General features: G+C 39.7%; 1 protein-coding gene across 1 annotated transcript; it reads left to right on the plus strand.

The window, feature by feature from the left end:
- Positions 1-4,908: 4,908 nt before the first annotated feature.
- Positions 4,909-46,781, plus strand: LOC121337378 (mucin-5B). Its single transcript, XM_041407453.1, has 47 exons — positions 4,909-5,007; positions 6,714-6,969; positions 8,377-8,491; positions 9,823-9,910; positions 10,849-10,982; positions 11,388-11,613; positions 12,406-12,531; positions 13,237-13,354; positions 14,607-14,745; positions 15,337-15,438; positions 15,655-15,724; positions 15,964-16,101; positions 16,664-16,828; positions 17,698-17,792; positions 19,270-19,396; positions 22,452-22,704; positions 23,727-23,779; positions 24,163-24,263; positions 24,570-24,721; positions 26,452-26,590; positions 27,307-27,417; positions 27,857-28,036; positions 28,428-28,664; positions 29,535-29,691; positions 29,900-30,028; positions 30,459-30,543; positions 30,743-30,780; positions 31,841-31,996; positions 33,274-33,366; positions 33,988-34,229; positions 34,732-34,909; positions 35,203-35,453; positions 35,874-36,057; positions 36,299-36,491; positions 37,186-37,364; positions 37,848-37,917; positions 38,071-38,192; positions 38,573-38,604; positions 39,051-39,228; positions 39,833-39,937; positions 40,532-40,572; positions 41,142-41,264; positions 42,191-42,286; positions 43,651-43,779; positions 44,655-44,694; positions 45,752-45,875; positions 46,418-46,781. Exons 1-47 carry the CDS (start codon positions 4,926-4,928, stop codon positions 46,590-46,592), a joined length of 6,327 nt encoding a protein of 2,108 aa, XP_041263387.1. The 5' UTR covers positions 4,909-4,925; the 3' UTR covers positions 46,593-46,781.
- The last annotated feature ends 25,308 nt before the right edge of the window (positions 46,782-72,089 follow it).

The raw sequence follows: 72,089 nt of genomic DNA on the forward strand, positions 1-72,089 counted from the left end.
AAGGAGCACCTGTGCTCCATGCAGCTTTCCTTTAAGCAGTCACAAAAGGCATCAGGAACAGTGATCAAGGAATTTGGCTTTACACAGTGCCTGTGTCCTGATACAGTAGTTAAATTTCAATAGCCTGTCCATTTGGACTAGTGTAGCTGGTGTAGCTGAGCATTTCTTGCCCCTTTTTTTTTTTTTTTTTGGGCTCTATATTCTATATTCTGTATTCTTCTCCTTAAAAGTACAGGGAGTCTGAGCAAAACATACGGGCAGGTTGTTCTTGGGTGGCTAATTCTACCTTCCACACAAAAATCCCTAGGCTAAGTTTGCCTAGATTCCCACCTTAACTTGTTTTCTGCCCCATCTCTTAGCCTTTCTTTTGGCTTGCAGTAACTTTCAGTCATGGTGGACATGGTTACTGGGTATGTATTTCATGTAATTTCAAGGTTATAGAGGCTTCAGTATTAAGCATGCAGTGGCCTCTTCTGAAGAGGCACTTATCTTGGCACCCAGGAAGTGGGTAGATTCACCCAGGTAGAATCTGCTCTATCCTAAACTCCATAAAAGTTCTAAATATTAAAGCAGAAAATTCATATGCTTCCCTTTGCTCTGCTGCCCCATATTTTTCCACCAGGAAGGTTGTTTAAAGTAAAACCTTTCAAGTAGAAAATCTCTAGGACCCAACCTCTTGATGAGATGACTTTCTATGCAGGGAGTCTCTCTTACGTGAGGAAGTGCCAATAGGTCAAAGAGACCTGTATGCTCGAACACCAATCAGCCGTGTCATTACTCCTTGTACATGGATTTTGAAAGATCTACATCTTCTTAAAGAAAAACAGAAAAGAGCAGCTGGACTCATTCCTTGCAAACAGGAATAACTAATGTCCTTGATTTGTTCACAAAAAGTCACGGAGCCCTATGGCAAGATGAGAGGTTAAGGAGATTTGTGTCCATTCTAAGGCAAAATGTAAGAAAACATTTAACCACCTCCTACCAGAACTGAAATACTGAAGGCATTTGTCATGTATTTTAATGGACAATTAATGGCAGATATCCATTCCCTCCTTTCCCACTGCCTGCTACAGATCACCTTATATTAATGACATCTGTTTCAAACTGTGTGGTAGACACAAATCTGGTAGATTAAGTAAATCTTTAATGTATCTTTCCTAAATTCTACGATACCATGCAAAGGATTAAAAAGGATAATTCATGTTGTGCTTGAATTCTACTGGCAAGTACTGATTGTTATAACTACCAGTTATGTAAAATATTTTGCCAAAATCACGTTGGATGTTTTTTATCATATGGATTATTGACACAAACTGCCTGACAAATGAAATTTTTTCCAAGCTAACATTACTTTGTTAATGGAGCACATACAATTTCTCTAGGGCTATTTTCTAGGCAGTGCTTGTAAAAAAACACCTTATAGTAGATACTCCTTTCAAGAAGGAGTACCAGTTTTGCCTAAAATGAACTGGGTAGTTAGAGGATTGCCAAGCTCAACCTCCCAGTGTTGAACTGACTCAGGACGGCCATAACTCTTTACAGCACATATGGGATCATCATACCCTTTTGACAGAAGGATATGATACAAACACAACTTCCAAACTTTAGTACAGTAGCTGGCTATGAAGGGCACTGATCCACCAGATACCTCCTACTTGAGTGTGTCTTTTACCAAGTTTGTAGCAAAAATATATTTTTGTGAGTCACCGGTCTATTACATTAGCTTCATGATGGCTTATCTTCAGTGAGTCAGTGGTGATAAAGAAACTGAGTTAATATTTACCTATTGTATTTACTAAAATCACATACCCTTTAATGGCAAATGATCCATGAAATGGGCTGTAAAGGGGCCAAGAGGAATTGTTCTTTTTGCTAATACAGCTGCAGAAGAGGGAAGGCCTCTTATCCTGCAGGGTCCAATAAAGGGAAGAGTTATTAATTCCAGTTTGTCACTGCGGGGGAATAGTTATAACTTGTGTGCCAATAGCAATGATTCAGTGGTAAGTGATCAACACAGCCTGTAAGCTCCCTGTCAGTCTGCATTTCCTTCTGAAAAGCTTCCATGTATTTCTCCTGAAAACCTCAGTGTTTCCACGCTTGAATATAAAAACTTCATTTGAATTCAAATATCCTTCCCCTGTCAGTAGCCCTGCAATCATTGCAGAGGATTGAAGCAACCAGTGATTTCTAAGGAGTGTAGCCCGCAGTATCAGTGGAGAAGCCAGAAGCAGCAGCTCTGGTTATTGTCAGAAACTCTGCTCCCCAAGAAATGGCAAAGGAATGGCACAAATGACAGAGCAGACAAGCAGAGGTAAGAAAATGGCTAGGTACAGAGCAAGAGGACTGGGTTTCCCATTTCTCTGAGTAGAGTTTTGCTCTTGCTTTTCTCAGGGGAGGATCCCAAATGACTGATACTACTATCTCTGCTGAGTAGAGCATAAGTGAATGTTGGTTCAATGAATCATTTGTTTTATTCTGTCTTTTCCTTGAAAAGTTTTAACATGTGCTGTTCATGTTCTTCCCAGGCCCCTAAATGCCAAGTGGGGCTTACAGGGGGAAATCATGCTCATTCCTCCTGCCCATCCTTGCATTACTTTGAATCATCCCACATCTAGAACACAAAGGGCTGGAAGTTGCAGAGGTCAACCTCACTATGTCTTTGTCATCAGAGAACTACCCCAGCCTGAAGGGTATCTTTGGCAAGTAGTTATTACATGGCTCCTGCTGCTTTTGTGCAGCTCAGTGGGAATAAAGGGCTTTTTTTCCAGAGTCAGGAATCATACTCCTAGAGTCTGATTCTTCCTTCTACTCTCATACCAAAATGAATGAAATAGGTACTTTGATTTCCTGGATGGGAATGGGAAAGGAAGAGGACAGTGACTAAAGAAACATGGACTTTATCTCAGCAGAGTTCTGCATTTGGATTTTGGCACTAGCATTGGTTTTGGAAAATTAGTGTATTTCAGCTATCCACCTTTAGCCTCAACTAAGCTGTCTTAGTCTGTATCTGTGGTCTACTGACCTATATGCTTTTCCTCCTGGGTATCCCAGCCCTTCCCCACACTTGCCATTAGCCCTGTTTTGTGGCCTGAACAGGAACTCAGTATAACATTACCAGGAGAATCTGTTGTATTTGAGTGTTGATATTTCACTGTATTCAATTTCAGATCATCCTCATATTTCCAATGTCATGTTCTCATGGTTAAGTTTATCTACTAGATATTCTTCTAACTTACTTTGTACCTATTTGGAGACAGATCAAGAGGGAGATGTGTTGTGATTAAAAGGAAAAGTAGCAGCAGTTCATGACTTCCATCACCAGTGCCATAAATTCTGTTGGTTCTGTATTCCAGCCAAAATGGCAGGGCTTCAAGAACTACCTTCCAGTAGTGCCCTGCCTCAAGTGCGACTGACAATGGAATTAATGGGACACGGGCAGTGGCAAAGGGGTAACACGAACTCATGTTTCATGTCCTGCACAATGCTCACGCACGCTGGTGCAGACTTTTCTTTAGAGCAAGGGCAGGAGCAAATCTTCATCTGGCAGACACTGTCACCTGCAATTCTGCAAAGCACCTTGTGCCTGCATAGGGCAGCAGCAGCGGGCCAGCTTTGGGACATTCCACTTTGGCAATAGCACAAAGTCTGGCAAAGCAGTGAGCAAGACCCTGTTCCCAAGGCCCAGCTTGCTGCCTGCCAACCAGATAAAAGTCATTCATATTCATATTCCCCAATGGGTGCATAGGCAGGCTGGACCTGAGGCCTTGCAAAACCATGCTGACCTTACACTGTATCTGTGCCCACTTAACTACTGGCAATCACTCTGACTTTGCTGCTTGCCCAAAGTGGATGGAGCAGCTGGAAGCATGGGACTGTCTGTTATCCATGTTTGATTTTCTGGGAATAAGTGAGAGGCTTCCTCTCTTGTCAGGAGCAGTTCCCTCATGGCACAGATGAGGAAAATAAATGCAAGGTCAGTTTATGTCAACAAAGCAAGTAAATCTCCAGAAGGGACTCTAAAATTACTGATATCAAAATATCCATGTAGGGTGTCCTACAAGGGGCTGTAGAGCTCATGACTGAGCTCACTGGACTTTTTAGGGGTATGTGGTAGGATATTAAAGTACTTTGAGAGCACCAAGGGACTCTTTTACAGCAGTGCAATTTAGGTGGTGAAGGAATGAACTGTGCTCTACATTATGACAGGACTTGGGCACTTATGATGTTTGGAGAATCCACCACTTCTGTGTGCATAAAGAATAAGTGAAAACTGCCATTTGTGCAGTTGAGGTGAGAAGTTTTACACTTTTGGTTTTGTTTCTGGTTTATTGAAGCAATAAATCTGGCCTTTTTTTGTAAAATATTTTGAGTACACTTCTTAAGGGACAATGCCCTCTTGCCAAAGATTTTGCTCTAAATAAACCATACATTATGCTTGACCTGATTATACTTTTTGCTCTGTTTAGAAGTTGCCATTAAAGCTGGTAAAGGCAACAAACACATTTGCTTGGGCTGGGGGATTCTGCTGATGTGCAAGACAGAGAAAAACTCTGAAAGAGGACAGTGATTGCTTGTAATTAATCAGATGTTATAAAAAATAAAAACTATTGCTGCCAAAGAAATAATAGCTGTAGCAGGAGGGTGAGGGGACCTATCTTCAAAGGAGGAAATTTGAAACAGACAGCTCTCTAGCCCCATAAAGCAATAAAGAACTGGATACCTGTTCAGGTTCTGGGTTTGAATGGGAGGTTTCTGGGTGTGAATAATGAATGACTGAAAGAAAATTTAATGAAGCTCCACCTTTCAGGGACCCTGCCATCAGTGTTCTGTTCTCATGCCAAACTCCTGGACTATAAAAAATCTGCCTATAAGCCAAGAAAAAACACTTCCCTGAAAGGATTTTCAAGTTACGACTTCATGGCAAGATGGAAATAAAAAACGGGAGATCATTTTGGATCTTCTGCCTAATTTGGAGTTTTTGCAAGGGCAAAGAACCAGTTCAGATAGGTAAGAAAAGAATCTAATTCTTGCATTACTTGCTCTCATATGGCTCTCCATAGGTGAGAAATAGAGTTGACAAATGAAAATTTGTAATATATTCATATAAGAGATGTAGACATGCCAGATACTGTTAAACATGGTACATTTTTATTCTGATTATCAACCATTTATGTCTTTTTTTCCTTCATTACTAGGTAGTGTTTTATGTTTTATGCTTTAAGTGACTAATCTCAAAGAGGAGACCCTCTGAATGCAGTTTGCACAAAAAAACCCAAAAAAACCCAAAAAAACCTCAAAAAACAAACAAACAAACAAAAAAAACCAAAAAAAACCAAACCCAAACAAAACAAAATGGTGTCACCCTTTTTAACACATTTCACACATATTCTTCCTAAAAGAAGTACTTACCGTATCACCAGCTAGGCTTGATTGACCAGTATGAAATGCTGCATTAGCAGGAATCACATTTTTTGTGGTCTGGTGCACTGCTACCTCCTAGTTTGATTTTTAATGTCTTACACTTTCTCCAGCTGCTTAATACAATTGATGTACCAGTTATTGATGCCTTAGTAATTCCAGCAGTTTCACTTCCAGGATAGCCAAACTTTCTCACTTGCCCTTACTCTTATGTAGAAAAGTGCTAAATTTCCCTACTCCACTTCAGTGCTGCAACCACTTATGACACTAGCAGTCCCTTTAAAAAGCTGTTTCTGCAAGGACTTAGGAGGCACTTGAGTTTGGGCTGCACATTTATAACATAAGGATCTGAGTTTCTCAGTTCTTCCCTGCTGATTCTTAGGCAGGAATATTTAATAAAATTTTAGAGTTCACTGAGTAAATGAGTAACTGTTTTTGATTTGATCTGTGGGGGATGTTGCTGTGTTGATAGTCCTAAAGATGCTACCTGAACAACACAAAGAAATTTGCCTGTTTCATTTGCCATTTTTTCAGAAGAAATGTTGAAAGTATTTTGTAGTGGGCATATATAATTTAATTCAATGTGATTCATGTTTTCCTTGTGAAGCTCAGTGGTGTGAAAACTGCTTTCTGAAGTAATGTCTTATATGCACTTAGACTATGTATCTATACCTTTGACAGAGGTAGAGCTTAGAGGTCCAAAAGGTGAGTTTTGGTTTAGAAGGAAAACCAAATATCTCCTAGCCAACAGCTGAAGCTGGTAGCAGCCTCAACCACTGAGATCAGCAGCTGCCACTTTGCTGTAAATTCATGCCATCTGTGATATCTCCTGGAAACCACTCAACACAAAGTCTTGTCTGAGTTAAATGAGATTTAGACATCCAGATGGAATTCTCATCACTTCACTTTAGATATCTACAGTGCAAATATGTCTACAGCATGAATATAGACAGTCTTTCTAGACAATGGAGAGATGAATGTGGTTTACAGCATCTTCTTGCTAGGCACATATGTAAGATGAGAAAGCTGAATCTCTTCTGCTTTTCACTGTTAACTTCAAAGGAGACTGGACTAATCTGCTCACATTGCAGGTGTCTCTGTACTTCAAAAGTCATGGACTTCAAAAGTTCAGTGAGATGAAACTGCTTCCCAAATGCTAGTATCTTGCAGGAGTTATAATTTTTGCCTTTGAAAATCTGCCCCTTTAATGTTTTTCAGAAAAAAAAAAAAAAAAAAAAAGACAAGCACTTCATATGGGTGAATTTCTAAGCTCCCCTATTATGATTTTTCTTTAGTCCAGGTCTCTACTGTCAGTAGGAGCGAATGTGTCACCTGGGGCAACTTCCACTTCCATACATTTGACCATGTAAAATTTACTTTTCCTGGAACCTGCACATATGTCTTCGCTTCGCACTGCAATGACAGCTACCAGGACTTTAACATTCAGATCAGGCGCAGTGCCAAGAACAGCTTCCTGATCTACTTCACTGTCACCATTGATGGAGTGGTCCTGGAGGTGAAGGAGACAGGAATCACGGTGAATGGGAAGAAGTGAGTAAAGACTGAAATGTTGTTTTGAGCTGCATTTTTGTTGCTACGTGTTAGGTGGTCTGACTGGAAAGCAGTGGCTGTGTATGAGATGTTCACAGCTTTTTGAACAGGGTATTGTGAAGAGTTCCCCCCATAGTGCTTGAGAAGGCAAGAGGCATTTAAACTAAACTACACGTCCCAGAGACCAACACCATCAAGTTAAGTAGAGAGCAATGTGTATATTATAAAAACAGAAGGTATTTTAAGGTTTTCTTAATGTTGCTTTGATTTGAGAGGGAGGGATAGAGGAAACCAACCATAAACCCCAACACCTTATTTAGATAAGGTTAGATCTGTAGAAGTTTGGTGGTTATTCTTTTTTCTCAAAATATTATTTCTGTGGTACTAACCCTACTGTTTTATGTTGCTGTTCAGGAACAGATGGTTCTTTTAGGAATAGTTTTCCATTTCCAGATAGATTAGTCTAGAAAATTGCTGTGCCTTGCAGATCATAACTTACCCAAGGATCTTCTTATAAGAAAAGACAGAATTTTTAGAAGTCAAAATTCACACCTTTAATTCCAATTCAAAGTGAGCCACAAAGGAAACTGCAAAGAGAAAGGTAAAAATATTCCCTAAGTAAAAATCATATGCAACAACAGCTGAAAGTTGAGCACAATATTAAGGGCAGTCCTTGTGAGAAGTGCAGAGTCCTGCTCCTAGAAAAGAATTATGAAGGGCCTAGGCAACCTTTGACTCTGGGAAAACCCATCACATTTTGTTGAAGAGAAAATTGCAATCATATGGGCTGTCTTGACAGCCTTCTAGAAACAGCCAAATATAGAATAGCACCACTCTGTTGTAATTATAGCACCAAAGCCCATGTGTATCTCCTAAATCAAAGGGGCAAGAAATCTCCTATCTTCTAGCCATTTTCTGAATTTCTAAGTTTTTAGACTGTTGCAAACGGAATGGTAATTGTCTTGGTAAGATGGAAAAGTAATGTAGGTCTGAGTTGCATGAGTGCATGTGTAACAGAACGGAGTTGTTTGCGAATCCCAAATATCAAGGAGGTTCTGAAAGAATGATGTTAACCTGCAGCATTCTCCTGTTGAGGGCCATTTTCCCAATATTGTCATCTTGCTCTTTATAAACTTTTGGGTTAGGTCCTTGGGTTGGCTGCTTTCTCTCAGCTGAGTGACTGATGTAGTACTGACACAACACCAAAATGCATTGTGTAATGGATTAAGGTTAGTAAAAGGACACAGTGGACAATGTAATGCATTATGTGGACGAAGTCTGACCTTGCAAAGAGTATTCCCATGTCTTATTTAGTTCCTTTAATTCTAGTTTTCCTTCCTATATATCTGTAAGCATTTCATCAGTCTTTTTTTCACTGCAATCTGTTTTGTCCCCTCAAATTTCCAGGATTGCCATGCCTTTCAGCTTGAAGAGCATTCTGATTGAGGACACCTGTACTTACTTCCAAGTCACTTCCAAGCTGGGCCTGACACTCAAGTGGAACTGGGCTGACACTCTCCTAGTATGAACAGTCAGTTAGTTGTTTTCCTCCTGGTGAACCTCATCAGTAATGAAAAACAGGGCTGGATGAAAGCACTGTGTTGATATATGAAATTATGTGTGGGAGGTATCACTCTGTCCATAAAATGATACAAAAATACCAAACTGGGCAATAGTTTCACAGGGCAGGGGCATGGGGGCACAACCCTATGGTATTTGCAGCTAATTTTATGTGACAAAAGAGTTAATGCTGGATATAGCACATCTGCAGTTAGTTCCTTGCTCCATGGGGCACTGCAGCACCAGCCCTCCAGCCCTGCCTTGCTACTCTGTCTCATGCCCATATTGTGGGGGAAACTGATATGTGTGACCAGTTCAGACCTTGGCCTCTTTCATTCCAAAGCGATGTTATGTGGGAATTCTCCTCTAAACATCTACCTTGGAATATCCTCTTCTGTACCAGTGCATTTACACTTTTGTGTGTGAACACTTATCCTTTACAATCAGGATTAACTGAAATAGAAGTTGTGTGTCATGTTTTGCCATTCAGAGAGATAGAGAGAGGGTAAAAGGGGAACAGAGAGAAAAAATATCAGTAAGTAACCACGTGATATTGAAATTCTGATTTATTGAAGTATTTACTTTCCCCCTTCCCATGTACTAATTAATACCTAAAGTGTTAAAAGCAGTATTTGTACATTACTGTAGAGTGGACACAACAGTAGGAAAAGCACTGCCTTTTTGGGTTGACCTGTGTGGCACCAGTACTGTTCCCCAAACATGTAGGAGTTATAAGGTGCAATAGTTTTATCCAGCAAGGCAATAGTGTGCTAACCTGACTGTTTATTTCCACTAAGTATGGGGAAAAAAAGTAATGCTTGGCAGACCCATGCCTAGAAGTGCTATAAAATTTTCCATCACCCTATGGACTAGAAAACCCACTATACATGGCTAAAAGTTGACCAAAAGCTGCTTCTTTACACCATCCAGCATTAGAGCACAGTTATCTGACTTGCCCAGAGAGGAGCTGTGGTACCCTGAAAGATGTACCAAATGTCTGTATATCAGTGTCTTTATGCTGGAAGACACTTGTCCAGAGATTAATCCAGTATTCAACATGCTTCAGTTACATCTTTAGTGGGTAGAAACGACAATTGCTGGAGGATTCTCTTCCCACTTGAATTCAGCCTGTCTGCAGATAAGTTTTATGAGAGATTTGTACCAGAAATGGAGATTGCTACAAACTAGGAATGAGCATTTCTGCCACTGCACTTTTCTGCTGTGAATCAGTTTGCAACAAGTGCTGTTGATATGGGGAAAAGCCTTTCAACTCTTGTGTTTCCTCTTTTGTAGCTGGACCTGGAAGAAACATATAAAGAGAAAATATGTGGTCTGTGTGGGAACTATGATGGCAACGAGAAGAATGATTTGATTTTGGATGGTAGGTCATAAATACAGCATATTCTACCCAGAACAGACCTCCTTATACATGACATGAAGCATGATATCTGTTTCCTCTGAGCAGGCTTTCAGGTTTCCTGACAGGCACATGAAAATTTGCATATACAGGAAACGTATTTTAAGAGGTTCTGAGATATTTGTGATTTTCTGCTCTTTTCATATTTGTAAGAGTCTCCAACCTCTTTGACCAGAATTAATTACTTGGCTATCATGCAGCAACATTGCCAGGTTCCCCACTGACAATAACATACAGTGTCAGGATACAACATCAATATATATACAACAGGAACAATAACATCAGGAAATGCAAGAGTGCATTTTCTGTTCTTCTATTTTAATCATTCTATTTGTGATTATTTTTACCTCTATAATGAAATGAAAGCATCAGGAAAAACACAAAATATCTTTGAAGAAACTGTGGTGCCATCCACTGACACCTTTAGATATTGCAAATAGCTTAGCCTCTAATCCTGCAGCAGGTTGTATGGATGGAAAGAAACCTTGATCCTGGGATATCAGCTGCAGGACTGAATCCAAAGTTATAACAACATTCCTTTATGTAATACCTGTATGACTGTTATACATGTGAACAGAAAACTCTGTAAGATCAAACACCCCAGACAAAGAGAAGTCTTTGGAAATGATCAGAAGTAACTGAAATTTCAAGAGTCTTACATGATTTCAAATGCCCGGGCTGACAGCAGTCCTTGATATGAGTGTGTCAGATTCCTGAGTCTATCCCAGCAGAAGGTTATATCAGGCTGTCATCCCCCATAAGATATGGATGCTGGTTAAATTTGGGCATCTCATGGAGTGCATACTGCCTTTGAGTCCAAAGAGTAAGTGCATTTTTATAGCCCATTAATTGACCTAAGGAATTGTGGGAAGTTACTGAAATGCATCTGGGGTTTTTTGCAGGGTATAAAATGCATCCAAGACAGTTTGGAAACTTCCACAAAGTAGAGGATCCATCACAAAAGTGTGCTGATGTGAGCCCAGATGACCACACTGGAAGACATCCCAGGAGGAAAGACAATAGGTGCAGTACATATGTAAGTGTGTGGACAAAGAAGTACAAACCCTCCCAACCTACAGTGTTGAAGAGACTGTTGAAACAAATCTTAATTACAGAGCATGCACTAAACTGAATATTTTAGAACTCTACACATGAATTTGAGCAAAATTATGATCTTATAGCTGAAAGAATATCCTATTATGGTATTAAAGAAATAGCTATTGGGAAAATGCCCAGTTGAATGACAGCTTCCAGTCCAAGACAAAGGACATTGTGGCAGAAAGTTAGACTGGATAATCTCCTGAGATCACTTCCAACTTGAATTATTCTGTGACCCTGGAATTGTATTTCAAAACTTGGGGTGTATATTCAAAAACCTAAAAGGTGGTAAAATATCAAGTACTGCTTTTCTTTCCCCCCTGCTTTTTTTTTTTTTTAATAGAAAAAAGGATGCAAGAAACTTATGTCCCGTTTTGGAAACTGCCCCAGAGTGGTTGCCTTTGATGACTACATAGAAACCTGTGCTGAGGATATGTGCCGCTGTGCAGTTAATTCTTCTCACTCTGATTTGGTTTCCAGCTGCATATGCAGCACTTTAAACCAGTACTCTCGAGATTGTGTCCTGAGGAAGGGAGACCCTGGGGAATGGAGGACCAAAGAACTCTGCTGTAAGTAGCTACTGCTCTGGAGATTTATTTCAGGTTAGACATTTACACAAATATTCTGATCCCAGCAGAGCAAAGCTAGGAGCTCTGGTAACTGCCTTGAATCAATCTGTGAAAATACTTTGAACAAACATCGTTAATGGAAAAACTTCTACAAATTTAACTTGATTTTGTAGAACTATACCTTGATGTTGCCCACCTCCTTCTTACAACTAAGTTTTCTCGAGGTTTTTTTTTTTTTTAATTTTACTCTGTGCAGTTAACTCATAAAGAGCCTTATTTCAACATGGTGAGAACTAGACAGAAGTAGTTACTGAGAAGAGCAATATGTTTGTACTTATCTTACCCTGTGTTTTCATAGTCAGTAGTCCAGTTACTGAGCAGGAAGTCTCTTTAAATCCAGGGGGAAGGCTACAGGTAGTTCACCCAAATTGCTGGTGTGGATTGGGATAGCAAATTAATGCCAGAAGTACTGATGCTTCAGGCAAAAATAAACTGTTATCACTACCTAAATGATTCTGGTGTTCTTTGCTTGTATTGAGACTTCAGTCAACCTTGAGCTAGTAAAGTAATATGAAATAGCTCACATATCCCAGCAGCTCAGTTTTGTCCAAAAGATAAAGTGGCCATAAAACATTCCTTTAAGACATTAAACCAGCACAACATATCTGCATAGAAGGTCTTGCAAACAAGATATGGAGGAAAGGAGGAAGAAGGGGTTGGGTAGTGACACAACAATTTGAGAGATATTATAAATACATCATTACTATATTTCATTTTGGTTTGGTCTTGCAGATCAGGAATGCCCAAACAACATGGAGTACATGGAATGTGGAAATTCCTGTGCTGACACATGTGCAGATCCAGAAAGGAGCAAGATTTGTAAAGCCCCATGTACAGATGGCTGTTTCTGTCCTCCTGGTAAGGCAGCTCACTTCTGCCAACGATCACACACATCAAAGGACAAAAAGGGATCTTGCTCCCTTTCTTTACCATTTCACACAACAAATACACTGCTTGTTCTAGCATAATTTACCAACTTATTCTTCTTGGAAGAGTCAGATTTCTAAAGATATGAGATCCTGACACTGGTGAAGGGAGCTAAAGACTTCTAAGGACTAGACAGGGAAAAAATGGTGCAAATATGGAAAGACAAGAGGTGCTCTCTAGACAGTAAGAATGCAGGTGAAGATGTCTATGAGATGCCTCCCTGCTATGACACTAAATCTAGCTGTAGCTTAAGTGGCACAAAACATACATGCATTTCCAGGTATGTGTATGTGTAAATTTGCACATGAAATAGTCTAAGGTGAGGCTCTGACTTCTGCTAGATTCACTGTTAGAAAAGGATGGAAACTGGCTCACACCCTTGCAAATCCTGCTCACAGTGAAAGATTTTGCAACAGGAAATGTTCTTTGAGTTTTGCATTGCTTTCATTTGAGTTCTAGTTAGAAATATTACCTATCCATTGACATCTGAAAGGGCCTAGTGTGGTGTTTTCCTTTAAAAGTATTCCATTCATTTTAAGAAAAGCTGAATACTCCAGAGTTTTTTCCATATTTAATCTTCCTTAATGGTGTTTCCCAGACTCACCAAAGGAATAACTAGCCATTGTGTCTGAACAGGAACTATCCTTGATGACCTCAGCAGCAAGAAGTGCATCCCCAGAGACAGCTGCCCCTGTACATTTCAAGGCAAAGTCTACTCATCTGGAGGAACTTACTCCACTCCCTGTCAGAACTGGTACTGTTGTATTGATTGCACTAACAAGGCAGAAGTACTTGTTTCAAAACATTGATGAGTTTCATTCTGTACTTTCCTCTTTTTTTTTTGAATCTTTTCCTGTCATTTGTCTTAAATAACAATTCAAAACCTTGCTCTGAATTTCAACAGTGTAGGAAAACTTAGAGGTATTCCTCGACCACACACAGTTATTACCCACCTTCACTTGAAACTGCTTGTGAAAACTAAGCTCAAGATTTCAGAATGTAGAGAAATGAGACTCTTTACTGATTAATTCAGAGACTTCTCACTTCACTAGAGTGAGGTGAGAAGTCATACCATGTTAATAAGTGGCACTTCCAACAACATCTGGATCTCCACAAGGCTATTTAAAGGCCAGATCTCAGAAGTCCTGATCCTTGAGAATTATTTGATTAAAAAACCTGTCTGCTTGAACCCATCTCCATTCTCCACTGGTGAAAGGTGATAACATCTCAGGTATATTACTCTCAAAACAGTTTTATTTCTTACTCTGTATGTGTTATCGGTACTCCTGTAACACAATGTCATTTTCTGATCCTATTTTTTTCCCTATAGCAAAGTTATAACCATCAGTTATAGCTTTGCTATAGGGAGGAATTAAATGTGGTATGGTGCATGGCCAAACATTCTACAAGCCCCTTTAGATTATCCTACATTTTGAGAAAATGCTCCTCAAATCCCAGACCTTTTCAGTAATTGAACTTAATGGGCTTTGTGTGGCTCCCATCTTGCCACATCCTCACTTACTCCCCTCAAAGCCCAAGCCTATGTGGCTGGACTGTTTCCTTCCTGTGTGCACAGATGTGAGAATTGCTCACTATCTCTGGCCCTACACAATTAGCTCCTGAAACATCCCATCAGTGACTTGCTGAACAGTTGAACCAGTAGCACAAAATGTTGCAAGATCCTACTTGAAGGGGTTCTTTCTTTCTTTAAATAGTCAAGTAAACAATTTAGGCCCAGAAAACCATCTCTTGCTTTCCCATCTCAGTGTGTCTCTGAGGGAGCCAGCCCAAAGCCCAGTGCAGTTAACTCTCTCACGGACAGGAATTCAATCCTCACACTTTAATGGCCTAGTATAAAGGCTTCCACCCATAGGGTTTGAATGAGAAGCCAAGATAATGAGCTAAAAATACAAAGAGGCCACATCTGTGAAGATTGAAATGGTGCATCACCTTTGCTCCCTTGAAGCTGTGTTTGTTCTAATGGCTGCTTTTTGGATTTTGCACAGTACTTGCAAAGGAGGCCACTGGAGCTGTATCTCTCTGCCCTGCTCTGGAAGTTGCCACATAGATGGAGGATTCCATATAACAACATTCGATAATAAGAGGTTCAATTTTCATGGCAACTGTCATTATGTTTTATCTAAGGTATGAGCAATTTCTCTTTTCACTCCTAAATCTCCCGAGTAGCGCGAGGCTTTAAACTGTACTGGAGCTTTATATGACTTAATTTAATTAAATGGCACTAATCCAGCAAAGCACTTCAACACATGCTCAGTCTTAAACCCCATAAATTTTTGAATTTGCAATGGATTGAAAATCAATTGCTGATGCTTAACTTCAAAGTTTTGCAGCTTCAACATACTTGTACTTTTTAAAAAATTAAATAATTTTCTTAATGGACGTATTAGTGTTGATTCAAGCATTTCTTTTGAAGCTTTCTTCATGTGTGACTGTCAGAAGGAAGTGGACGAACCAAAACTTCTGCAAAAAGATTGAATTATCTGTGAATGCCTCTAAATGAGATCCACACAAGCTGATAGCAAGGAAAAAGAGTGCAAAGGAAAGTTAGTGAAATTATTGATTTTGGCAATGAAATAAACAGTTTGCGTTAGATATCAAATACCCCAGTTCTTTCATTACTCCTTCTTAGCCTTTCAGTGACACATTTTTCTCTTCAAACTCCCAGCCTGTAACATGCTAACAATGTCTGCCCATACCTTTCTCATGTCTTCTCAGAACACTGATGACACAGTTGTGGTGATTGGGGAGATCATTCAGTGTGGGACTTCAAGGACAATGACTTGCCTAAAGAATGTATTGGTAACACTAGGAAGAACTGTGAGTAACTGTTTTTAATTAGCAATACATAGGAGGTCACTTCTGTTTTCCTTACATTCTTTGTATGGTGTCTGGACACTGAGTTACACTGACCCCAGAGGTGATGAGGTTTTGAAGACACTACTTCTCAATGCTTAGTGAAGCTTGTCAGGTTGCTCTTGTCTGTCTCACATCATAGGCATTCATTACTGTGGGCATTTTTCCTTTTCCCTGCAGACTATAAAAATATGTTCCTGTGGAAATATCTACATGAACAATTTCATTGTGAAGCTGCCTGTAAGAAAAGGTAAATCCCCTTCTTCATGTCTTCCACAGAATAGCCTACATGTTTTGCAGACGGATTCCTGCTCCTTTCTCTGAAAAGAACATGATCCTACTCACTGTTGGGTGGATACTAGGTCTGGGATTCCTTGGGAATCTCTGTATTACTGCATGCACTGGCAAATGGAAGTTCCTGTTTACTCAGTTTTGTAAAGATTTGCAAGTGCATACAACATTTTTTTCTTTTTCTCTTTCTTTTTTTAGATGGCATCACCATCTTCAGACAATCTACATTTTTCATCAAAATCTTGAGCTCAGCTGGAGTGCACATCCGAGTGCAAATGAAACCTGTAATGCAGCTCTCCATAACAGTTGATCATTCTTTTCAGAATCGCACATCTGGTAGGACACATAAGGCTAAACCCTTCAATGTGCTGAAGAAAATCTCTGTGATGTTTAGAGTGTGCAAATCTTTTAGACTCCTTCTGTTTAAACAGTTCATCATCAGAGACTTGTGAAGTGCAGACTATGTTCTTGGTTTTGCCACTAATCTCCTGTTTACACCATTTAAGATGTTTGTGCTTCTGTTTCCTGTCTCTGCAATGGGATTACACCCCGTCTCTCTGACCCATTTTGTTTTTCTTTTGCCATTTCCTTTATTTATAAGCCTTTGGGGAAGATACTTTCTGTCTGGCAGTGTTTACTGAAGCACATTTAGGCAGTTCCAATCCTTGTGCAATCACTAAGTGCTACTGTAATGCAGAAAAATAATAAATACACTCTAAACACAAGGTCCTATCAGATTTGTGGGACCATCAGGAAGTCTCTGAAAGAAAATGGATTTATCTCAGGCGACGTCCATTACAGAGCTAATAGTGTTCATCTAGAAGCCATTCCTTTTTTCCTTCATCTACCAATTTCTTATTTTCTTTTGCCTTTTTTTTTTCTTTGCCTCCCACACAAGGTCTTTGTGGCAATTTCAATAACATCCAGACTGATGACTTCAGAACAGTCACTGGAGCTGTAGAAGATTCAGCTGCTGCTTTTGGTAACTCATGGAAAACTAGAGCCAGCTGTTTTGATGTTGAGGACAGCTTTGAAGATCCTTGTTCAAACAGCGTGGATAAAGGTACCAGGCTTTTCATCCCTGGCTTATCGGTGTGAAATAATTTTCACATGATGGATAATCAAAAAAGCTTTAGAAATCTCATAAACATCAAAACCCTCTGCCTTTGAGGCTATAACTAGAGAAAAAAATATAGTGTTTTGAAGGTCTTCAAGAGGATAGCTTTGCTTTCAAAACAAAAAGACAGCACTACTGGTGAAAGAGCCAACACATTCACTGTTGACTTGAAAAGCACACACAGCATCAATGACAGCAATTTAGGCTTAAGGCAGAGCACCATTGGTTGCCAATATCTGGGCAAGTTCTTCATCCAGTCTAGGTTGTTACAGCTGTGCTGAAGTCCAGAGGAGGAAGCTATCAACAGTGCTGAGTTAAGCAAGCATTGCACTGCACTAGGTGTCCTGTCTGATTTTTCACTCTGACTGGATTTGTATATGTATATTATTTGGACTGACCTCTCCTAGGTACTGCCACATATAATTAAAGTTGCAGCTCATAGCCACACAGCTCACTGATTATTACATGCTTGATATTATTGCTTGACTATAAGGAATTATCTGGCTGTAAAGAATTAAGAAAATTTGATGAAAACCAGTGAAAATGGGGAGGTTCTGTATATGTTCTGCAAATCCAGCTGCAGTAATAACATTCAACAGTTAATACTTAAAAGGTGAAACCTTTCTTTTAGGAAAATGGCTGATCATCCATCCAACTGTACTCATCTCTTTGATAAGTTAATGACCTGTATTTTCATCAGCGTTATCTAAACACTTCAGGACACTCTAGTTCAATGTGATATCTGATAAGAATATTGATTCAGACAGTAATGTGGTTTAAGTGACTATGGACAATTATATTTTTTTCCACTTCAGAAAAATTTGCCCAGCACTGGTGTGCTCTTCTGTCCAATACAAGCAGTGTGTTTGCTGCCTGCCATTCTGTTGTAGACCCTTCTGTGTACATCAAGGTAAGGCACTGCTCCAAATGGGTGGTTTAATCTAGTCCAGAGACTGATCCCACATGAAGGTTGTGTGGCCTAGGGGAGTGAAATAGGTTACACTAATGACTGGTCAAAAAGTTCACTGATGCTGATTAGAAAAATTCTAAAATAAGAGTTTGTGCAACATGGGCCTTTTTGGCTACGTCCCCATAAATACTTGATTGTCATCACTGGCTTCTGTTGCATGACCCAGAAGCAAAATGAAAAAAATCAGTTCAAGATTTCAAAGTTTCAAAGAGTGAAAACTGTTCACTCTTTGACTAGCAGAATCAGTGTTTCTGCATGGAATTGAATTGAGAGTTTTACCAGCCCCCTGGATTCCCTCTGACTTGGTTCAAAATTCACATCAAGGAAGAGAATATGAATTTACATTGTTTATATCTCATTTACTACCTTTGAATCTTGTTAGTCTCCTTGTGTTTTGAATGCATAAAGCTGCCCATATGTTCTCTTGGTGTAAAGCTCTATAATGCTGCTGAGAAAGTTGTCTGAGCTAGAGAGTTGCCACATTTATGTGGATGGCAAAGAAGTCCTTGCAAACACACAGAAAGTTCATGCAGGGTGTGTGTGTGATACAACTTCCTGAGAAAATACCTGAGCCTAAAATTTTGCCTAGAATGTGTCTTCAAGTACCTTTACAAATATGGCTTATGTGTTACCTCTCCCAGAAGAAAACATATACTTCAGAATTAATGTAAACTATAAATAAAATAGGATTTGGCAATTTTCAGTTAAGAAGAAGCAATAACCGGTTTCTTACAGATATGTCTATTACTCCTCCTGATCTCATCAGATTTTAAACCATGATTCATGAAAGCCTTTTCCACAACATCAGTAATGGCAGGCTAAGTCACTGTCTATCCAGTATGATCCTAGTGCTCTAGAGTGACTAGCTGTATTTGTATTCTTTTGTACAGCTCACACAGTTAAAAGAACCTAAGCTTTAAATTCCAGCTGTACTTACATAAATAGTTCTTAAAATGTCATTACACATGACTGACTCTCTATAAACCATCTTTTGTCATGCACCTGTCGTGTCATTGGGCACATCTCATCTGCTTACCAGACAGGTACACAACGTGCCAGTCATCACTGTGCAATATTTTCAGATTATATATTTTGACAGATCCTAGATTGTACATCCTCATAGGAGGATGGTAAAGACATTTCTTAGTGTTTTAATGAACTATAGGTGCCTCTATATTTTTTAATATTCATCTGTTAATGAGAGTTAGACATAATGTCATTGCAGTTTCTGTAACTGATTTCTCAGGTTTGCATAACAATTTCATTAGCATACATTTTCTCTTAGAGATATTAAGTTTCATTGGTAATAATACTATTTAAAAATATACTGGTTGACTGCTTTTTTAATTGCTACATGTTTTGCTGTTTCTTCTATGAGCTAGACATAATAATGCCCATGTCCTTTTCTGTCCTTTAGAAATGCATGTATGACACCTGTAATGCTGAGAAGAGTGAAGTTGCACTGTGCAGTGTGCTCTCTACTTACTCCAGAGACTGTGCTTCAGCAGGCGTGTCCCTGCAGGGCTGGAGGCAGGGTGTCTGTGGTATGTGAACTGAAATTCCTTGGGCAGGGATATGGGGGAACAGCTTCAGGACAGCCCCATTTGTGGTAGTCAGTGTCTTTTGTCTTTAGTCATAAAGTTAGAAAGCCTTTGAAAAACAGAAGAAGCATTTATTCTATAAAATTCAGTTTGCGACTACTTCATGCTCTTACAATGCATGTTCCTTGTGTAAAATCTCAGGTGAATTCGGTACTCAGAGAAGCAAAATAGTACAAGGCATATTACTCAAATCAAAACAGAAACAGAGTTAGTTTTAGTTTAGGTTTAGTTAGCAATTAGCTTACTTTTGAACACATGGGCTTCCCCAGGTATTTTAATTCCAATACCTTTTTTGCATTACATTCAGTCTTCTTGTCCCAGACAATACAAATGGCATCACTCATTAACCACATTTTTCAATGTTACAATAACATATTAATTTTTTTAACATTAATATGTTATTGTATTTATATTAACATATAAATATATATTGGTCATATTTGAGAATGTGAAAATCTTTAAAGGCATTTTCAGCTCACCTAAAAATGAACAAAAGTTTCTTGGACATACACATTGTCATCAAATCCTGAGTTCAGAGTCCACATGTGTATGTACTTTCCTTTGGCACTGCCAGAATTTATTACAAGATGGCATAAAATCTGAGAATAGAACTCACTATCTTAGATTCTGAGTTTTGCTTCAACATTCCCAGGTTGTCATTGATGGTCAGATAGTTCAAGTGAGATTTGCCTCTGTAGATGTGAAAATAGATGTATGGGTTTCTTGACTAATTGCACATCTGAATAGACAACATAGCAATGATTATGTTTTTGGAGCTTGATGCAGCTATGATCTATTTAATTGCCTGACTTAGGGGCCAGCTGGGATACTTAACAGAGGCAAACAATGTGACTGGTGTGACGCGTTGCCAGAGGCATTTAAGACTGTGATAAGAACAATTTCACAAACCTGTGCCGAAATAATTCAAAGGAACACAGTGTAGTCCACAGTAAATTGTCCTAGAATCCTGCAGAGTTATGCACTAGACATAGACACTGTTTATTGAAAGCTTTGTTCCCAACATAGAATTACTGACATTATTTATGGCAAATCAAGACTGGTTCGCAGCATGGGTTTGGCTGAAATCTGTGTTCTTAAGGCATAGTAGGTAATATTGCCTCAAACAGTGCAGTAACCTTGAGAAAAATGCTCATGTTTTAATCAGAACAATCATCTTAGGCCTTATTTAAGAATAAATAATCTTTTGGGAACATGGCTGTGATAAGAGTATGGTCGTTTATGACTCACTGTTCATGAGTGAAAGACTGAATGGGCCACAACCTTCACTCTGTGTTCTGTCCCATTGTGGGGGTTGGAAAAACTGTTCCAGCTCCTGAAGCTGCATCCACTCTGCCAAGCTGCAGGCAGCATCCAAGGCAGGTTGTATCCCAAGCAGATGTCTGCACTGCAGTCAGCAGAGTGTGTGAAACAAACAAATCCTGCTAGTTAAACCCTGTGCATGCCTGTTACACACTCTTTAGCAGCAACATGAGCCATTACTGAAGTTGCTGGTTGCCCAGCAGATCACTGGGGTGAGCAGTCTTGGCACTGCTTTTCTAGAGCTCCCTGTGCAAGCTAGCTTGAAGGTATCTTTGGTATGCTCATGTTCTCTGCACTCATGCTTCCAGTTATGATTTGTCATCTTAGATGTGTGTCACTCCTGTGACCATAAGCACCACAATAAAATAACCTTTCTCTTACCAGTCTCACTCTATCAAAAGTGATCTTATTCCTCTATGAAAATTTTAAGAAAGTAAGCATGTTATTTTATTGTATTAATAGCTAACAATTGAGACAGATATAAATTAATATTCAACATCTTATTAATAATCTTTTTTGACGTATTTTGACTTACAAATACCACTTGCTGTATCTTCAAAGAATAAAAGTAGGAGAATATTCCTTGCCTGACTTACACAGGAGATACTGTGATTGCTCCACAACACAATAGTAGTCTGGTCCTTCTGCTAGGACCAGAAAACCAAATAGTTTTTGGTGGTAGAGGTGCTGGTTTTGAATGTGTACACAAGTCTAGCACACTAACTAATCTAAAAAAAGTGTGCCATGGTCATGGACTGGAAAAACATACAGAGCTTTATTTAAGCATGGAATCTATTGCTGATAAGGTTTTAGCATTGCTGCAAAGCTGATTAGCACAGGTGCCCATGTTCAACAGCCCTGTACCTAGTGCATCTGTGTGTATCTGAAAAACTGCTGCAGGGTTAAATCAGCAGAATTAGAAAGGGGCCCAAGATGACTAGCTCTCCAGTTCTCACTTAATTTCAAAGAAATCTGCCAGACTTTCTTGCAGCCTTAATGTGGGTGATGTTTCTTGTCAAAATTTAATGCCATCCCTACGGGTCAGTACCGCAGATTCTATGGCAGACCTTTGATGGTGGTGTATACTGTCAGCCTGTGAAAATTGACCAGCTTTTTACTGTCTTACAGGGTTAGCTGAGCTCTTCAGATTTCGGTATTTACCTGTTTGGTTCACCCAGAAATCTTAGAAACTGTTGTTTCTCATTTCCCCAGGGGATGACAACAAGAGTTTTCCTCAAGACATCTGTGAGAACTGAAACACCCTTTTCTTTTTAGCATCAGTCGATTGGCAGAGTTCCTTGTCACTGCCATTTAATGTCAAAATTTCTCTCTTACAAAATATGGTAATTTCTTAAGTTATCCCCAGCCAAAGAAATCATTAGTAAAAGTCAGAAAATAAAATTTTAACAAGTCAGAAGTTACTGGTTTTAGTTCTTAGCATAAGATAGAAATGTAAATTGTGGAAATTACAAAAATATACACCCTGATGAGTATTTCAGTGTTCAGTGTCATACAGTTTAGGCTATGCAAGTAAATTCTCCCAGCGTCCTGGGAGACAAGGTCTGGTAGTTGCATAAAAGCATTTTTATGGCTACCAGTGTGCACAAAAGTCATGCTAAAGTCATGAGAGATGATTGCACAAAGAAGGCCATACATCCCTTTTATTTCTCTTGCAAAGATCCCTCAGAGGAGTGTCCTGAGACTATGGTTTATAACTATAGTGTGAAGTACTGCAACCAGTCTTGCCGCTCGCTGGATGAACCTGACCCGCTGTGCAAGGTCCGGATCGCGCCCATGGAGGGCTGTGCTTGCCCTGAAGGCACCTACCTTAACGATGAGGAGGAATGTGTGCCTCCAGATGACTGCCCCTGCTACTACAAAGGCAAGATTGTTCAGCCTGGCAACTCCTTCCAAGAGGATAAACTCATGTGGTGAGTTGCTCTGATGATGCAAAGGCTGCTCTGTGCCTGGGGACATCAGGGCTCATGGGGGAAGTCTCTGCTCCAATCCATGAATAGCATCATTTTACAGTTAGGAATAATGGCAAATTTTTCCTAGTTTGTATCTTCCCCTGGCAGGAAGTGCAGCCACAGCAGATGTTAAGATCCCATATTCCTGCTAGCAAAAAAGAACCTGAAAATATGTTAAGTAGAACAATATTTGTAATCTATCTCTTGCAGAGTTCATTGTTGTGTAAAAAATATCCACAAACAGTGGGAGCAAGTTTTCTAGAAGACAGAAGGCTTGGAGGAGTTTCAGGCTTTGAAATGAAAAAGCAAAGTGAAAACCATCACACCATCCTGCAGACTATTTAAAAAATAAAAGTGGTCCATGAAAAAAAGCCACCCAATTCTCAGTTTTTAAACTGTTCTGTTTTTTTTTTAGAAAAGAGAGAGAGAAAGGGGGGGGGGGGGGGGGGGGGGGGGGAATAATAACAATAGTGTAATTAACTTGCATCTGCATTGAAAAACAGTTGTCCTTATTCTCATTTTCAATTACCTTAGGGCATCAATGGAAACAACCACCAGGGGAAGGCTTCTTTATCATCTTTAGATGTTTACATGTTCTCTCTCTAGCTGTCTTCCAATTGAGGATTCTAGAGGATTCTAGACTATTTTGTAATCACATATTCATTTAGTAATTTAAGAGATCTCTTATTTAAGAAAGTATTAGTCTCATGGAGTGGAAAATGGATGCTTAGGAAAAACTTGATTTCGGGAAAACACACAATAAACCAGTGCCAGATGAAGGAAGAGTATTTTAAGAGCTGGGTCTTTTAATCCTCCTTCTGGGGATGGTAATGCATGTCTGTGAAACTGATAGCTGTAACAAATATTCATTTTGATAGGAATTTGTTATTCATGTGACAAGTGAAGCTTTGCAGTGCCTTTCTCCCTGGTGAGGGAGAAAAGTGCAAAGAGCTGATGTGTTTTGTTTTATGGAATCTCTTTAGCAAGTGCATTCAAGGAAGATTAGACTGCATTGGAGAAACTGTCTTGGTGAAAGGTGAGATTTTGTTAAATAATGGCATTATGGTGTCAGCCGTATTTATAATGTTCTTCTGTGTTATCTCTCACTCTCTGTAACATTTTAGTATTCTGCACATTTTTTCATTCTCCCTGAAATGTGTTACTTATTGATAACATTTGTCTTTATAAAATGTCACCAGACTTACTAGACTCTTTAGATTATGAGGATATTTCCCAAAGCTTAGAAGTTATCTGCTTTCTTCTCCCTTCACTGTTATTGGGCAGAAGCAAAACTATTAGAAAATTTAAATGATAGACACCTGCAGCCCTCTGAAATCCTCTAGCTGGTTTTGCAATTGCTGATGGCATACTTATTGCTCTCTCTAAATTACCTTCCTGAAATGTTTTCTCCTACTGCAGATTGCCCAGCTCCTATGTATTACTTCAACTGCAGCTCTGCAGGTCCTGGAGCAACTGGATCAGAGTGTCAGAAAAGCTGCAAGACACAGGACATGCACTGTGTAAGGAGTTCACCTCCCAGCAGGGGCACAGCACAGCAGGGCTCTGCCTGGAGGATTGTCCTTATCAAGCACTGATGGGAACATGCCATGCTGGGCACACACCAACTGCTTCACCAATAGATAACACAGCAGCTGTAGCTAACAACCTGCCTGTGATGTTTGTAGCATGATTTCCACTAGCTTGCAATTAAGGAGGTTTTTTTAAATATCCAAAACTTTGGCATCCAGAGCTAGCACACCTCTGCTGGTTCCCTGTTCTTTCTGTGCACTAACAAGTTGTCTTCTTCTATATCTTCTAATGTGCAGTATGTCACAGAATGTGTTTCTGGCTGCATGTGTCCCGATGGACTGGTATTGGATGGCAGTGGAGGATGTATTCCCAAAGATCAATGCCCTTGTGTTCATGGAGGACACTTCTATAAACCTGGGGAAACCATCAAAGTGGACTGCAACACATGGTATGTTATCCCAGGGAGTCTTGCTTTATAGCAGTTTGTTAGAACTGTCAGTCCATAGTGCACCCATGGGGCAGGGTGTGCTTTCAAGCCTTCCTCTTCATCATGAGAGCCATTGGGCTGCTAGTAAAAAAAAACAGGGAAGTATTGCTCTGCATCATGCTGCATGAGCCTGCACTTGGAGAGAACAAGCACCAATATCTTCTGTTAAACAATTTTCATCTTTTTCTGTTTCCCTACCAGCCTCAGAAACATCAGCCTTGCCCTGGCTGGTGTGTGGTTGCTCATTCAATAAGGGGGAATTGAGTTTGTGTGTGATGGGCACAGCTGAACCCTGGAAAATGATTGAATTTAGTCAAAGAGGAATTGCAATGGTCCTCCCTTGAGACTTGCAGTGCTTCCAGATGCATAGTTCTCAAGATAAACTAGTACTCTATTTGCTCAAATTTCTGGTGCCATAGATTTCTGTTATTACTGATCATGGTGGGAAAAATGCTTTCAATCCTTATCCATTATTTAGCAAGGATGAGACTGTATAGTTCTGCCAAATAGATGCACAGAAAATAAGAGCTATAAACACTTTGGACTAATCACCATTGGTACAGGCAGTCAAGTTTAACCTGTGAAGTCAGGTTAAACTTGATAAGCTGTTGTTGGTATCACAGATTCATTAAGAAGTTTTATTGCAGTGAGGGCTTAGTTTTCTTATGAGAAGAGGACACACATGGGAAAGAAAATGCAGTCTCTGTGTCATGGCTATAACAACTAAATTTCCTGTCTACAGTCCTCCTGAACTAGAAGTGAGGTTTGTCAAGGTGTGGTGGGTTGACTTTGGCTGGACATTAGGTGGCCACCTAAGCTGCTCTATCACTACCGTCCTCAGAAGACAGGGCTGGGGAAAAAATAAGATGGTCATGGGTCAAAATTAATCAAAAGCAAAGGCTGTGTGCAGAAGAAAAGGCAAACAAAATATTTATCCCCTAGTTCCCACCAGCAGGTGATATTCAGCCCACTTTCAAAGGTGTAGGGCTTCAGAAAACAAACATCATAACATACAGAACTCTGTTCCCACCCCAATCTCCCATTCTCTTAGCTTTTATTCCTGAGCAGACATCACATGGTTTGGAATATCCATTTGGCCAGCCTGGGACAGCTGTCCTGTCTCTGTCCCCTCCCAAAACCTTATCCATGCCCCAGCTTACTGGTGAGGGGGAGAATGCTGAGGAGACAGCACTGATGCTGTGGGAGTGCTGCTCAGCAGTAGCCAATACACTGAGGTGTTACCAACACCTTTGCAGCTGCCAATGCAAAGCACAGCTCTGTGAGGGCTGCTGAGGGAAAAAAATTCTCTGCATCTCAGCCAGACCCAAGGAAAGCCAGAGATAATATTTGTTCACACCACTGTAACAGAACTGCAGCATGATCCCTCACAGGTTAAAATTCAGAAATGGTAGAAATATTCAGTTCAAATTTCTTGAATTTGTCTTCAAAACCTCCACAGTCTGCTGCCACGACTCAATCATTTAAAATATATTTGAAGGAAATAATAGAATAAATGTTTCAGTGCAGTAAACATGAACTTTCTGATTGATATAGCATCTCATGGCATGATCTTAGAACAGTTGAGAGGGCACTGCAAACAACAAACCTTTTAATTATTCTGCCACTGTTTGGGGTTAAGGAAAGCCTATGTTTCATGCAAACGTTGTTATTCTTTGCATTTTGCCTCCCAGCACCTGCAACAAAAGGCAGTGGAACTGCACGGACAATCCCTGCAAGGGAACCTGCACTGTGTATGGAAATGGGCATTATATGAGCTTTGATGGGGAGAAGTTTGATTTCCTGGGAGACTGTGACTATATCCTAGCTCAGGTATCAATTTATTTTCAATTTCCCATCCATATGCTTTTCACAGCCCACAGTGTAGGCTTCAGTCTGGGTAATTAAAAGGCATTCCCATACAAAATAGCCAAACTAATGCGCACAGCCTACTCCCCTCCTCTTGCACCTAGAGCTGATAGAATGAGATTTTCCAAACAAAACAAAGCAAATTGACTCTCAGAAGTGACACAAGAGGGCACTGTGTGATCCCAAAAGATTAACTCCTTGGTTGGACTGCCCTTTCCTGAAGGCATTCCAGCATTTTCAAGGGAAAGGAAAATGTGGTGTTGAAAAGCGTTTCTATCAGCCATCCAAGACTGACATTATTTTTGTCGTGATGGAAGCATGCAGAGATTAACGTGTGAGCCTCATATATAATAATTGCAGGTAATGAGATAGCACTCAGTGAGACATTTTGTCATCCCCAAATTACAGTTGGTTTTGCTAATTTTAAGAAAAATATATTTTTAACTTTTTGGACTGTTGCTATGACATGTTCATTTCCCTACTTAGTTTTTCTTTTTGAAAATCCTGGTCAAAGATGCATCTGCCACCAGGTCATCTTCCACCAGATTCTTCCAAAATTCTATACTTTCAGTAAATAAAAAAGTCAGATCAGAGTATCATTCATTTAGAGCTCCTGAAAATGCTTATGACTTGTCTAGTTGCCTGACAAGATCTAATAGAATGTTATCTGTTTTTCTAAGGATTTTTGCCCTAATAACATGGATGCTGGCACCTTCCGGATTGTGATTCAGAACAACGCCTGTGGGAAGTCACGCTCCATCTGCTCCCTAAAGATCACACTGATTTTTGAGGTTTGTCTAGTACTAGTTATAACCAAGGAGCTGTACTCTTGATTTTGTAGTAATTACTGTATCATTCTCTTATATTCCACCTCAGTTGCTGCTAATAAAAGTACCTATGGAAGTCAAACAGCCAGCAAACTAAGGCAGGGAAGTTGGGAAAGGCTTAGGTATTTGATTTTAACAGGGATTTAACACTTCTGTGGACAAAGGGAAAGATGCAAGGAGTCAACAACACTCTATGAATGTGCATTTGTGTGTGTGTGTGTGTGTTTGTTTGCATTTGTGACAGTAGGCTCTGTGCATTTGTGACTGTGGCTCACCTATCTACCAAGACAGAGTGTGAAGATGACAGAAAAATAAGACAAAGAATGAGAGACAGAGTGCCAGTGCTGTTGCACTAAGTTTTCTATTTGTTTTCCTTCCATGCAACTTATCTGTTCCTTTGTAGAACAGTGAAATAAGGCTCTTGGAAGGAAGAATTCAGGAGATAGCCACTGATCCAGGAGCTGAGAAAAATTACAAAGTGGACCTCAGAGGAGGTTATATTGTAATTGAAACAAATCAAGGGATGAACTTCATGTGGGACCAAAAGACTACTGTTGTTGTTCACGTGGCACCATCTTTCCAGGTAAGTAGGGGGTGGACTGGGAGTTATGATTTCAAAGTCAGAATTATGCATCCAGAACTGGAGCCCCAATTTTTCCAGGGCTTGGAAAAAAGGCTTGGAAAAAGTTTAGTTTAGTGGACAAGAAGTAACAGCAAGCAGGCCATATCTTGTGTTTTATTGCACTGTTCAGTCAGTATAAAATACTCCAGAATATCTGGGGCTAGAAGTATTGGTAACACATTGGGAGTGTTAGATCACTTGAAGTGCAACTTTTTCTAAGCCATTTTTTTTGCTTTCTGTTTAGAAATTTGCACCTATTTTGCCTTTACAGGTTCTATAGTTTATTTCTGGCAAAGAGTGGGCTGCACTCAAAATAACGAAAGCATTAACTGTGTCTACACATATTACACAGGGAAAAGTCTGTGGTCTTTGTGGGGACTTTGATGGCCGATCAAGAAATGACTTCACAACCAGAGGGCAGTCCATGGAGATGAGCATCCAGGAGTTTGGAAACAGCTGGAAAATAACAAGCACCTGCTCAAATATAAACATGACAGACCTGTGTGCAGATCAGCCTTTCAAGTCTGCCCTGGGACAGAAGCACTGCAGCATCATTAAGAGTAACATCTTTGAAGCCTGTCACAGCAAGGTAATCCTGTTCTCTCATCCTCAGTAGTTTCACACTAGATATTTGTTGCTGGTTTGCAGCATTTTTGCGGCATATTTTTAGTATTGAAGCTACTACACATAGTACTTGGCTACCTCTACCAAAACCTCATTTCACAGCTATACCAATTAAAATCTTTTGCACAGTGTTGAGGAAGAAGCAGGGCGTATTTTGAACAAGTAAAGATAAAGAGGATAATAGTTGGCCACCAGAAGTAGAAAGTTAGGTATCTGTAAAATGTAGAGATAAGTTAGTCTAGGACTGTTTGTATGGTGATCCTTGGGAAGTTCATTCAAGTTATCTAAAGAGACTAATTATTTGGTTTATTTCAGTCACAAATTGAATTAGTTTAAACAGAAACAAGGCTACTCTTCTTAATTAGAATGTCTATACAAAGCTTCAGTGCACTTTAATAACAAATTTTAAAAACAAACTTGGCTTAATTTCCTTTCTTAGTTTATGTTGGCAATGGTTAAAAAACAGAAGACATGAAGTTTAGTGGAAATAGGATTTCCTTTCATACTCAATCACTGTCTCTCAGTTGAACAGTGCACACACCATGTAGTTATGCTAAGACAAAACAGGGTAGTTCAGTCCTGCAGAAATCACACTGGGAAGGCATTTTAAGTGTAAGTGGCAGCATTACACATATGAGAATAGGAATATTTGGAGCCCAATTCTACCAGGCAGGTGAAAATAGAAAACTCCCTGTTATAAAATATCATGGCTCCTTCATGACAATCCCATTCTGTCAGAAACCATGTGCATGACAGAAATTCAGAGCCCTTTCCCTCATTAAAGCACAGTGCAGCAGACACAGCTGTGGTGACAGCTCTGTTGGTGTTCTGACAGGTGAACCCAATTCCATATTATGAATCTTGTGTGTCTGACTTCTGTGGCTGTGACAGTGTGGGAGACTGTGAGTGCTTTTGTACCTCAGTCGCTGCTTACTCGAGGAGCTGCAGCAGAGCTGGTGTCTGTATCAACTGGAGAACCCCTGCCATTTGCCGTAAGTACTGGAGAAAATGACACAGGAAGAGTGCCCCTTGTGCTCAGGCACACGGGATATAGAATAACAGAACACCTATGCTGCTATGCATCTGTGACTGAACAAGCTCTTTTTATCATGTTTATCTTATTAAAATCTTTTAAACCAGATTTTAAAATAGTCCCTGCCCAGTTTCTGAGACCTAAATGCTTTTATTCTTCTGTTCCAGCTGTGTTCTGCGATTATTACAATCCACCTGACAAACATGAGTGGTTCTATAAACCCTGTGGAGCCCCTTGTCTAAGGACCTGCAGGAACCCACAAGGGAAATGTGGGAACTTGCTGTACAGTTTAGAAGGTAATTCTTCCTTGACTTTAATGCAGTATATGGGAGTCACGGGTATTAGTCTGGTTTCAAATGTCTGAAGCATCAAGGTGACTGAAAGGTTATTCCATCTGTCCCAAAAGCTCATTGACCATGCCTTGCTAATTCCCTGTGTGATGGTGCCATTCATAGCATCGTTTCCCTGCTGCCTTTAAATATATGAAGAGATAAAACACCATTCAATATAAATTTGTATAGAATAATTATCTATTGACAAATGTAGTAAACTAAAACTTTGGGGAGAGAGGTAAAAAGAGCACTTGGAAAAATAATTGGTAGTAAAAAGAACATTCATACTGGAATCACATTCATTTGGGGATCAAATCTATATTTGATAGAGGTATTTATGTGCTTTTGAGTGCCTATGTAACTCAGACTAAAAATACTTTGTTTAATTTTCTAGGCTGTTACCCAGAGTGTAGTCCTGACAAGCCGTATTTTGATGAGGAGAGCAGGGAGTGTGTCTCCCTCCCCAACTGCACTTCATGGTATGTCAGTTGATGGTGAGAAGGGTAGAATAGGACTTGAAAGGACAAACTAGGAGATGTTTTGTTAATGTTTATTGGCAGTGGCAATTACCATTAAATCCAGGATAGGTTTTTTGTAAAAGTAGGTACAGTTACAGACAGTTATTCCATATACAAATTAATTTCAATAAAACAATTCTTTTTTACTCTTTCTCTTCAGTGATCCTGAAGAGAAACTATGTGCTGAAGACTCCAAAGGTAACTTTTCACCACACTCACCATGCACTGAGTGATGGCAGGACTGCAACAACCCAACATCTCATGTTACTGCAAACATAATGGTAATAGAAGGCCAGACAGGTAGTTTAATATGTGGGTGCAAAGCAGCACAGATATACTTTGATAAGAAAAATGCAGCCTTTGCCCTCAAGAACTGTGTAAAGGATAATCATGAGGAGGAAGGAGACTGGTGTGATATGCAGGATTTATCTTATGCAGGTTAATACCACTTTTTCACTTTTCCACTTCCTTGGTAGCCAGTGAAAACAGATTGTAATCTGTAGCAGGCCATTCATGGTACCTCTTTTAATAAGTACTTTTACAACAGGGCAAATCTTGTAGAAGTGCTGTTTCCTGACCGTTCATTTAATAAAATAAACTAAGATAGCTATTTTATCAGATAAATGCTTGTGTGCCTAAAGGATGCATTTGGTTAAGGTGCAGTATCAGTTCATTCCCATATCTCGGAGAAAGCACATCCCAAAACACAGGATGACCCAGTAAATAACACATTTGCAGTTTAGCTGATTTTGTTACAGTAATAGATACACTTCTTCTTTGGTTCTCACATGTACAGTCTCCAAAATCTGGAGAGCTCCTCATATATTTAAATGAAATTGTGTATCACTGCATGCTCCTCATTTGTGGATGGAAATGGCTGTGCAAGACCTCCTGAGCCAGTGTTTTGTCACTCAGAAAGGCAATAACCCCAGTCACATTCCCTGCCCGGAGAGAGTTCTCCTGTGCTCCATGCTGAGTTAGGCCATTCTCAGTTCTCATGCTTTTACCAACCAGTAATTCCTCCATGCAAGCTGACTCCAAGAAACACCAGGAACCAGAAAAATCCAACACACTTTAAATGAGATAGACTCGCAGTGCAGGTCCTCAAATAGAAACTAAGAAAGCTTCTTAGACAGGTAATTAATGTTTGATGTTGTGAACTTCAGAAGGGTAAATGCAGAGTTTGGTTTGCTTTTCACTTGTATTTATATTGCAAATGTCCTCTGTTGCCATGACATTTTCTCTTTTGGTGCCTCAGTTTGCCTGTGCTGCTACAATGGGAAGACCTACACCTTAAATGAAACTGTGTACAGCCACGTGAATGGGACCACGTGTGGTGAAGCTGCCTGTGGCCCTAATGGACAGATCATTAAAACCCTTACCCCCTGCAGAACTCCACCTACACCAGCACAAGGTACTAGATTGATAAGGGGCTTGGTGGTGATTCTGTAGAAGTCCACAACGGTAGTGAGATTTATCCATCCTGGAAAAAGATTCCTGCAGCATGTCTAGGATAACAGCAGAATTTAAGACTGTTGAAGTTTCAAAACTGAGGGATCAGAGCTTGTGGATCTGGTGGTGAGGACCAAAAGTGCAATCTTATAGATTCTTGCTGACCTTACTGTCAGTGAGGTTAAGAGAGAATAGAAAGGTTCAGCAATTTCTTATACAACTTTTACAATAATCTTGAGCATATCACAGTAGACACTCTGGTGTCATTAGTCTCAATATATCATACTTCTAAATCTTTTTTTTTCTCCTTCTTATCACCCATAACACGTTCTGTTTTTTATTGTACTGTTTTCTGCATTGGAATAAGTGAGTCTTATATGGGTCACTGGAATATGAAAATAAAGCTTCCTGGCAGTTAATTCCCGTTCAAAAGACATTTTCCAGCATGAATGGAATGTGAAAAATCAGAAAATTTCTTTATCTCTTTTTCTTAAAAGATATAAAGAAAAATTGGGAATTTGCCACATGATTTTTACAAATAAAAACAAGTGGCTAAAAAAATAATATATATATGTATATATATATCATACTGGTAGTAAATTATACAAGGGCAACAAAGAAAATGAAATGTTAGCTTCTCTGCTCATGTGAATGGAAGAGCTAAATACTTGATGGTGAACCCATGTGTTTGGTATTTACTGAAAATGTTAAAAAATTGAATAAGTACAGTGGAGTAATATCTAGTAAAGGCAGGATTATTGAAAGCAGACTAGGTAGGTGTAGTAAGTATACTTACTATGTAGGTGGCATAGTAAAATGTCTACATGATCTATCTCTATTTAAACCAACAGTTTCTTTGAATGAAAGCACTAAAAATCCAAATGGAGTGCCACTGGAAATCACCACTCCAAAGTCAGGTGAAGTACTGCAGGACTAGAAACATTAAATTGAAATGAATAAATGACACAAGAAGGGATGTTTATTGTATTCTGTATTGGAAAAAAAAAAAACCAAACCTAGATGTGGGAGGGTGTGTGTGTAGTATTACAGCACGATACTGTTTAATAGAGGGAGTGTTTATAAATACAGAGGATGGTTTCCATGTGGATGTGTACAGAATGTAGTGGGGGTAAAAAAAAGATTTTTTTTTTTGTAGTTGTAGAGAATGTAAGAGATATTGTAGGGCTTGAAAGTTGAGTAGTAGAGGATTTAAATAGTAATTTATTTGATTTCCTGCAGAACCACATATGCAATATGTAACATCTGCACCTCCCTCATCAGAGGTAGCCACTCCCTGCTTCTGCAATGACAATGGACAATTGATAAAAATGGGTGAGAAACCAAGCAATTTTTTTTTTGCACCACTGACATGGAAAGATGTACTGACAGATAAAAGTGCTTCAGCAAGTGCTCATTCTGCCTGTCGCAGTTAGAAGTTGTTACATCTTTGAACTGTAGCTAACACCTTCAGAAGTACAGCTCTCCCATATCCAATAACTCTGTTCTGGTTTGAATACCCCTTGTGTAAGGAAACTTACAGCAGTTGCTCATGTGAGCAGAGCCCTGAATCCCAAACAGCTGAGGATGAGCTTGTAACTGACAATAATATTCCAAAAGCAGGGGAGGAAAGACTCTTCTTCATCTGTTAGTAGCTCCTGCTTCACTTACCTCCTGGTGTTTGTGAAGAGCAGTTGCACTTGGTGATCTACTCAGTATTGGCTCTTCTTGTACTCATTTTCAATTCCTTCCAATGTACCTAAGAGCAGAATTTCAGATTAGGCCTTGTGGCCCTCCCTCAGTCTTTGCCATTTGGATGAATTGCTGTCCAGTTCAGCCACTAAATCCCAGGAGCTGCAGACAGACAGTGCCCTGAGCATGGCTGTTGGGTACAGATAGTTAAATGCAGGGCTGAGAATGCAGCCTCAGGCTAACACCTGGGTTTTGCCCTTGCAGGTGAAAACGTTTCTCTGCCAGTGAATGTATCAGGTCGTTGTGCTTACTCTGTCTGCAATAAATCATGTCAGATGGAATTAATTTGGGCAGAGTGTAAAACTGGTCATGCTGAGACCCTCAAGATCTGTGATCCACGTTCTAAAACCTGTCCACCAACACCTGCTCCTGGTGTAACAAACCAAGTTCTTGCTCCCACAAGGACTTCTGTCAGTGACTGTCTTGCACTCATTCCTCCCAGAAAGGTGAGAGACTCTGAAGATGTGTTTCATCATTCCACTATTCATGCATTGCCTGCAGCCAAGGTTTGGTGTTCTCCTCTGATGCTGGTATCCAGCACTACAGCTGGACTGTATGTGTGGCTGAATGAGATGATTTAGAAGTAAGCCAGAAACCCCTCACTGAAAGAGTAAGTTGAAGATTCTTCTGTTCACCTGAAACACCTAAATTATTGTATGTGAGCAGAGCTACCTAAGCTGAACAAAGATTAGGAAGACACATCTGGCACTGTCCTACCACCAGAAGTTATCAGGACCCTAACATATATACCAAAAAAAGTAGATATCAAGGCTCTCTTTAATCCTATGTGGTTCATATTGCCTGGTTTCCAGAGCCAGAGTAGACACCAAATTTTGCCATGCTAGACAATTAACTGAATGGAATGTAGTTGCTGTGTGTAATTTTAAAGATTTTGTGACATTACTTTGTTATTTGCCTCTTTTTTTTTTTTTTTCAATTAATCAATAGTTTAATGAAACATGGAATTTTGGAAACTGCCATACTGCCACTTGCCTGGGAGAAGGAAACAATATCAAATTGTCTGTCATGACTTGCCCACCTCAGCAACTGAAACTCTGCGTCAATGGTTTCCCAATCACAAAACACTCCGATGAAACCGGTTGCTGTGAAGTCTCTGAATGTCAGTGTAAGTGCCAGGAGAATTCCTGAAATTTATATTATGTTCAGCTGGGCCTCAAAAAAGAAAAGTCTGTCGGATCAATACCTTTATTATGTTCATATTAATTCAGTAGGATACAATGGAACAGAAATCCCATCTGAAATCTTGGCTGTTAAAAGCAGATGTCTTTGCTAGAGTAATTTTTCTTTATTAAACTGGATATTTTGTCTCTGACTGGAAGTGAGTAAAAAGGTGAAATCCAGCTTGTACTTACAGGTAGCTCAGAAGTCAAACTTGAAGCCTGTCATTTTGTCTTCTAGGTATTTGCAGTGGTTGGGGAAATGAGCATTATGTGACTTTTGATGGAGCATATTACCATTTTAAAGAAAACTGCACCTATGTCCTTGTGAAATCAATTCACCCTGACTCTCACAACTTCTGGATTCACATAGACAACTACTACTGTGCTGCCACCGGTGGAGCAATTTGTTCCATGTCCCTCATCATTTTTTACTCCAACTCTGTTGTTATTCTGACACAAGCAATGGAACATGGAAAAGAAACAAACTTGGTAAAGTATTGTGTTTAAATGAATTCTCAAAATTATTTGGCTGTAGTTATGTTACTGTACTGCCAAATGTCCTGTGATGACAAAGGATTAAGTTTGTAAAATATGGAATGGGTAAGAAATGCAATTGCTTTGCTTCTCTCTCTTTTTTGCTTGGTATCAATAGAATCTGTATATTCTAAAAATCTGGGAAATTATGACAGAACTGAAAATTATGGTTTTCATCTGATACGAGTATTCAAATATAAATTGCAACATATTAAAAAGGAATATTAGACAACTGCTTAAATGACTGCCTTTGAAAGACATCATTTGGTGCACCTAAGGTCTGAATTTGTCCTGCTCTGCTTTCCAGTTGCACTAATCATATTCCTTACTCATTGAAGAAGCGTTCATAAAAACCTTTTGTTTCTTTTCTTTTAGATTTTGTTTGATGATAAGAAAGTTGTTCCAGACATTTTTAAGAATGGTATCAGGATAACCAGTTCTGGCCTTTATGCCATAATTGAAATACCCGAATTAAAGGTGTACATCTCCTATAGTCGACTTGCATTTTACATAAAACTTCCTTTCAGCAAGTTTCATAACAATACCATGGGACTTTGTGGTGAGTATCCTCATCAGCTGATAAAAATTAGTGCTCTGAATTGTCTTCCTTCTATCTTTCATTCTCTTGTAAAATCTCTAAATGCTTGTAACTTCATTATTTCTCACAAATGTGAGAAATATCCAGGACCCCACATGCTGCTCTCTTCACACAAGGAGGACAATTTCCCCCCAGATTTTATCTAAAAGCAGCTTCATCAGCATCAGCTGCCCTTGAACTGTCATTTTTATATTGCTGCCAGGTACCTGCAGCAACCAGAAGACTGATGATGCTATGAAGAGGAATGGTGAGGTTGTCAAGTCCTTCAAAGAGATGGCATTAGACTGGAAAGTTCCATACCCTACCAACAGATACTGTAACCCTGGTGTCTCACGGCCATCAAAGGCTGAGTACCATCAGCATTGTGTGCCTTCTAATCTGTGTAAAATCATCTGGTAAGACAACTCCCAAAAGTATCAGAAAAATAAGGCCACAGGGTAATTTCGTTCTTCACTAAATGGCTTGGGTGAACTGATTCTAGGATATGAAGAAAATACCAAGTCTTGCATACCTTGTGAAACTGAGCAGTGAACTGATGCGTATGTTCTTGAGCTTGGCAGATATTTTTCCGCTGCATCAGCAAAATCAGGCCTCTCTTAATAGTGTCTGCTGCTTGGCACTCCCTCTGCCTGTCACTTCTGGAGAGGCCAAGTGGGAATTAGCTATAATTCAGTATCTGAAAGCTCTGAATGATATGAAATACAGTCAGAATATAGTAAGCAAACATATGTGTCTGTTTTTAAAATAATTTAAAGCAGGTTTTAAAATAATTTAAAGCAAAAATAATTTCGTGGTTTAAAGCAGGATTTTCAAACATGCTAGCATAAAAACGTCAGTGTATAGACTTATAGCTATGAACTGTGCAGGAGCCTTTGCAGGTAGCAATCCAACATAATATTGTTTCCTTTCAAAGCATTGTAAAGAATGGCAGGTAAATCTCATTCTTTATTAAGCTCTGGGGATGTATTGCCTATGAGAACAATTTGTAGTTGTACCTCGAGGCTTTGCCTGGAGCAGGGGGGATGGTTTGGCTCTGAGTTGAATTCTTCCTTGGAAGTAGCTCAAGGTTTTTCTCCTTGCTTTGCGAAGGACCCTGACGGAGTGCCACGGCGTGGTGCCCCCCCAGCCCTACTACGAGGCGTGTGTGGCCAGCGGGTGCTCGGAGGAGCACCCCGGCACCGAGTGCCAGAGCATGCAGACCTACGCGGCGCTGTGCGGGCTCCACGGGGTCTGCGCGGACTGGAGGAGGCTGGCGAGCGGGCACTGCGGTGAGCCTGGGAACGGGCCGTGAGTTCACGTGGAAAACACCCCCTGCGGTGAAGCAAGTCAGGTCCGCTCTGTCCTCCCCTGCTGCTCTGGACCTGAGAAAGCAGGAACAAACCAAAGAGGTTTTCCCAGCCCAGTCCTGGAGCAAAACAAGGGGGAACCAGGCCCGCGGTGTCTCCTGCGTAGCTGAGCCGAGCAGCTCTGCGTGTTCCCGCAGCTCGGGCGCTAGATGGCAACGCACCGCTTCTCTCTGCGTGCTTTGCCCGCTCGGGCCGCCCTGAATCAGGGCGAGCACTGCTGCTCCTGTCGCTTGCACCTCGCCGGCCCCATCGGCCCCTCTTGCTGGAGCTGCAGGGTCCCCTTGCCGGGCTGTGCGGACCCGGGAGGTTGCTGCGGTAGCTGGGCGCTTTGTCCCTTCGTGTCCCTGCATCGAAGGGTGCACCTGGGTCTGGGGTTTTTAACTCGTGTGTTGCAATGCTCCACAGAGGCCAGCTGTCCTGGGGATCAGGTGTACAAGCCATGCGGGGAACCAAAAAGAAACACTTGCTTCAGCAGGTGGGTAATTTCCCATAAGGCGTTTTTCAAGTCCATAATGTGAAGACTACTTGGGAATTTGAAGTTCACATTCCCTTGGGATTTAGGTGTCTTGATGGCCCTGGGCTACGTTTTTACCTCTCATTCATTCTCATTTATATTCTGATTGTGCAGAGGAGTCGTTATGGGCACCCTTCCTTCCCAAAATAGCACATCAGTGTTTGTTGAAGGATGCTACTGTCCTGATGGAAAAATTCTGCTGAATGATCATGATGGCATTTGTGTGTCTGTTTGTGGTAAGAAATGGTGTAAATGGTACCATGGGAAGTAGGGGTAAGAGCCTGACTAGAAGTGCATATTAAGAGGGTTGTTTTGGGTACAGAGGAAATGGGGGAGACCTTGTTACTGACCCTTTCTGGTGAAGCTGGAAGCATTCCAGATTGAAAGTTTCTGCCTGCTCTTATATGCAAAAGATGCAACTTTCAAAAGAATAAAGAATAGCATGTTTAAGATGTTTTTGTGTTTACAACCTGTGACTTTTCACTCTGAATTTCTCTTTCTCTTGGTGGCTGTTTCTCAGATTTCAATACCTTCCTTCTGTTCCTGTTTTTCTGCTTTTGTTGTTTTCCCTGATGGAGTTACTTGCCTTTAAAGTAACATCTAATTCATTTTATAGGTTGCACTGCACAAGATGGGTCAGTGAAACAGGTAAGAGAAAGGAAAATACTGTCTTTATAGTTTATCTGTGTTCTATGACCTTCTGCAAAAATGACTGCATAAGTTGTTTCTTTTAATTCTAAGCTTAAAAACCAGTGAACTGCAATGACATCAGGAGAAAATCAGAAGATTTTATTGACTCCAGAACTTGTTTAATCACTTGAAGTACAGAAACAGAAAGAGCAGTTTGTGGGAATCAGTTTCCTGGTAGAGCTATCAGGCTTTCTTCCTGGAAACACCTAAACCTGCAAAGGAAGATGGCAAATAATGACATTTTTTCTTACTCTTCCCTTCTTCTCCCTCTGGGATTTGAATTGCAATTTTCCTACACAATAAATTTGGTCAACTCAGTCCTACACTGGCTTGCAGCAGGCTTTCATTGATATAATGCTTCCAGGCTTTGCTCTCTGAACTGCTATTCCTCTTGTTTTTTATAGCCTAGAGAGGCTTGGGAACATGACTGCCAATACTGTACTTGTGATGAAGCGACCTTGAACATCTCTTGTTTCCCCCGTCCTTGTGCTAAATCTCCACCTATCAACTGCACAAAAGAAGGCTTTGTACGCAAAATAAAACCGCGTCTGGAAGACCCCTGCTGCACAGAGACAGTCTGTGGTGAGTAGATCCTTCACTTGCCATAATACGACAACCTTTGCCTTCATCAGTGATCCTAAAGTGAGATGTGGTGCTCCACAGGTAGCAGATTAAAATAAGCACACTGGAGTGGTCATTTCTTCCATCTACATGCCAGGTACTCTTGCTAGCAGAAAAAAACTCCTCCAGTCCAGCTTATACTCTAAATTAGTGCCATGAGCTGACAGATATTTACACTGGAAAATCTCTTGTGGATCATTTGGACTAGCAGGTGCTCCACAGGATCCTTTGGCTCTTGTCCTTCTGAGATGAGAGGGTGATCCTTCCACAGAGATTCGTCCAGTAAGAGAGGATGTATTCATCTTCCAGGCTTTCCTAAGGCTTCCTGTGGAGGTTCCTAGAATACGTTTGCCCTCAGCTTTGCATTTGCACCCTCCCAGTCCCACATGTCCACCACAGCACAGGAGCAGCCTGCTCCTAAACGTGGCTATTCCCAGTATCTATACCAAGATGCAGGACAGAGAATCCTGGCAATAGTAATAGGATGGTTTTTTCAAGCTCTGTCCACACGTAACACTGCTGGATGGGATGCTTTGGCTCACTTTGTCTCTGCTGTCTATTGCAGAATGTGATATAAAAACCTGCATTATCAACAAAACAGGATGTGACTTAGGTTTCCAGCCAGTGGTTGCTATATCCGAGGATGGTTGTTGCCCTATCTTCTCCTGTAGTAAGTACCTTGTTTCCTTAAGATGTTTTATTTATTCTTTGAAGTGTTTGATTTTTCTAAATGAGTTAACATCATGGCAGAAGCCTCTTCCCTTCCCTCTCAGCCTTTACAATTGGGCTATTATTTTTTTTTTAAATTATAATAGCTGGTTCAGGTTCTCTGTATTGAGTATTCAGGGAGTGTAAGCTATTGACCACATACTGAATGATGGTTAAACTGAACCCATCCAGAAGCTCTGCTGCCAAATTATATTTCCAGATTCACACACATTAGCCCATTAGCTTTGTTACCAGCACGGTGGTTAACAATAAAGAAAAGGTCAAGTAATTACAAGTATGGGTAAAAAAACCACAAGGCAAATAGATTTTACCTTATGGAGAATACCAGGGTATAGAATTATCCCCACTTGATGCATAACATCTAAGCAGATGTTACATGTGGGCTTCTGAATACCAAATAGCAACCATAGTTGCTTTTTCCCCCCCTCTTGTGTTCAGCTCTGCTTTTTGACTTCTCTAAATCGCTCACAATTCAGAGATGAGTACAGAAACTGCATCATTCTTAGCACAACCTTTTCATTTTTTTTCCTTACAGTACCAAAAGGTGTATGTGTTTCTGAAGGAGTTGAATTTAAGGTAGGTCTTCTTCCAGACACTTCTTCCTACAAGTTAATGTTGCCTGAGTCAGAATTATCTGAAGTTCTTGTTTTCAACACTCATACAGAAAGCAGGATTAGAATGGCTTGTAATTCTTCCCTGCCACTAGTTTCCCTCCCAACACCAAGCAATCTGTGATTCTGGGGTAGGTTATTCAATAGGTAATGCTAGAGACCAGTAACTTGCTTACTAAAAGAGATCTTGCCTATGCTTTAGAGTCAATGGGTCAGAACTGTGATTGAACACACATTTTAAATCTCATTGAATGTTGTAAGAGTATTGCCAATTTTGGTCAATCTGACCAAAAACAGATGCTTGGAATTTATGAGAACTCATTTAACACCATTGATACACTTGGGAGTGTCAGCCTTGTCTTCATTTTGTGATACCAGTGGTGAAGTTTTAGAGATCTGGATGAGTATTCATTTCAGGAAATTCTTCCAAAAATGAACCTCATAAGCATTCGTTTTTTCTATAGGCCAGGGGGATGTTTATTTCAGAACACTCTGAATTCTTGTCATGGTTTTCTCTCTCCCCTGTATTTCCAGCCAGGGGCAATGGTGCCTAAAAGCTCTTGTGAGAACTGTGTGTGTACAGATGAGCAGGATCCTGTGACACATACCAACCGTATCCAGTGCCTTCCAGTGCAATGCCAAACCACCTGTCAGCAGGTCAGCACCTCCTTGACCACAATGGCTGTTCATTTGAAACAGGGACAGTGTAACTGCTTTATCTGTGCAACACTGCAGGATAGACTCTTCAATTAATTGTTTTGTAAAGTCCCTTTTAGGGTGCTGTTATTTTTGCTCCTGCAAATTTAAGAGGTCACCCTTGGAAAAGTGCCCTGAGGGAAAATGTTTGCAAACCTGTTAAGGTCTGACTGCTGAAAGATGTTTGTGTCATTCTGTTCATGTTGTCCATTGTCAGCTCATAAATGAAGATTGTGAGGAAACTGCACAGTGGTTTATATGTTTCCAGACACTTTCACTTGTGGTTGGGGAATACTCAATTACTTCTCAGTACTTGTGAGAATTAGCACTCAAGTTGTTCAATCTGTTACTGAATATAAGTAGGGTAGTTGCTTTTCCATTCATGCCCAGATAAGGACAGATGTACCACCAATGTTAAAAATGGACAAAACCTTTCATTATGCTTTTTCCTGAAGCCAACCACACCCACAGCTACCAGAAGACCAATGCATACCTAAAACACGGGGAGAAAATCTTCACATGTCTGACAGCAATAGTTCTTGTAGATAATGATATCAGACCAAGCAATGGTGGCAGATTTTGCAAGTAATCATGTGCTAAATTAATTTATTTGACCTCTTTTGTGTGTTAGTCTGAAGAGAAGAATAGTCAATGACGGGGTCTTCCTGGCAACTGAAGTACCCAGAAGTCATTATTCAGTAAGGCAGAAAAATTACCAGCTTTGATTGTCAGGCTTAATGTGGTTCCAACAGATTTCAAAAGACAATAAAATTGAAACCAGAAGGCTGGCTCATTTCCTCTGCCATCTTCAGTGTAGCTTTGATCGAAAGATGCTTCAGCAACAAGACACAAATTAACATGGATAAATGGAAACTTTATTCCCACAGGGTTTTCGCTATGTGGAAGAGAAGGGTCAGTGCTGCAGCCAGTGCCAGCAAGTGGCATGTGTGGCAAATTTTCCATTTGGCAATGTGACCATCGAGGTAAGCACTCCCTTGCTCTGCACACAAGGCTGAACTATCAAAAAGACCTTAGCATTTTTGCAACCAGTGTCATGCATTTCAAGCCTGGGAGGACCTCAAGGAGATGTACAAATGTCTGTGTTTCCAAAGTGAATGTAGATGTTTATACAGCTGTTCCCTGCTGTGTGCATCTCACAGGCACTAACATGTTGACAATTATATTCTCTGGCAGGAATGGAAATCATGTTACCTCCACTTCTCTTGACATGAAATAGCAAGAAAGAATTTAGAAGGGATGGTGACATGGTGTAATACTGCTCTTGCAGAGATACATGTGCTGGCTTCACATCACACTGCTCCCGTCTGAAGCAGTTGCATTATCTTGCCCTGAAGATACAGGGATGCAGTGTGAGCAAGCTGATATGGCTGTGCTGCCACTGGTTCTGAATTTGCTGAGGCAGAAATCAAGTGACACAGCTGCTGTAGTGTTGTGTGACTTGGTAACACACCCAGCTAATACATCATGTCTTGTGAATGTAGTGTTGTGAAGGCAGGAGCTGAGACTTTAAAGGATGGGCTTGATGATCCCACCCTCAATGACACTATGGCTTGGTTTTTTCCACCCTTAATGATGCTATGATTCCATGATTCTAGCTTTTTTTGGTTTTATTACAGCCTGCTACTCCTGTGTATGGTTAATGATGCTGTTTGAGCTAGTGACTTGTCTTACATGCAATTGCTTCTCTGAGAGCTCTTGTGTTCTGCATATTTTCTATTTCATCCTTTTATTCCTTGATAATTTATCTTACAAACTAGATTTTTCTGTTCCAATATATAGTTTTTATCTCTGCATGAGGAGGCTTTGCAGTTATCCATTAATCTCTATTGCAAGGACATTTTTTTCTGTTTCACTCCTTTTCATTTTCTCCCATCGATTAAAAAAGAAAACTGTTGAAATAATTTGAAAGAGTTATTTTTCTTTTATGTATATTTTAGCCCACAAACATTAGCACACCTACCTTCTGGCATTTCTGTTAATACCTTTATGCTCATTCTGGCAATCTTTCATTCTTTCCCCCTGGGAGGCCACAGAAGTGATTTTGCATAGACTGATAGTGGGTGAACTTGGTACATAATTTGTAGATGTGAGTTGCAGACATCTCAGCCCTTTCAGAGTGAAATGAGCAACCCAGTCTCTACCAGTTCACTGACTTTATTACTGTTTCAGTTTTCTAATTTATTGCTATACTCCATTGGCTTGTTTTTTTGTTTGTTTTTGTTTGCTAGCTTGTTTTTTATTTTGTTTTTAGATTTAATTTTCTAAAGTATTTTATATTTATATTTTATATTTATATTTATATTTAATTTTTTTCTGTTTTTATCAGGTTGGAAAGAGTTATAAAGATCCGTATGACAACTGTACTCAGTACACATGCACTGAATCAGCAGGCCAGTTTTCCTTGACTAGTACAATAAAGGTCTGCCTACCATTTGAAGAAGCAAACTGTGTGCCAGTAAGTATTTCACAGCCAGAAAAAGACTTCTGTAATGAGCCCTGATCCTGGCCTGGGAGTTATATTTGCTGTTTTGAATGAGTATTTCCTGATCTTTCCTTGTTTGAAGGAAATGTGCTTTTCCAGTCCTGGGTCCCATGGAAATAAGCCAAAAATATTTGCAAACAAGCCCACACCATTTATGTTGTTGTGGGATAAACATTAGAACTTGAAAGAAAAGGGTATTGGAGCAGTAGCAAGGAAGGATTTTTCATCACTTGAGAAACATCAGTGTTGTAAACCACAATTGAACAAATGGTAACTCACCATGGATCCTTGGAGAACTGATGAACAAAGGGTCTTCTGATATGTGGTGTCCCATTATGTGAGGAAATGGAACATGAATGAGCAAGGGGTAATATTCATACCCAGGCTTTCAGCTATTGGTGGTTTCCAGTAACTTTCAGTAGCATTTTGGGACTTCACAGCAGATCAAAGCAGGGACTAGGACAGCCATATACTTGCATTAACTCTGGGGTAGGCTCTGCCCAGGCCAGGCTGTTCAGTTCCAGGGCAGCTGTCAGTCTCTGTCTCTGGCTGGGGTTTTGATGCTGGTTTCAATAGGACCTAAATAGGATCGGCATGTATTACAGGGCATCTTACCTGGCTTGTGAGAGGATATATAGTTCTAAGAAAATTCTCTCCCTTCCTTGCTGGATAATTTGGTTTGGTTTGGGCTTTTTAAGCAGCTTTATACATAATTGGTACACAAATAGTTCTGATGAGGAATTTGTATAGATTAGAGATGAGGGACTGTAACTGAACTCTTGTCATTGCTACTGTCTGCTTAGCACTGCATGCATCTGAACTGACTGTTCTGGTTACTTTCAATACAGGGGACAGTTGAGGTGTCTTCAGATGGCTGTTGTAAGACATGTGAGTGCATTAAATCACTGCTTCTCTATTCCAGTACTGTTTGGTCCTTCCCTGATTGTAGCCCTGTTTCTGCATGGGCTGAGAGCCTGCACATTACATAAACTGAAAGACAGTTTTCCAGCAGCAGAACTGTCTTATACCTCACAGCCAAGACTAAAAATCTGCCTTATTCTTCCAATGGCAACACTAAATTTTTTTATCTCCTTTTCTGTGTTTTTAAATAACTGAAATACTGTTAGCTTGAACTATACTCCTGATAGGAAAACTTGCAGAAAATATTCTCTGTGTTCTTGCATCTGCAAATTGCATAGAAACAAAGTTTTGGGGTTTTTTTTCTGTAGCATCCACTCAGAAATCCTAGGTTGTTATTAAGCCACAAGTGTAATTTATAGCCATATTAGAAAAACTGAAACCCTTCGTGTCTCCTTTAGGTCTTGATTCAACGGTATCTTTACATGCTAAAGCTAGTTCACAAATGGAAAAAGACATTGACCCATGTGTAGCCATGATATTATGAAAAATCCTTTGCTAGGATTTTTCCCTCCTGGGAAGCTGAGGAGCCTCAGGAGAGAAATGTAAACAATAACTGTCTGCTGCTGTGGAATGCAACAGGTGCATCTGTGATTGGTCCATGTGGATTGTTTTCCATTGATGACCAATCACAGCCACCTGTGCCAAGGCTGTGAGCAGTCGTAGGGTTTTGTTATGCATTCTATTCTATTCTTGTTCTTTGTAGCCTTCTGATCTCTCTGTTCTCTCCGTTCTTTTAGTATAGTTTTAATATAGTATTTTAGTATAATATTGAACATAATAAATCAGCCTTCTGAAATGGAGGCAAGCCTTGTGTCTCCACACACAGAGAGTTCGTCACAACACCCATGTGGAGTAATTTTGCTGAATTTATGCCTCTTTGCACTCTCATTTGTGGTTTTGGTTGCATTTGACACAGTGCATTTGAACTGTGAGAAATTTTACTAGGATGAATTGTCCTTGGTTTACTAGCAGATACCTTTCAAAACATTTGTTCCCCAGTCTGAAGAAGTATTCTTCTGCCCAGGTATTGACCTACCACACAAATGCAAACGCAATGTGAAGGAGCAGTACATCATCCATGGCAACTGCAAGTCAGCTGCTCCTGTCCCAGTGCCCTTTTGTGAAGGGATGTGCAGTACCTACTCTGTGTAAGTAGGAATCTTTCTCTGTCCTCCTCTGTGGCTTGTCTTCCTGGGTTCTTGGGCTGCTGCTGTTTGTCTCGTTCCTGCTGTTTGAAAGGACCCAGTTGGGAAACTGGTTGTGCAGAAGAAAAGTCATTAGCAATGGCTTCAGTGTTACAGAGTGCCTTATCTTAGTCAGGAAAATAGATCCCCTGGGAAAGACGTCAGCTACATTTATTAAACATGCTCTTAAACATGTCCTTGTATGGTTTTTGAACAGCTGTAGGAGGCTTTCCTGCCTTTTGTTCTCTGCATGAATTGCTCCTTTCTGTCTTGCTAGAATGGGCCTAATCCAAAATCCACTGTTGTTACTGGGATTTTCCCCACTGGTGTCAAAGGATCTGGCCCTGCATGGCCAATAGCATCCTGAGGAAAGGCTGTTATGAATAAGCAGAAAAATAGATAGGAAATTTTGCTCCTTAGTAGTACGTGCATTTGGAGCAGCAAATACAGATGAGTTTAGGATGATAATAGGCAGCAGACTGATACGAAAAATCTCATTTCTGTAGGTATTCTTTGGAGGCCAGTGAAATGGAACACAAATGCACTTGCTGCCATGAAAAAAGAAGTCACAAAGTGAAGGTGGAACTGGTTTGCTTGGACCATAAAACAGTCCAGTTCACATATGTGTACATAGATGAATGTGGATGTGTGGAAACAAAATGCCCAAAGAAGATAACATGAGTATAAACTAAAGGAAACATTTCATCTCCCATTTAATCCTTCCCTAGCAAGTGAGTAGTTTAGAAAACAGCTGTGAGTAACCTTCAAATGACCATAGTAGCGCTTCTTCTTTCTGATATTATATGCAGTTATGGAAATTAGCTAAGATTTTACTCTAAATGTTTGTAGAATAAACTGCATTTCAAAGAGGACTTGTTCTCCTTTTTCAGTGATGCTGCTAATGTGGGAAAGTGGCTGATGTCTTTAATCTCACCCTGATGTATAAATCAAGGTTATTACAAGACACTCTAGAGACAACTGATGCCTTTCAAAAGTCCTGCCTGAAGAAAGTGCACATTTTTAAACCATAACCACATGTATTTAATTTCCCTTAGAAGTGAAACAACAATCACTTCCACAGCTGCAGTTCAGGCAGAGGCAGGACTTGGCTCAGGGCCACATTTCTGTTCTTCTCTCCAGTGGTCCCAAATCTACCTTGGCTGTGACTTTGGGTCACTGGAGGAAGTCCACGTGTTTTTTTTCCTTCCTCACAGTGAGCCTTCCTCCTATATCAAGAGTGTAAAAACATGGATCTTACATATACACTGCAAAACGAATATATTTGCACCCTTATTGGGAGTCCTTATCTCACTGGGGGTTTTTATTGTTTGCCAGCATCAAGCTCTGATCTGTTTGTTAGTTCGGTCTCACTACTGGTTACATGACTATGATTTGTATTACAAATAATTGATTCCCAGCTAGCATGCCCAGTGGTACTGGTGACAGTATTTCATGTGGACAGGTATCAAGATCCAACAATACCTTGAGAGTGCACAAGGAAGGCAGATAGTTCTGTTATTTGAGCAATTTGTCTTTTGTGACCCAAAAGAGAACTGAAGACTGTGACTTTCTTAGTGTTCTGAGCCTGCTGTTTGAGAATTGTTTTGCAGGGAATGCTTTTGAACTGACCAAGTAGATATGATATTCATTATACTTTAGCTTTCCATTTTTAAATTGTTGCAGCTCTTGAGCCCCAAGGAATCTTTAATTTTCTTATTTTTCACAATAAATCCTGTCAGCAGATGCCAGGTTTCTTTGATGTGTACTGTTTCATCATGGTGTTACTGATCTTACAATTATGGGGATCCTTGACATTGCTTGATTATAAGTTATAGGAACCTCCAAATAATTCACTTAACTCTCTGTGCAATGCAGCTCCCTTGGAAGGCACAATTGCTTCACTGAGGCTTATGTACAAATTTCACATTAGTCCAGAAAACTGTTTTTACTGATACAAATCAAGCACGCAAATGCTTTTGCAATGCAAAGAACAGCACCAAAAAAAAAAAAAAAAAAAGACATCCCTTTCTTTCCTCCTTGCCTTTCCCAAGGGGGAGGAGGTCATTCTTGAGTGCTTTTGTCATCAGAATATTAAGTAGACTCTGTAAGTAGCCATATACACACTCATGCAAATCAACCAGCCAACCAACCCTGCAAATCAATAATTGTCAGCAAGATGACTTAGCAGGAACAGTATCAGAAACCTTTCACATTTCTGCATTATCTTCAGGTGGGAGAAGGGAATAAGCCACAATCTAATCATACCAGCTGTCTTTAGATTTCTATTTTCTTGTGTGTTTCAGTGATGATGAGATTTTACACAGAAGCTGAGAATGGCATTGATTTAGAGGCATGCTTTCTTGCTCATTTTTGGCATGAATTTTGCTTTTCAGGCAAGTGAAATGCTGGAACCAAAGGCATATTTCCATCTCCAGTATGCTTTTGATTGTGTGAAATCTGACATGCTCCTTCTTCATTCCTAGTTACACCTGGCACTTCATTTACTCACTCAATCCAGGATCTAACTGGCCTATGTGATACTACTTAGAGGCCTGATGGCCAGGTTTTAAAGAGAGCTCTCTGGTTCTCTGTTTGGAGCTGCGCTCTTACTTAGCTGGCAGCAAGGTAAAGCCTTTTTAACGAGAATTTCAGCTTCTTCAGCTAAAAGACAGTAAATAAAGATAGTCAGTAAATATTACAGAATCACAGAATGTGCCGAGTTGGAAGGGACCCACAAGGATCATCAAATTCAGCTCCTGGCCCTGCACAGGACATCCCCTGGAGTCACACCATGAGCCTGAGAGCATTGTCCAAGTGTTTCTTGAGCTCTGTCAGGCTTGTGCTGTAGCCACTTCTCTGGGGATGCTGTTCCAGTGCCCAGCCACCCTCTGGGTGAAGAATAATTTTTGCTAATATCCAACCTAAGCCTCCCCTGACACAATTTCAGGCCATTCCCTTGGGTTCTGTCACTGGTCAGAGAAAAATTCAGTGCCTTCCCTTCCTCTTCCCCTCATGAGGAGGTTGTTAATGTGTCTCCACCCAGTCTCCTCTTTTCCAGGCTGAACAGACCAAGTGACCTCAGCCCCTTCTCATACAGCTTCCCCTCAAGGCCCTTCACCATCTTTGTTGCCCTCCTTTGGACCTCTCTCTAATAGTTTAATATAATATATTCAGTGGTGACTGAAACTACACACAATACTCAAGTCAATGGGTCAAACATCTCCCTACCCACCACAAAACCAAAAATCAGCCTGGAGGCTGTTTGATCAAGATGCTGACATGGTGGCCCTTCTTGGTTAGAGCCTGTTCCTCTGCATGCAGCAGCAGCACTGCTGCTGGACTGCAGCAAAAGTCTGGGTGTCCTTTAGGCTGCTGCCACAAGCTCCCCACCAGAACAGGCTAAGATAAACACAGGGGACTTTGCCTGAAAGAGGTTGATTTGACCATGATCCTGCTGCTGTTGCTGTGTGGCTGCTTCTCAGGTGTGCAGGGTCAAGCCTTCATCTGTAGCCCAAGGCCATCTCTTCCGGTTACTGACTGGTCTCTGCAAGTCAAACATTTCCCTGGTGAAGAAAAATCAGTGGCATGACTCCAAGTACTGTTTCTTCCTTTTGCGTGAATTCTTTACACCAGCACAAACTTCAATAGGGTAACCCCAGGAGAACCAGAGCTCAGCTGAGCCAGCTGGGCCAGGGCTCAGCTGGTTTCAGCCTGTAGCCATTCTTTCCTTATCATGCGAGGATGGTACTCCCAACTCACTGAACACTTCTGAGCCAACACACCAGGAAGTACTGTCACATATTGCTAAAATAAATATTTGTCAGAGATACTGCCTCATGTCAGGTGAACAATTCCTAAGACACTTTATCATTTTACTAGTGTGCTCTGAGTCTGGATTGCTCTTATAAGATGAACTCTGACTTGCCTATTGGTTTGAGGCTTGGAAAGGTCAGTTCACATACTACTTTAATGATGTAGTTTAGGGTTTTTGGGTTTTTTTGTTTTTTTTGGTTTTTTTTTTTTTTTTTGCTTTTGTTACCAGTTATTGACATTTGCGAGGAGGAGAAGAAAATTCAGGTTGTACTCTGAATTTTTATTTGGGGAGAGGCGCTATTCTTTGACCTAGTTCTCTACTGAGCCATCCCCTGGCTGTGGAATCCGACCTGTGGTGTTATCTGTGATGTGCTTTATCGATATCAATCTATTCTGATATCTAGAATCTTGAGTTGGGAACAAAGACTGTGAACTGTAAATGCACTCTGATACAGAAGGGATTGTTTAAAAGAATGCTGCACCTACTTTGTTTCAGTGTACCAGCTTAACAATTGGAAAGTTGCAAGGTAAACATGAAAAAATTTGTCTAAATATCGCTCAGGAAAGCTATCTGATTAGTAATGAACCAGAAAAGAAAAAAAAAATTGGCAAATTCGATGGATCATCGTTTAGGTAAGGGGGAAAATAAAGATTGAGTGGTCTGAGAGCTGTGCCTGATGCTTCTACAGATTTGTGTGTCCACAGACATGTTCTTGGCCTTGTCTATATTTCCCTCCTGATCTAAGATAAGTACAAAGGTAGGCCTTTGTTTCTTTTATGGGATTGTTTCTTTTCTATGATTGTAACATTTAAGTTCATAAAGCCTTCATGCAGTGATATACAACATGGTATTTGCTACTTACCTGGCATCCAAAACATCCTTTAGGAGAAAAACTGTGACAATTTTCCAGAGACACCAAGACAAAGGTATCAGTTGTGAAAATCTTTCTTGTTTTTACACTTCAAAGGATCTGATTATTCAGTATCTTTAGGGCAACAATAGAGTCTCAGTTTACCTTGTACATGGCCATTCTCACAGCCATTTAAACCCCTGACAATCGAAATGCCTCTCTCAGGAGAGCAGCCTCACTGGAGGCCTGCCTGGCTAATTGGCCTTCTGTCAGGAGTAGGCCACAGTTTGGTCATGAAGCCACAGACACGTTGTAAGTTCTTAAAGCCCTTTACTTTTCTCTAAAAAAAAGGTAAAAGCACAATTTCCATCAGTAGTCTGTAAAGCAGTTAATTGGTACTCACTCCCTTGCTTTATTTTTTTTAAATTCAAATGCAATCTGTCGCGTGGCTTACCATGACTGTGGATTGACCTTTGGGTCACACATATCCCTGTTTCACTCGAGCTTGATTTCTCCAAAGGCCTGTTTTTAAACTATCTTTCTTCTTGTTGGAAACAAAATTATTTAACTACAGATTCTCCAGAGCATCCAGTCCAGAAACCAAGAAAGACTAATAGGTAGGCAGTGGTTCATCCCATTTAGCTGAAGAGTCTGTATGAATCAGGACTTGAAGCACTGTACTCTTTCTGTTTAGTTACTGAAAATTGCTATGCATCTTACCTCAGCTTTCTCTGGAAATGTTCCTACCTCTCCTTCATTTGACTCCCTAGTATAAGGTAAGTACAGCCCTACCTCATATAAATCCTTTAAGCAATGTAAGGATTTGATCCCAAATGCCAATATTTTATATTTGTGACAGGAAGCACCAGATATTCGCCACAAATTCTGCCAACCCTATATCCTGCTTTGAATATCTCAACCAGCAGCACTTTCTGCGAAAAACACTTTCACCCTGATTTTTACTAAGACTAATGCTGAGAACAGTTTCATAGCTTGTAATAGCTTCTTTGTAAAGGCTTGATCTCACTTGTTTTTAACATTTCTAGCCATCTTCTGAGTTTTCCCTTCACTGTTTTTTTGGTGTTTTAAATGTAGTCCTTAGAAACTGATCTCATTCTCAACGCTGACACTGAATAAGTCATATTTTGACCTACATTAATGCCCCTTAGCATGACTCCAGCAAATCAAAGGAAGCTTAAAATTGGGCTAAATTAGCACTGAAGGTAGTGCCATGCCTATGTGTTTTATTTATAAGTAATATTCAGCTTCAATGTATGAATGTCTCTGAAGAAGTGCATAAACTCTTTCGTGTTCCAGCTCTGAAATGGTTTGCTTCATGTCACCATCTCTCCCTAAACTGCTACTCAAAGAGAATCTTGAGGCAAGTCCATTGCCACTCCTTTACAGCATCTTGACTTCAGTTCTTTGCGTATCTCAACATTATTCTATATTGACTGATGTATTTCCTGTAATGCCATAAAAACCTGGCTTAAAACCAGAGTTTAATCTGACCTGCAGTGCACATTGTTCTATAAACAAAAAGTTACTAAAGTGCACTGTAGCCATACCAGCTGCTATTTTATGGCCTGAAATTAGCCTTTTACCAAGAGCTATTTCTCTCAAGGACCAGTGCACAAAATTTAATATCCCCAAGTACCTCAATTTAGTTCTAGCATGCCTGCTTGAACCTTCTGTTTGCTCTTGATGATGTTTTCTGGTTTTTTAGACTTCAGGTTAGTCATGGAATAGATTTCCTGGGTATGAGATATATGCTATAAATCCATCTTTCTTCACTGTTGCTCCAGGAAAATTTTTAGGAAGTGCTATAATTCATCACACTGTTCCTAAATAAGTAGTTTGGAAAATCCTTTGAATTTTTACAGCATGCAGTGCTGATCTGTATGGGGAACTTCTTGTAGGTGTCTGTTTACTGAGAACCAGAATAGCTCCCATAGCTCCTGTGGATTTTTGTTCTTCTCCATCACCAAATAAATTGGACTGGACATCCTCCAAGAGATGCCTTTGCCTTTCCAGGAGCAAGTAGCTGATTGGGTGACATTTTTGTGTCTATGTTGTGCTGTTCACAGTAAATCATAATAATGACCCTTACAGCCATTATAGAAGGAAAAGCGGTTTCAAAGACATTGTCATCCTACATTTACACTTTCTTAATGGAATAATTATTCAATGCAAAGCTTTCTGCCAGATGGAGAAGTTATGCCTATTAATTCACCTTTCCCTCGAGCTCAATGACTTGAAAAACATCTGAAAAATAAACCCCAATCAAGTTGAAAAAAGCAAACGTTTCCCAGCAGTCTCATATTTTGCTTTCAGTGCAATGCTCTCAAATGTGCTCGACTTTCCTGACATGTTTTTATTAATAGCTAATTAATTAAGCTGCTTGCTTTTGATGTTGATTTTTCACTGCAGAATATGACTCAGTGCAAGGAGCTTCTTTGCACCCTGGGCATATTGTGGGATGGCTTAGCACTTCTGATAACAAAATTGTCTGTTCTATAAAAATGAGTTTTTATTTTATCTGATGAACAGTTCTACAACATTGTGTAATATCATCCTTGCTTGTAGATACTGTGGAATTTCATAATACAGTTCCATTTCAATGCTTCTTTATCACTTTGAATTCCCTAGTTTATAATAGCTTTTGGGCCTGATTCTCTTCTATTTTCTATTTTATTAATATGTGGTAATTCAGGATTTTTTTTTTTCTAAGCACAGTTTTTTATTGCAGCTTTAAAACTGAGCTACATTTTTTTGTTTTTATTTTCCTCATAAGGTGGGCTGCCTTGCCTGAGAAAGTCTTCTAACAAAATAATAACAAAGTTTTTCATTATCATCAGCAAAGATGAATTACTCTGTACATGGAGCTTGTAAAACTCTGCAGGCTCAGCTATTTGAACAAAATAGTCTGTTAATAATGCATGCAAGGGATTATTAGTAATTAAGAACTGTTTCTCCGTGTTCCTGCAGTCAAAACAGGGAGCAAACATTGAAACATGTTATCTTTGTTGCTAATGAATACTGTGTGGACTAGCAGGTCCTGCTTCATCTGTGCAGCTTTCTTTGAAAGAAAATGAAATTAGTTATGTATCCAGTCTGCAGTACAGCTCATGCCCTAAGATGGGTCAGCACTGTCCTTTACAGTGGAATATATGCTTACACCAGCAGAATCTAAAAGTGAGAAAAGCCTTTGCTTTCTCTGAAAATCCCAACCTGTCATTTGATACAAGAAGACATTGAAAGTGGTATTATGATGTGACAAAATTGTCTAACAGGATCCCTAGGCAGCCAGTTCACTGAAGTGGAATGCTTTTGAAGTAAAAAGGGCTCTCCCTTACAAAAAAACCCAAAAAACCAAAAAACCAAAAAAACCCCCAAAAAAAACAAACAAAAAAACCCCAACCAAACAAACAAACAAAAAAAACCCGAAATTTTTCAACCGGATTTACTAGAGTGCAGAATAATAATCTGTATTTGGGATGACCCTGAGAGGGAGTGCAGAGCTCTGAATTGAATCTGTTTTAAAAGATTTCATTAAATAGGTCTCCTGTGAGCTCTGTTTATGAAGAGTAGGAGCTTTCCCTCAGTCCAGCCCCTGCCAGCCCCTATGATTTGCCAGCTGTCTTCAGGGTCCCTGGGAAACCCTCTTCTGTCCTTCACCTCTCAAATCTGGCTTTGGGTCTGCCCTCAGCTGCAGGGAGCCCCTGCTCCTTCTCTCCCAGTCTACACTCCTGCTGCAGGCTCAGCTCCTGTATTTCATACCCTCTCTGTATTCATTTGCCCTCCCAAACCTTCCCCCAGATAAACCTGTGCAATTAGTCTCAGGAAAGGAGCCATCTCCCTGAATTCAGGCTGCAACTAGTACTGGGCAATTCCTGGTATCTGTGCAATCTGTGTGTTTAATTAATGGCGAGTTATCCCTGCAGAGAAGGACTGAAGGATACTGGGGGATGTAAACTTGGAAATGAGCTGGCAATGTGCCCTTGCAGCCCAGACAGCCAACTGCATCCTGGGCTGCATCATAAGAGGTGTGACCAGCAGGCTGAGGGAGGTGATTCTCCCCACTACTCCATCCCCTCTGGTGAGAGCCCACCTGGAGTGCTGCATCCTGCTCTGGATTCCCCAGCACAAGAAAGACACAGATGTGTTAGTTCCAGAGGGCTGGAGTACCTCTCCTATGAAGAGAGGCTGACGGGTGAGTTTGTTCAGCCTGGAGAAGAGAAGGCTCCATGGAGACCTTACAGCAACCTTTCAATATATAAAGGAGGCTGATATGAAAGGTATAGAGAGACTTTTTACCAGGGACTATAGTGACATGACAAAGGACAACAGTTATAAATTGACAGAGGTTAGGTTTAAACTGTAGATAAAGAAGTTTGGTTTTTTGGTTTTTTTTAATAGTGGTGGTGAGACATTGAAACAAGTTACCTGAGGAAGATGTGGGTGCCCCATCACTGGCAGTGTTCAAAGTCAGGTGAGACAGCACTTTGAGCAACCTGATGTAGTGAAAGATGGCCTTACAGGGATATTGGACTAGATGATCTTTGAAGGCCCCTTCCAACCCAAACCACTCTATGAATACATGATTCTATGTTGCTCTCCTCTCCAGTGACACACTCTTTATCAGAACATGCAACAGCAGTTACTTTCACCAAACTGAAAATCTGTAATAGTTTCTTTGGGTTTTTTTTTTTTTTTTTTTTTGGTTGGGCTTTTTTTTTTTTTCTTCTTCTTTTTTTTTTTTTTTTTTGGTTTGTTTGTTTGTTTAATGAATGCAAAGACCAGTGAAAAACATGGCAGGGTTCTGCACCCCTTTTTGGCAGAGAAAGCTACTCCAGTACCTTCTGCCACTGCCAAAAAACCCTCCTGCTTTTCTCTGGGTTTGTGGTTCTAACCTGCCAGGGCACACTAACTGACTTTCTAGTTGTTTAACTTGCAGCTAGTCTCAACCTATTTGCCATACCCCTGGCTTTTGTGCCACAAAATATTAACAAAATAACCGCAAGATATAGTGATTTCTGCTGTTATAAATTTTTGTGCATAATTACATCACTGGAACAGAAACCCTTTTGCAAGTGTGTCTTTCCCCTTCAGTGATGTTGTTCCTACAGGGCTTACACAAACACTGAACATGGCATCTTTTTTACATAAATCCTGGTTTTCTTTGAGCATAGGTTTATGTCAGAAAATAACCTTGGTCTGAAATTTTTGCAGTATTTTTAAATATGACAAATTGGCAAGGTGTAAAAACTCATAAAGTGACTTTTTAAAAGCTCTTTAACTTAGATTGCTATGCTGCTATATTCAGAATAGTTTTTGGGCTCTGGCTTTTGAAGAATACCAGTAGTAGGCATTCCAGAAATGAAAATTTATACAGTGCCAGTTCATTCACTCTGGTAGGTCTTAATTTTTCCTTTACAATATCTAAATATCAGAATTAAAACAATGAAGCTATTAACAGAACAAATTAAAAGTCAAAAGTCTATGTTGCACATAAAAGCACTGAAATGCTTTCTCATATTTTGATAGAGTATTAGACTAAACTGCATCCACAAAAATTGCATTCCAAAAAAAAAGCACCACAGTTTGACCTCATGTCAATCCTAGGTTAATATTTTCTTGATTTACTGGGAATTTTTTGGATTTAGGAAAAAAATATTTTTAAGCCAGTTCTGAAGATAACATGATGTTCTTCAATTTCATTAAGTATCAGAATATTTAGCATTACGAGAATTTTGTTTATAATCGTTATAGGTATGCTTACTGTTCTTAAATTGTCTTTTGTCTCTGTATATAGAATTTATGATTTCCTAAATGTATTTTGATAACCATTTTTCCCTTTTTTGCTTGCATCAGTCTATTGCCCTCCCATTGCTATGATATTCTGTCAATACATTTGCATTATCAGTTATTGAGCATAATAACTTCACATCAGTTTTAGCATAATATATATATATAGTGAGAAAGTATCACCCATCAAGCACTGCTGATTGTCTTTAAGTCTATTTGAAACAATCCTGTGTTGTTGTTGCAGGTGTTACTGCTTTTACTTAGGCCAATATAAGGCAGATCAAAATTTACTGAAGTCAGCAGAACTCTAGTGAGACAATAAAGAAATGTGGGAAGAGAGAGTTATTCTTTTGTTTATAGTAAAGTGTTAGATTTGTAAGTACAACATCCGTTTGATTGGATACCAATCCTGTTATTTCATGTGTTTTGCATTACAGTGCTCCTAATTCCTACTTACAACAATAGTCCTTCTATTATGTGCCTGTAGAAATGAATGTTTGTAGAGAACCAAATAGATCTGATGCTGACAGCTTTCTCAGATGCAAGGTAAAGAGTCCATTTGCATATTTTTATGCACATATCATCTGTATCCAGAAAGTCAATACAAGAAGGGTGGAATAATCAACAGGTTTGACAGAGCTGTTTGCTTTATATTCCTTAATCTGAAATAAGACATATTTTTAAAGCCATCAAATGTGTAAGGCCCTGTAAAAATTTTTTTTTAGGAAATGGCAAAGGTAAAAAACCTATTTGGTTTAAGGGAGAGATCAATAAATTAATGAGGGATTACCTGATATGATTCTTTCTAGATACCAGAAGGGAATCTGGTGATCTCAGAACTCTCTTCCGCTTGGGGAGTCATACTAAATTTCATGCATAAACAGATGCATGAATTTTAGTGGCATGAGTCAAGAGGCCACCTTGATACTTTCAGTGCACACTGAAGTTCATATAGCCTGTTTGAACAACATGTTCCTGACCGTTGGTGTATTTCTGTCCAAAGAGCCAAATTAAACTTCGTCCTCTTGCTTTCAGTACATGATTTGACATAAATCATGATGGTAGTGGCATGTCCAGGACCTTTGCCAGACTGAGCACTTAACATAGCTCATGTCCTGAACTAGTGTTCCTTACTCAGCTCCCACACTGGATTTTTAGCATTAGCTTTATAATCTCTATAATAATTACAGTAATGTTGCTGAATGTCCCCTTATTGAATCTGTGACTCTTTCTTCACCATGAATGTGACAATCTCAATGCCTGAAGTTAAATCGAGTACCTGGATGTCTTTGCTGTGCCTGGCAGGGATTTGTGGAGGCTTGTAAGACTGTCTCTGTTTCATGAATCACATGTTTGAAATTCACTGTCACAAATTCAGGCTCTCTTTGGTGTTCATACTGCAGAAAAGTTGACTACACCTCCTTTATCCTAGCTCAGTCACATTTTCTTCTCAGGATTACATATCCTCTGGGACCAAGTGTTACTCCAGTGGTATTCTGCCATGTTTTGTGAGGTCCTAAAGGAAAACCTTAGAGAAGCAAACTGCTGTGTGTCACTAGTGGTGATATTGCACTGAACAATGTTTGCTTTCCAAAACCCATTTTCAATAGAAGTAATAAATCATTTAATTGCTTTCCATAAGTCTACTGCAGCACAGCCAACCTCCTGCTTAACTGGCCAGACAAACTTCAGCAAACACTCTGCACAGGAGAGGTGAAAAGGGGCCCTAACATAATGGTAGAAGAAAATTTGTTTCTGTGTTGGCAAAAGCAACTATTTCTCCCTAAATCACATGCCAGTACAATGCAATCACCCCAAAATACAGCATATTGTGCTGCTCTTAGGTTGTAGCATGGGAGTCTGAGCCCTCATTGTTCTTTCGCATATGCCAGTAAGCAGTAGTGTTTACTGTACAATTTCCATGGGTTCAGCTTTTGTGCCTGGTTAATTACAAGGAAGCAGCTACAATTTAAAGTCCCTACACTTCTGAAAGCAGGACAAAACACTACTGGACAAAACTTAGATTTTTTGTGACTGAGCAAGTTCTTTTGTGCAGCTTTAAAGGACTGGGATTTTCATTCTTCCTATACATGTCCAGCCCTGAGTCTTTTTCATCACATACCACTGAATTCCACAACAAAGATGAACAAATGTATGGTTTTGGTAAATTTGCTATGTCAGTATAAGTGACAGGAGCTACCTGGGGAGGAGCAAATCTACAAGGGGTCTGGAGAAATCCTGCAGCCTGTTGCTCAGAACACACACAGTGGGAGATCACAGGGGCCAGAACTGCAAAAAGGTAGGGATGCCAAAGGCTTTCAGTGTGTTCACTGGAGATGATAACAAAGCAGTAATGAGACAAACCCAGCTCTACAAGACAAGGACTGTTTTCCTGCAAAAATGATCCAGAATTAAAGCAACTTTGCAAAGACAATGCAAAGACAATGCATTGTTACAAAGACAATGGACCCATCTCCTCCTTCTTAAATTGTAACTACGGATCACAAACCAGAAATGCTCCTGTGCAACACAATTTCTAAGAAATAGGCTAAAACTAGCTGCAGTAATGTTTTTTCCTCCTGATGTTACTAAAGATTCTGTAGAATCTTTAGAGAATTTAGCTTTTGATAACTCACCAAGAGTGAGTTTCTGCAGTGGCAAGAGTTAGAGCAGTCGCTGCAGGGTTTAGCTCTGAGCATAGTAAATAAATCACCCAATGTCCTGAGTGGTTCAAGTGTATGATAATTTTGCAACTATTTTATGCCTTGGTTCTTTATTTTTTTTGACTGAGCTTATGAGCAAATATCGGCCTGTTAAAAAAGAAATGTTTCTGATGTAAATTAGCATGGGAGCAATTATTTCATTCTACTTTTGACCTAAATTAAATGTAAATCCTGGAAAATTAGGTTGTGAAACCACACCTCCCATTCTGCTTTCTCCATTTATACTGGTTGATTAGTGAACTTAGAGAAAGCTTATCTCCTCATGGAAGTGAATTTGTATTAAGGGTGTGTATATGAATTTAAACTGTGCTGCTTCTCATTGATTGGCTGAGGATATTGTTCTTATCTGGGAAGTGAGAGGTCTGTATACAAAACCAATCCAGAATAAGACACTTTTACAGCTTCAGAAAGCTTTATTTTCACATTTGCCTTCATCTGCAAAGTACTGGGTCAGACAGAGTGTAAGTCTTGGAATAAGATGTTCAAAAGAGGCAGGAAGGGTTGGAAGACTAGGGCTGTGCTATTGGCCCTACAGAGCATCAATCACAAACCCACATCCTTTCTGATAACCCACAGGAGCTGATAATAGTTGAAAGTGTTTGCTGCTGTTGGGTGTCTATAGGCCTGTGAGTAATTTGCAATCTTGGACAACATTTAAAATTCTGCCTCATTTGTGGCCAATACCGTATTTATGGTGTTTTTCAGAGAGCTCAAAGTGCTAACACCCTGGTATCCTGGATCTATTCCAGCATGTATACTTCCAGTTTGTTTACCCTTGCTAGCCCTGTAGTTCCATGTCCTGTGGCCAAACCATTTGCTGCTTCTTGTTCTAAACTGGAAAATAAATGCCATGTTGTCAGCCTGTTGACTCAAAGGGCAGGGCATTCCTACAGCTTGCACTGTTATTACACCTGTCTTGTAAAGAAAGCTTGTTATATCACACATGCACAAAACATTTTAGCTGTCACCATCTTTCTCTCATTCTTTTAACTACTCAAACATTTACCTAAGGAATGGTCATTTTCCATTCTTGGTCAACATGAAGTTTGGGTTTGGTTTTGTTTGTTTTATTTTTACTGGAAAAACAGTTTCCAGACATCGGGGGTTTTTTAGAAATGCAGTTTGACTTCTTCCTCTGACTTTTTGTCAGCATGAGTGGTTGACATTCTTCCTCTTTTTTCCATTTTCTGTTTTTTGCATATGATTAAAAGGGCCAATAGGTGCAACTAACAAATTAACTCTTAGATCAGAAAAAAAAATCTGCACCAGTAAGAGTAGAAATTGATTAAATCTTGACACTGGGCCTGTGAGCAGTGCCAATATTGACTACTTCTACTATCTACATTGGCTAAATGCAATAATAATAACGATAATGATAATAATAATAATAATAATAATAAACTCAAACATCCTAAGAGAGAAAAAGATTAATAATTTCTCCGCATTCTCAGGGTAGTACTGATCATGTGTTCTTATTCCCATCACTCAGAAAAGCTGAGGCAGTAAAGGGACACACTCTATTTACAATGACTTTAGGACATACATGGTGGGAAGCATTTCACTGCCCAGTATCCAACAAATTCCTCCGCAGCACCTGTCTTTGATGCTTCAGCAGAGAGGAGTAATTCACATTAAGTATGTATTGATATGAGCCTTGCAAGGCTGTGTAGTTTATTGAATCAAGAATTAAAAGGGCTTTCATTAGTTCATCTACATGAGGATGTACGGAATTTTTGTTTAGTTTTTTTTTTTTTAAATTGAGATATCCAGGATGTATAGTCTAATAATATTTGGCAGCAGCGTCTGCTTTTAAGAGTGTTTTTCTCAGGGTTGACCTCACATATGTTTCTTGATGTGCTGAAAAGCAGCATGAACCTTCCTGCTTCATTCAAGACTGGGCAATGAGGCCTTACTTCATATTTTCTGCACACCCAGATTGTCAGCAGTAATAGCTGAATAGAACTACTGAAATACTAGTTTTGTTTAGTAAGGAGTCTCTTTTTCACCACTGTTTTTTAAATTGTTATCTTGAAAGTCAAGGGAAATCAAAATTACCCCGACTGCCTGCAGCAGTGAAAACAAATGTAGAGTTCCCCTAGGAAGGTGGCCTAATGCAACAGATTTCTCACGTATTCATTTTGGTAGAAAGCATCTGGAGGAATAAGCAGAGCCATATTTAACAATAAAAAGGCACTGAAAATGCAATAGATTGGTAGGAAAATTAATCTCCTTATGTTTTAAAGCATGATTTACAGGCAGAGCTGTGAAGTCGGATATATTTTCAGTTAAGATAGTGTACACACAGTACAATCCTTTTATTTCATAAGAGCATTAGGACTCTTGGTGAAGAAAGGCTCTATTATAAATGCAACACATTATTATAATTATTAATATGTTAACAATTGTAAGAATTATTGCAAAGGAAGTAAGCTATTTGTTCAAACAATATCATTTTATCATCAGTTCCTATCTATGCACAATATAAATGGGATTGAATCCAGTCCATAATGTCAAAGTCCGACTGAATTTCATTTACAGTGCATTAAGCAGGAAAGAAAGATAATTTGGGAAGCGTGGGATGTTTGCACTTTGCTTACTTTGGCAAGACTCATTCCTGTATAATACTTTCCTGACTCTCTCATTTTTGCAGTCAACATATTTGTGGGTCTTTTTCAGTGCCAGATCAGTGTGCTTCTTACAAAACAAGCTTACATAATGCTCCTAACACATATGTGCCAAGGGGAAACCCCCTTTATTCCATGTCCTACAGCCTTTTAAAGCAAGTGTTGGCATTTTTTCCATTCTACTGCATGTGGTTAATTTTTTTAACTTGCTGTAAGTAAGGGAAAAAAAAAAAAAGGCAGTCCAGTTTTTGCAATGAGTGCACCTAGCAGAGAACTAGGTAGTGCCCAGCCTGATCCATTTGTGCCATACACTGAGCCCATTTACTTCAAAACTTCCCAGGCAGATGGAGATATTATTGCTAGCTTTATCCTTTGTCCCTCAATTACATGTTCTTGGCATGTCCTCTTTCCCAGAAGGAGTGAAAGAGGTCCACCACTGCTTTTTCATCAACACCCCCGGCATCACCATCTGCTCTGCATGGTCTCCAGCCCAATGGGTGCTCTGGATTTACAGCTATCCCAGTCAGTTTTTGCTTAGACTTGTCAACACATTTCCTCTTTAAATAGCACAAAAATCTACATGGTGGGAAGAAGGGGAGGAGAATGCACCCTGAATGATTTTGCAAAAGCCTGATCTCCTTTCCCTGACCAGTTGGGAGCACTCTGAGAATGATTGCTGCATCCCAGCTGCCTTGTTTACATGAGACTGGAGTGATTAGTGGAGAGGAAAGGAAGGAAGGGGCAGCTGCAAACTCTTGAATATTTTCCAAGAACCTTCTTGCAGGCCATGGATTAATTTCTGGCATCTCCAGGTGTAAGCAATGCAAGCACTACCTGGGGTGCTGACCTTCTGGGAGTCCTGTAGGCCATCTCTATCCCTCACCAAATCACATCTGGCTACCAACTTCACAGCATGCATGGAGACTCATCCCCCATCTTTTTTGTACTTGGTACTTTGTATGTCCTCCAGCCCAGGTGCCAGTGGGTTGAAATTGCTGTGGGACAGCTGCAGCTAAGGCAGGGACCTGCTGGCTGTACACTGGCTCACATCTTGTGGTACTTGTGGCCACTGGGATACCTGAGGAATTTCTCCTGTCTAAACAGGTGTCTTCTTCCTTAGAGAGGTGTGGAACAGGAAATGTGACGAGGTCAGAGTTGGAAGAATGGAGAGTCAGTGGTGGAATGCCTTGGGCCTTGTGTGACCTGGACAGGTCTGGCCAATCCTTCTGGGATTTCATCAAAGTTCAGATTCCTGGGGAACTAAAGGCTGTGCCTCTTCACTGCAGCAAGTACAGGATCCTCACTGCAGCTGATCTTTTAATCATTGACACACTGCCCTACAAATAAATTTTATTTGACCTTGATTGAGTCTTCTGAATGGACAGAATTTACTTGCTCTCTCTCCTCTTGCTATCCTCAGACATTCAGTATTATAAGACCTGTCACACATATCTGGGGATTTTTGTTCTGCTTTTAGAAAATTCCACTGTTCCAAACTCCAGCCATTTCCACGAAAAGGAAAGTAAGTGAAAATTGGTTATCATTAAATTTTAGTCATTGTTTAGTCAGATCTTAGACCAGCTACTAACTGATAGTTTTTTGTGCTGGTCCCTTTTGAAATGAGAGTTGTAGCTGCCACTCCTTTCCTGGTTAGTGCAAGCAGCAGGAGGTAAGAGGAGAAGGTAGAGAGAGATTTAAATTTAAAAAAAAAAACCCCTCATGATGCATTTACAGAGGAATTTCTCTATTTCTTAAAGGCTCACAGCACACAGTTCTGTGACTTCAAAACACAGAGTACCAGGAAGTTGATTACATTTTTGCTGTTACCATATCAAAAATATTAAGTGCTTGATGGACTGTGTCTGACCTAATAATTAAAAAATGCTTTGTCAATGTATTGCCTTTATAGATCCTAAAGCCAAGTAAATTTCAGGAAAAAAATCCAACATTTTTCCTTTAAAAAGGTAACTACTGAGCTCCTAGCCCATCCCCTCTTGATTGAGGTTTGTTCGAGTCATGGAGGGTTGGTCTTAAACAAATATCCCAATGAATTTTTTTACGTCAAAGTCATGTTCACTCCATTGTGTCTAATGCCAAAGGTATTGAGGAAATTCCATCAACAAAATCATTTTCCAGTCTCCCTTCATTCATTGCCAAGAACAGCATCAGCACAGCTGATAAACAGAGCTGCCATTTTCTGTAACATTCCTTTCAAAGGAAAACCAAGAGCAAAGCCAGCAGAGTCACTGAAATATAAATGAAGAAAACAAAAAGCTTAAAACATCAGTTTTGTAGTTCTCTGTTGAATGAGACTTTATGTGATGTTAGTGGAATTTAGGCCTAAATTGAAACAGATGCTAAAATTTGCTTCTTGAATTAAGACCCTGCCGTGGTTGGGACCTGCTTATTTCTGGTGTAATAAAAGCCATGCAAGGATGTTCAGAACTACACTGTAAGTGAAAGGCTCATCAGGGTCCAGTGCCTTTCTTACAAACTTCATGCATGGTTGTTACCCTCACATGATGTAAGACACATCCACCCTCCCTCCCTCCACCCACCCCCCGTCCCAGATTATGGTTCTCTAATGGCTATTCCTATTTCAGTTACTTCCATCTTTGCAAAAAAATGAGGATGCTGGAATGAGATGGATACTGTTTTTTCATATTATCTGGGATTTACCTCTAGGAAAGTGAAGGAGAAGGTTTAAAACTCATGAAGTTCAAAGGAGAATAATTAGAATAGCTTTCACTGCACACCCTCTTCAGTTACTAAACAAACAGAGGCCCTATGTGCACACAAACTGTTCCTTATGCCTAAGGCCAGAAACTGTTCTCTCAAGCAAACCAGAAGGACTTCAGGTGTTTTTCAAGCCAGAAGCTGGAACTAAACCTAACCAATCTTTAAGATGTTCAAATTCTGCATTCTGATTTTCCATATGGGACATTTCCCTATTTCACAACTTCTCTAAAAGAAAAAATAGGAGGATGTGGCTTTGCATTGCAGAACCTAAACTCCTTTTGAATTGCCTCTCCCATTACTTATCTTCATTCCTCTACTCATTCTTTCCTATATCATGTGCTTGTGATGCAACTGCAGGAACAACACGTGGGCTCACAGCCCATGCTCACAGCAGAAATGTTATAGCCCAAAGATTACAGCATTTGTAGAGCTGGAAGAGTTAATGAAGAGTAAATGGCAACAGGCAACTTGAGAGGAGGGAGAGATATTAAGAATCGAGGCATTGTTTTCTGGATTAATGGTTCGTACACAGAAAAGAAAGTCAAAACCTTTCCTGCTATAGGCAGTTGGGATTGGTAGAACCTGGTCACACCTTTAACAAAAAAAATTCTTAGCAATTTACTCCAAACAATTCAGAGTAAACTGAAACTTCCCAGGTTACTTAGTATTCCTCCTGATGTACCATTCAGGAAAGACTTAACACTTGTGATTGGAGTTGTAGTGTTTAACACCTGATACTGGAGCTGTAGCAATGGGAAGAGAGAAGTGTGCTGGATGGATGGATGAATACCTGTAAGCCTGAATCCTCCTGCTCTGCAAACTCTGGAGGACAGTAGGCTGTGACTGACCAAAGCTGAAAGGGGTGAGTGCTAGGAAGGGTAACCAAAGCACCTAGAGTCACACTTAGAAAAAGCAATCTCAACAGTGAATCACTAAGAGTGGTTATTCATTGTATTATCCTTCTTCTGCCAAAGTTATCCAGCTGGTCAGTACCATGTTAGCTGCTATACAGAGCTGTCTGGGAGAAGAACTCGACCTCTAGAAGAAGAAATTAGTCCAGACAGAGTATCACCAGTAAAAGTGTTATGCAGATTTCCCGGTAGGAAACAATAAATGACATTGTCTTCATATACCTGTGGATCAGTAGATTTCATTCTCAGTCTCTTTTCTCTCCCACACCCTGCCTTGTATTTCCCTGGATGACTGCTTCTTCCAAAATGTACCTAAGATATTTCTAAGTGCTTGCATTCTTCATGAAGGTACTTGGTAGTTCAGTGCCATAGAAACACTGTTTTAACTTCATTTATTAAGCAAATACAACCTGCTGCTTGGCCTACCTTGTGTTATCATAGGTTGACATAATACCAACATTGGTCACAAGTTTTGTGGAGCCAGATGTACAATAACAGGTAGATTCTTGTTCCATTTGTTCCTAATTTTACATGAGGCGGGTGCCTAAGAGGAAGAGCTAGGGCAGAGGTTTGCTTAGTTTAGCACTATACTGTGTGATGGAGAGGCAGGGGGTTATCAAATTAGATTTTGGTTCCTAGGATCCTCTTTAAGTTTTAGTCTATATAGATGAGGTCACACCCTGAATGCCCCAAATGTCACTTTGGGTTTGTACTATCTATTTAAGTGCATTAGTGAGTTAAAGTCCTTAGTTGCCTACCAATACCCCACCAAGACAGTTCAACCAATTAGCGACACAAATCTCCTTGCATCATTCAGGACTCAGGTCCTGAATTAAGTATTTCACTTAGGTAACCACATCAAATTGAATGTACTTAGGGTTCTCATATTTTATTGGCAGGTAATCTCCTGACATCCATTAAAATTAGAATTTGCTGTGAATACTCATTTAAAGACACTTAACAGGACTCCAGCCTTTGAGCACAAATTGTTTCCCTGCCTCCCTACCTGTAACCCATCAAATATCTGTTGATGGTCTGATATGGAGAGAGATCCCATCAGGAATATGCCCTAGTCTTTATCCTGCAATTTATTGTCCAGATATTCTGCAAGTGCTTCAATGTGCTCCTTGGAGGACCTGAATCCTTTGTAAACCCTCACAGTCTAACCTGCAATTTCATTCCATCATACACAACAAATCCTGTGACTGGTCTGCTTGAAAATTACAGATTCTCAGGGATGATTGGAACAGCAACATAAAACTGGTAGTAACTTCATGATCAAGGAAACTTCCCATAACTTGGGGAAGTAGAGTTCAGTTGTGCTACTATCAAATGTAAGTTAAATATTACTTTGATTTCTAAAGGCAGTAATTGGTTCCAAGTCCTAGCCCTGCAAAGCTGCCCAGTCCTAGCATTACCCTTGTCATGTGTACTCTTGTGATCAGTGGCATTTCATGGAAGATGGCTTGAACCAGCACACGTGAGCTTTCAGGAGGACCCATATTTCAGTATATGGGGGTAGTTTTCAGCATCCTAAAGGAAGCAGCTCATTCAAGACAAAGCTTCAGATATCAAGGGCAGAGAAATCAAGGGGAAGATCATCAGTGACTACAGCTGGACTAAGATCACATCTGTCATGTTCACTGCCTCTGGTGATTTTGTGTATCAGCTGACTCCAGAATAATGTTGTAGTTACATGTGATGCAGGGTGCAAGGACATAAGCCCTGTTCAGGGGCTATAGGAAATCAAAGGACCTTCTTCAGCAGAACTGTAAGAATAACTCAGCAACAGAGAGCCACACATTACTCAGTATGATAAAGGCCAAATTCCTCCATGTCTACACTTAATATCCATAACTGGGGAACAGTGGAAGTGCTTGTAAACACATAGAAGCTTCCTGTAGCATGACTAAAATTACTTATAAAGAATATTTATTTCTACAAAATGTCAGGGGTTATCATCAGTTCCTCCAGCCTCCTTGTTCTTCATCCCATGAAGAACTTTGAATTGTGAATTTCATTCCAGCTCTCTCTCCATCCTATTCATCACCTTAAGCTTATACTTCCTAGGTCACTTTCTTGGTGTTGCCAGGACATTAAGTATGTTCATATTTTATTTCATGCTACTCTATGAAGTGTCCCTTAATGAAGGCTACTCCTATTTTAAAATATGATCCACCCTCTAAATTCAGCTACTGGATTTTTATCCTGCTTTTTTTTTAGCTTCTAAATATCCTCTTTCAATATTATGAGATCCAGGAAAACAAAACCATTCTTTATGGATCAGATTTCCTGTCAACTTTGGGAAATAATAGTATAGAGTACTACTAAGTTGTTGGACTTCTAAAAATGTATTATAACCCACCATCTTTGCACATTAGGATTTTGTTGATTTTTTCAGCCAGTGTTTCAGAAGAGCACTTCTTTCCTTGACTTTGTTTCTTAGCTTAAAAACATCCTGATTAAGAAGAACTTAAGGAAGTGCTTCTGTAGTTTGATATGTTCCCCAAATTTTTATGCAAAATTAAATGCACACTGGTAAATATAAATTACTTTACTTTTGGGGGGGATGAAGTCATAGATAAATAAAAGGGAATAGTGAGATAATATTTCCACAGTAATGAACAATGGATCTATGTTTGCATAGTTGTACTCAGACAAGAAAATTTCCCTTGCTGAGACACTGCCACCTATATAAGACAAATTTGCTCAAGTCTGCGCTAAACTATCTGCTTTGACTGGATGAAGCAGATACAGAGAGATTAGAGATGAGTAAGAATAGGAACAATGGTCAACTGTTATATCAAAATCCATCAGACACGTGTTCCAGAAAAACAGGAGTGAAGGAAACGTGATCTATTGTAGCTTGAGGATCCTGCATTTTCCCTGAAGGAACCCTTCCCCAAAGCCTAAGCAGTTAAAATGCACAACATTTTGTTTGCTTCACAGTGGCTACTTACGTGACAGGTCTCAGGGTTAAAGCACCATAAATCATATTTTTATATTGTCAGGATGCTTAAAAATCTGATATAAACAGGCTCTTGACAAAAATGTTACACCACTGGAATGGCCAGGAGTCATTGATTTTATGTTTACAGGTTCTCTTCCCCAGATTCAAAACAATCCAGTTTACAGCCAAATAACAGTTGTCATGAAAGCAATTTCAAACTTTGAAAGCCACTTATCTCAATGGCTTAACAGGGACAGATGAGCTAGCTAAGGAAAACTGAGATGCTCATTCCTCATGATAATAATGCCCATTTAATTTCAAATTATTTTCCCAAATATTTGTATAAAACCATTAACCTAAAGGCTAAGGTGCCTCTTACTTCAAATCAGTCTCAATTTGTGCTGGCGCTGTCAACAGCACCACTATGGAGCAGAACTAGCAAGTCCAAAAAGGGATGGTAAACCAGCAAAACCCTGATTAGAGAGCAGCTGAAAACTGTACCCAAAATATCTCTCTTTATCTAATAAGCACGATCCTATTTTCTATTGAAGTTCATAGAAGGTAGCAGTACTAAAGAAAAGGTACCCTAAGATCTGCTGTAACAGATGTTATCCTAAGGCTGTGTGAAGTGAATGGGTTATGAATGGGCTGAAAGAATGGGTGAAATAAAAGTGTGAATGGGTTAGTAAATGCATTGAAATGAATCCTACAGATGTTAGGGAGTTAATAGAATTGAACAAAGTCTGAAAAGGTTAAATTTCAGGATGATATTGTAATTTGCAGATTTAATTCATAAACATGGAGGGGATGTTGATTTGGCTCAAGGACGGTGTAGTTTGCCTGAGAGGTAAGGCCACTCTGCCTCTGTGTATGTGTGCGTGCTCTTTGCACTGGGGGAAAATGGACAAACAAAATCTAAGCAATAAATTGATTTTAAAGATCTGGCAAAAAATATTATGACCTTGATCATGTACGATAAATAGCACATTTAGGAAATTACCAAATGCCTGTGCATTCCCATTGGGGCTGTCAGAAACATGGTAACTGCACAAGAAGGTTTTCCTTGAGTTTCCAATATGAAAACACAGATGTTTTTTATTACAGCAAACAGCATATAGCAAATTTATATGAAACTAATAAAAAAACTTTCAGAATCTACCTCAAACATAGCAAGATTACAAGAGAAAAAAAGATAAAGCATTTACAGCAAGTTATGTGCCTCAATGGTGCCTTATCATGTTATGTGAATACCAAAGATCACACAAGTGCCAGTTAAGAGAGCAATAAAGTATCTACAGTATTAGGCTTTAGCAATATTGACACTTGCAGGGAAGCAGAAGGTAAGCTGTGTTAAATAAATCTTAATAAATCCCATTAAAGTAAGCTCTGTTTGCTTGCCATAAAATCAAATCACTAATACAGCTGTCCATGCAGAATATTATCCACATGGTTTCAGATAAAGAAGACTTGTATCTTCATCCTTCAGTTTTCCTTGACAAATGGACAGAGTCCCTCTTCAGCAATTTGTCTTTTGTCAACGCCTTCTGAATGATGAAACTTTATAAGCCATGCAGCTGACAAGTTTGCTGCTGGGACTTCAAAAGAAAAACTAAACCAGATATCCAGCATCCAGGTAGATTTAAAATTAGTTCTTTGGTGTGGTAAAAGGGCAAAAAGTAATTTGTGTTCTTAGTATTCAATATATGTGTCATACTATAATAGTATTTCATCTTCAATTTATTTAAAGGCCCTGAAATGCAAGCATACAAACATACATATATCTCACTCTTAGTATTAAATATAGTTCTTGTATTATATATAAATATTTCCACATAACATAAAACATAACCAAAAATTAATATGTGTTAGAGCTACTCAGAGAGGCTCTAACTTGCATTAGTTATAATTGCATTATAATGTTTACATTAATGATAACAATTAAAAATGCTTCAGGAAGGTAAAAACACCAGCTTAGAGCCACAAAACATGCGGACATCATCTTTGAACATATCATCCAAAAAGTACAAATGTTTTAATTTAATATTTGTGTTGAGCCTTGATTTGTTTAAATCTCCCTAGCATGCATACAATTGAATGTATAGAACTTGTGTGGGTTAACCTGTAGGTCTATCCTACTCACACTGAAGAGAACTAGACTTGGTAGCTATGGGGATCATATGGATTTCCATGGAAACCAGAGGATAAGTCAGAGAGGATATATAAAAAACACAGAATGTTTTCCTGCAGTGTCTCGTCAGAGAGCTAACTCTCCAGCTGCTGGCTGCAACAAGACAAGGAAGAGCTCAAGTCATAAAATAAATCAGATCTGGGTTTCAATCACTTTGGAATTGGAAGCTTTTAGTTTCATTTGGCTTATTGCACTGACAGATCCATGAACAAAATAAACAGACAAAAATTACCCAGAGTCAAAAGTCAGAAATAAATACTCATGGCTATGGTGTAGGTTGAGACAGAAACAAACAAACAAACAGCAACAAAAAAACACCTCAAACAAATCCCCAAGTGCTCTCAAGTGCTCTCAATGCTATTCATTTGCTGGAAGACACCCAGCAAAATTCCTGACTTTCAGTCATTGTCCAGAAAGAAAAAAAGTTTGGTTTACCTCATGTAGATGTTTTCTCACTGTACATGAAATCACAAATGCCTTGTCTTGCTGCTCCTCTCGGGACAAAAATTACTGAAGGGAAGTAACAATTTAGACAGTGATTTTGAGTATCTTCTAACATCGTAAATGTACATAATCCCTTCTCGTACTAAAACATCATGTTCATAGTTTTTCTGTATAGTAAGAGATTGAGACAGTCCCTTGTGCAAAATCTCTGTATGAAGAGAAAACCAAATTTGTTCATAAATGCACTTGTACACATACATAAGTTAATATAAATACAGATGGCCTAATGTTTTTTCACTGGTCTTTGACTTGTCTGCTCTGCTCAGTCGTCCTTGTCTTCCTATAAAATACATGTATTTTAGCTTATGACTTCTTTTTTCTTGAGTCTCTGTTACTCAAAAGGAGCAAGGGACTATGAACTAGTTAATTAAAATAAGTTAAAAGAGGATAGCTTATATAGCCAAAGATTCAGAGAGTGATACGACATTTCTTTGTATACAAAGAAAAGATTTGAATTGGAATTGGGGTGATATGAGTGTGATTCAGCAAAGCTGACATACACAGAAAAGCCTACATCCCATTCTTTTCTGTATCCTTTGTTCTGTTCCTCATTACAAGACATATTTAAAGAAATAGGCTCTGTCTAAGCTGAGTTTTTTATGTCTTCTTGATTTATGACCTCCAGGTGAGTTTTCTCTAGGAAAGCAGTATTTCATATTTGTGCCTTTAATGGGACAATCCATTGAAGAGACAAGGTAAATGTTTTCAGGAAATAAAATACAGTAAGGCACAGTGACTTTTGGAATTTATGCCATCTCCCTTATGCAGCACTAGTGACAAGCAGACATCTGCTCCAACATTTCCACGAGGTCTTCTGCCTACATTGCCCACTTTATTTTATTGACAACTCCAGACTGACTTTAGAGCTTTATCCTCCTATCACTGCAATGAATGGAAAGATTGGATGTTTGTGTGATCATTCAATATCAGCTATGTTTGCTTTAAGACTGGCACCACAGGACTCTGAGGCTTGTCATGAAATAGAGATTCCAAGCCTGACTTTAAGCATATAGTCTCTGACATGAGGAAATTTTATGCAAGTGGAACCTATTCCCTCTTTTCTAGAC

This window comes from Onychostruthus taczanowskii, unplaced genomic scaffold, assembly GCF_017590055.1.
Source record: "Onychostruthus taczanowskii isolate IOZ18803 unplaced genomic scaffold, ASM1759005v1 scaffold264, whole genome shotgun sequence".
Taxonomy (NCBI): Eukaryota; Metazoa; Chordata; class Aves; order Passeriformes; family Passeridae; genus Onychostruthus; species Onychostruthus taczanowskii.

Coding starts and splice junctions, on each gene's coding strand:
- LOC121337378 (XM_041407453.1), top strand. CDS start 4,926: ATGGAAATAAAAAACGGGAGATCATTTTGGATCTTCTGCCTAATTTGG. Junction 33,367..33,987: donor TGGACAATTGATAAAAATGG/GTGAGAAACCAA, acceptor TTGCCCTTGCAG/GTGAAAACGTTTCTCTGCCA. Junction 37,918..38,070: donor AGAAACACTTGCTTCAGCAG/GTGGGTAATTTC, acceptor CTGATTGTGCAG/AGGAGTCGTTATGGGCACCC.